Source organism: Lates calcarifer, linkage group LG10 (assembly GCF_001640805.2).
Source record: "Lates calcarifer isolate ASB-BC8 linkage group LG10, TLL_Latcal_v3, whole genome shotgun sequence".
Classification (NCBI taxonomy): Eukaryota; Metazoa; Chordata; class Actinopteri; family Centropomidae; genus Lates; species Lates calcarifer.
This window is the reverse complement of record NC_066842.1, coordinates 25,295,104-25,357,367: the sequence shown is the minus strand read 5'-3', so window position 1 is coordinate 25,357,367 and position 62,264 is coordinate 25,295,104. Positions and strand designations below refer to the sequence as shown.

The following is a 62,264-nucleotide window of genomic DNA, read 5'->3' as shown; positions in this document are numbered from 1 at the left end:
TGATGGACCAGTTTGGGTCAGTCCAGACTTTAATATTTCAACAAGTATTTGGACAGATTGTATGTGATTAAGATGATCATGAAACTTTCTATAGACATTCATGGTTCCCAGGTCAGTTTTCACTTACCTCAACATCATTCACGACTGTGAGAGAACGAAGCCTAATAACTTTTGGGATTCTGTCAAGGTTAGCATTTGGGTCGGAGTGGATGAATAGAGACCAGTGTTTGTTTCCTGTTTCAGACCAACAGTCAACACTGTGTCTTTTACTCCCACTGCTCTGTGACCTCGGGCATGTGTTTATTGTTGTAACCATGGTTACAAACATCCTGTAACCTTAACAAAGTAATTATTTTGACCCAAACCATGATCTCCCTCTAAACCTGATCAAGTTATTGTGCTGAAACCTAGCCTGACTTACTTACCACAACACTGTTATATCAGACAAGGTTGAGTTATTTGGTTTCTGCTGATTCAGGAAAAAATCTTTTTGGTTCAAACGTCTGAAGGATAGAGGAGGACTTTTGGTTTTGTAGTTGAGCACACAGGGTGTGACTCTGACTTAAACTGGCAGACTGAGTGGCTTAAATGAGCTAATACAGTGGTACTGGTCCAGAGGCCCCCCACCCTGAACACGCACATACACACACACACCAAACCAATAGTGAACATGCTCACAGGCTAACAAACATCTCCTGCGACAGTGAGTTCAGGGAAGACTGAAAATGAAAACCATGACTTGCACTGCAGATTATCCTCCCTCAGAGTACAGCAGGATTTCCTCAGTCAGCATGAAGTGAAAACAAAGATTATAGAAGATGTATGTGTATGTATGTGTGTGTATGTGTGTGTGTGTGTGTGTGTGTGTGTGTGTGTGTGTGTGTGTGTGTTTGCGTGCATGCATGTGTGTGTGTGTACACTATGTATCAGTGAAGCACAGAAACAGCTGCCTTGTGTCTCAGTCAAAGTCAAAGTCAGTTTCTGTGGTCAGGTGCATTTTGCTGAAAGTGCCTGAGGTGTAGTCACATATTAACAAGGTGTAAGGATTAAGAGAGGACTGAGAACAGAGCCACTTTGTCTCTGGAAGAGCTTAAAAAATCTACAGAAAATGAAGAACTCTAAGGCTTCAGGACTGGATGACATTCAGTAAGAAGTGTATTTAAATTACTGGATATTTCAGGACTTACACTTCTTGATATGTTTAAAGCAGCAGTTTAAAAAAAGATGGGAGGGATGTAAACACAAAAATATTAAAGATATTTTTGTTATCCTTTATCATTGTTGAATGCTAATGCTGTTATTTTCAAAAACCTATTAAATTACCTGGAAAATTATGCAGACACATACTTTGAGGTATTTGGTGTAAGACTTAAACTGACAAATATGTAACTTTTGGATGGATGGATGAACATAAAAAATAATATCAACTATTGTGGAAAGTGTTTTCCTGTGGCTTTTTATTTTGCCTTCCCTTCCAGCCATGCAGTTCTGTAACTAATTTTCTTAAAATAATAATAATAATAATAATAAAATAAAATAAAAAAAAATACAGTCACATTAGCTGTCAATGATAAATATATTTTCTTATAACTGTGTCTTTTAAAAACCATTTTAACCGTTTTTTGGTCCTGTTTTACTGTTTTACCTTGTGCTTTAATAAACAGATACAGATCCCAACCATTTTCTGCACAGCACTTTTCTTATATACAGTGCTGTACAATTACATCTTTATTATTATTAATAATAAATATTACATTATTCATATTAATACTTATGATCATCCTTATGTGAGACTCCATTTCCTGTTTATTTTGAAATTACCCTCCTTGCATGTCTCTTGTGGTTTTGTTTCCTTTATCCCATGTGTTTTCTGTGTCACCCATGTGTCATTAGTTAATTACTCGTTTTGTAGGGTATATAGTCTGAGTGTTATTATTAATAATTATTATTATAATAATAATGACAAAAAATTAATCTAGGAGGGAGATTTTGGCAGTCATTGGCTGAAGATTAAACACATTAAACACAAATCAGTTCTTACATCATTCATTCATTAAAATTACATTAATGAGCAGTGACACTTTCAGGATTTGTGATAATAAACTTTAATTAGTACATTTCATTATAACAAGAAAATCTATTTTTGATACCGTACAGTGGCATTTTTATTTTCACATTCACTTTGTACCTTCACAACACAATCAGTGGTTTATCATTATAAATTGCAACATTTTGTGGCATCATGACTTTTTTCAGTTTTGTTCATACTTCATGCAGCTGTGCAGGACTTTTATTACACTGGCCAGATGTTTTCTCACAAGAAAACAGAGGACTACAAATTAATGATAATTTTGTCTGTTTGATACAGAGCAATCATTCTGTATCTTAGGCTGTTTGTGGCTTATTTTCCTCTTTAGAACATTTAGATCATCATTTTGATTACTGTACTAAATCCATTACTCAAAGAAGAAATCTTAATTTAAACTCTAAAATGTGATCTAAATCTAAAACCTTAAATCTTACATTTAAGTTTTATTTTCTATCTACAACTATTTCTATGCTGTATTTAGTCCTTGATACTTTACCAAAGTAAGAAACTTTAAAATCCTACCAGCTATACTATATTAATAATTCATGTATATAATGTACCATGGAATATATGTAATGTACCTACTGAAATGTACCATAACAAAAAACAAAACAAACTCAGCAGCTATACAGAGCTGCAGTTAATAAGGATTTCCTGTGACATTGTTGCTATGAGCCTGGATCTTCTCCCTTTGGATCCACTGGTGTCTCCTTTTCATCTAATGGAGGAGAGCACATTTGTATTTAATATCATCTCAGTAGAGGTGGATCAACAAAGCAAGACATTTACACCAATTCTTCAAATGTAGAAAGTCTTTCTAATTGGAGATATACTTAGATTTATTTATTTATTTATTTATTTATTTGTCCTAATTGGCCACTGCTGCCAGTTTGTGTTCAGGCTATTAAAACCAGTTATTAGTCTCAAGTTCACTTAAATCTGAGATTCTAACTTTTTTTTTTAAACTATGCAACTGAGCCACTGTTTTTTTTTTTTTTTTTTTGTTACCAGCAGATAGGAAACATGTTGTCAAAACAGGAAAGGCATAAAGGCACAAAAAAGGTGTGAGCTGGCATTTTTCAGAAAGGGCAGCTGTCTGCTTTGAGAAAGAGAAAATACCAGGGACAGCTGTTGTACTCAAACACTGTCAGGTTGTTATACGTAATAATAATAATGATGCTGAAATCAGTCAATCAGTCATTTTGTTACTGTTTTATTTCTGCTTTTTTCTGTTGGTAACCATGAGAATAGTTTATATTGTTAACCTACCTTTAGTTGTTGTTCTTTGGGTCCCGGGTCTGGGTAACATTCAAGACAGAGACCTTTGACAAGATAATGAGGTTGGTGCGAGACGTGTCATGTTTGGTCTGAACGTCCCTGCTGCTGATGGTGATAGGGGGAGTGTTTCTCCTGTGAACCATCCCTGTAGAGGAGACAGTGGAACAAGAGAGACAAACAGTTTAATGTGCACTAACAGGCTCATTGTCTTCATTAAGAGACACATTTATGGTGCCCTCAAACTGAGGATTGATAATGAACTGAGGGTGGACACTCACCAGCCAGCATGACCAGGATTGTGAAAGTCACTTTATAGGCCCTCATCTTTCTGTGTTGATAAGACTTAGCTGAGGACGTGCAAATAGCTGTCCAGGGGCTGAAACTTCAGTACAATAGTGACAAACGGAACATCAGTTGTGGTGCTCACAGCAATTGAATTTTACATTATAAAACTCAACAGCAACATTTCTTTTTAGTTAGAGTGATCCCATCACTATCAATGATTATGTGAACTGTAGAAGTTAATGTTGCAGCCTTATGCTAAAATCAAAACAATCAATTTTTTCTCTCATAAATTCACACTCAATGCCACATACTGACAAAGCCAAAACTGCATTATAGAATATATATATATATACAGTGATATATATACAGTGATCCCCAATTGATCACACACACACACACACACACACATATATATATATATATATATATATATTATATATATATTTATATATATATATATATATATATATATGTGGTAAATTCAATTTATTGGACATGTTTTGGAAAGGCACACACCAGCGAAAACTAACCCATGAGGTCAAAGGAACTGTCTGCAGAGCTGAAAGAGACAGAACTGTGTCGAGGCACAGTCTTCAAAAAACATTTGCATTCATAAATCAATGCTATTTTATAAATACTTAATCTTTTTATTTTTATACATATTTAATCCAAAAGGCAGGTGTGACTGCTCACAGTTTAAGATTAAAGCTCAACAATATGGGGAGGAAAAGTCCCCATAACACATAAAATGGTGGATGACGCAACGAGCACATGGCAGCTTTCTAGTGCCACAGTCCAGCTTACTGGCTCTCTCACTGATTGTAGTGAAGGTTATCCCATGGAACTGAAGTGTTTTTACTTATGTATCTAAAAATTTGAATATTTCTCATTCAGAGAGTTTAAAAGTTATTTGAAGCGCTCGTCTCTCCCGCATATGGAACATAAGCTACAATCTCTCAACAAGAAATAATCCTTAATGCCCGTAATTAAACTAACCTACAGATGATAAATAGTTTTATATGAATTAAAACTTACTTACTCTTTCTCTTTGCTCTGTGCTGATCAAAGACTGAACTATGCTCATGAAGTAACGGAAGTAATGTCATTAAGAGATACGCAACTAATCAAAGACAAAATGTAAAACTGAAATTAATGAAAATAATTTAAATCTCACTATAAAGGTTAGGTAACAATAAAGGCAAGTTCAGCTTGTAAAAAATAAAATATATAGCAAATATAAATATCAATTTTGACTAACCTCTGTCAGATCAGGTTTCACCCTAGGACACGCCTGGCCTCTCCACTCCTTTAGGACAGTACAGCAGCTGTCACCTACCTGCAGCATGTCAGCCTGTCTGTCTTTAAAAAATAAATTCCATTTTAAGGCTCAAAATAATTACAAAAGAGACATGGATCAAATATTAATTTTGAAAGGTCAAAACCTTTTTGGGGGCAAAAGCAATTTGCCCTATTGAGTACAGTTTCCTTAAAGAGAATAAAAACAACAGTTACAAACTGATTTTACTTAACTAGCACATCTTAGTTCACTTACATGGGTCAGATATAAAGAGAATGTGAAATATTATAACAAACCTGGATTTTATGAAGACGGGTTGGATTTTCTGATTCTTCTACGAGGCCAAGAGGCAAACCTGTGGGATGTTTCCTCCATCCCCAAATGATATACTTAAACTCCTTAATGACTAAAACTCTGTGATGAGCCAACGGTTCATATCATACAGTGGTGTAACAGTAATTCTCTCCAGCTGAATGTTAGTAAGACAAAGAAGGAGGTTATTAGCACTCGAAAATCCACACACACTGACAGCAAAGACTCTCTGCTATTCACAAACAAACATGTCCCATATTACATACACTGCTTCAAAAATAAGCGGTCTCCCAAAACCTCTCAAATCTCAAAGAGCTAGTAGTTGTGTGGTACTCATCGTAGCATACGATCCTGAAAACCCATTCCATCCTTTTTTCACTCCGCGCCCATCAGGAAACAGGAATACAGGAAAGGCCTGAAATAATTTCTCACAGATCCTGTGGTTTGTACTTATGACGCTGTTCATGCTGTGTTTAAAAAGAGATAGTCCAGTTTTATTTTATGCTGTTTCGGTAACAGCAACATTATCGCCAATAACAGCTGAGTCATTTAAAACCAAATTTAATTTGAAAGTCAACATCTGTTTGGTGTTGTCAGTGATCTGTTACGATGATTTTCACTGACAATAAACAGGTACATAGATGATAGATGATAGGCAGCATGTGGTCCTGACAGCAGCAGCATTGCTAAACTTAAACTGGAAGACACTGACATTGACTTGTCTCCTGTTTCTGAGACCCATATTTCCATCTTTGCATTTTGCCTTATAAAGTTGTCACTGTTTACAGTAAGGTAAATTTGACACATCCGAGCAACAGAACAACCTCACTTCACCATATCTGTCACCCAATAAGGACTCCTGTACATTATAATAGGGAATATTATTATTATAATATTATTATTTCTACTTATTTTCTTCAAAACAGTTGTAGAAGTGATTTGTTGCTTTGTCTGCCTATGAGTTATACCCATTGTTTTGGGCAGTGTCCACATTCATGTTTATTTTATTATCATATACTATTGACTTCCACCTTAAACTATTCCACAGTAAAAGTCTATTTACATACTATACACTGACTTTACCATGGAAACCTAGAGGGAAACACACACTGTATCACTACAGATCTAGTATGGGCTGAAATATGTATCACTTGAAACATTTTGAATTTGAATTACATTATTTGAAACTGTATTTTTAATTTGAATAATTGCATTGAGAAAATGGAATTTGAATTTGAATAATTTGGCAGTTAATTCATTTCTCTACATATTTCTCTCTACACATATACATGCCAATATTCAGGCATAGTCATAGCGTCACCTACTGGCAACAGGAAATGTCATATTTAATACTTTGATGTATTCCTGGGTTGACCAGATCAACTTCAAATTTGGTCAGAAAATCCTTAAGAACTTGAAGATGCAGTATTATGAAAACTGTGACTTTTCGCTGAACAGCATGTACATGGCGGCATTGCGAATTTTGATGGTTCGCCATGGAGGAGAAATTGGCCCGTGTTTGATAATAACCCTGGCCTGAACACAGGGGTCTGACATATTGATGTTGCAAAATCACTCCATAGCGCCCCCTAAAAAATTCCAACAGGAAAATTGCTATAGCTCACACATACATTGTCCAATCTGCCTCAAATTTCTCATGAATGATAAGAGTCTTGGCCTGAAGACATCTACATGCCAATATTCAGGTATAGTGATAGCACCACCTACTGGCAACAGGAAATTACATGTTTTATACTTCAGTGTATTGTTACTACCAAGTTGACCCCATCTAGATCAAATTTGGTCAGAAAAGGCTTAACACCCTGATGATGCTACATTGTGAAAATGGTGAATTTCCATCAAATGACGTTAGCCTGGCGGCATGGCAAATTTCGATTCTTCACCATGAACCAGGAAGTTGATGTAACTCAAACATGCATTGTCCAGTCTACTCCAATCTTCATACGGCCTGAGGACATCTATATGCCAATATTCGGTCATACACTTAGTGCCCCCTAGTGGGAACAGGAAATTACGTGGTTTTATTTTGATTTACTTCTTGTCTATCACCTAAAGCTATGTACTGGTACTGTTAGGTAGGAAATTTTATTTCAATAAATCAAAAGCTGTCCAGCCTGCGTGGGCTTATAAGACCCTATAAACACAAAAAGCAGAAGCAAATAAAGATAAGATCATCGTAATATGATGAGATAGGAAGAACAAATATAACACACCTCCACACATCACTCAGTGTCAAACCAAATATGAATGCAATCCTTTGTTCATATCCTTTGGACATCACAAGTATAAAATGTAACTTATATCTTTACTTAAGTCAAAAGCAGGACATTCTACAGATATTTTATAAGAAAGCCTTTATCTTAAATTTTGATGTAATGTACCAAGTTAATATTACCTGTAATTAGATTTCAGCTTAATTAGCACAAAACTGTCATTAACACTGTGTAAAAGTTAAAAGGCTCTACATTTAGTTTTAAAGCTGCCATTAGTTCAGACATTTGATATCACAAACAGAAAAGACAAGTATTGACATGTAAGTAAAAACCTGATGAATATATTTCAGTACATTGAAAAATATATTCTCACAATACTTAAAACATTGTATATGTCTAAAATATGCGACAATATATATTCAAATAAAGTCACAATAAATGTAAAAACAGAGTATCAATGTGCCATCATGGAACCTGCATTAACCCCACTGTCACTGGCACCTGGTATTATGTCTGATAATCCTTCTTTAGTTTTACCACACGTTAATTCCTGTGTCAATACAAGTTGACTTTTTGTCAGATGTCGATGACTTGAGCTACAAGTAGTGAAAATTGCTACTTCGTATTGGGGCACAAGATTCTATTTAAAGAAAATACATAAACTAAATCAGTAGTCTCATGAACAGAAATAATGACTTCTTGATTAAATTGATCTCTGTTTCTATTTCAGTGGAGCAGATAAGTCAAGTAAGTAAGTGGTCTAAATAAAGATGTTTATTAAATATAATCTTCCAACACAGGATAAATGCAATGACTGACAATTACATAATGATCAGTCAAACTGGAGCAAGTGAACAGTTTGTATCTGTGGGATTAGAGCTAGTGTCTATAAACCTTTTGTGACACCCTTTTGATGCAAATTTAGAATATTGATTCATATTTTTACTTTGTATTGCTGCCGACATTTTTAAGTAATAACTGCTGAACTGACTAAATGATTTGATCTTTAATCATTATCAAACAAACTCTACTCAAAACACTACCCATTTGGTGTGTCAGTGTAATTAGTTATTAATCAATCAGTAAAAGATAACATAAATAAAGAATGTAATCAGAAGCAGATCTACAGTTAGCAGGTGAATAACATCTGCAGTCTAACTACTGAACTGTCAAATCATGTTTACTACTACTCAGCCACTCAGTCAGCTGATCAGCTTTAATGACTCTATAAGCGAACCTCTGCAGTATAAATGTGCTTCCTTACCTTCCCAGATATAAAAACAAATGTCCAGTCTAAATGACGTCACTGGCCTCAGACTGGCCTCTCCTCCTCTGTGGGAGCGTCATCACTGGTTCACACTCTCCTGTTGGGACAGATCAGGCCTTCAGGCCACACTGGCATGATGCCCAGCTGAAAACAATGTGGATTCAAATGGACTGAATTTACCTTAGTTCTCTGGTCCACACTGACTGCTGGCAGCAGGTCCACAAAATATCACAACTCTCCAAAAGACTTCACAGACTGACAACACAGCACTGCTGAACATGTTGTGACTGAATGTTTGCACTGAACCAGATTCACTTTGTGCAGGGAAGAGTGCATTCTGTGGCCAAAATGAGCTCACTAGTTACAAACTGTGAAGGTGGAAAGTTATTTATCAGTGCTGCTTTTTAAAAATAAAATCTCTTTGCGCCTGACCATGAATGTATCTGTTATCTGTCCCACTGAATTATTTGCATCTTTTTAAGTTTATTTAGGGGTTTGTATAATTTAAACAATGGTAACAACAGCACCATATATCTTGTATTGTGTTCCTTAAGTTGGATCAGGAACTATATAATATTGTGCACGTTGCTTGTAAAGTTAATGATGGTTAAGGCTGGCAGAGTGATATGATGCAGTAGTGAGGTGATGTTGAGTAGAATGTTCTGTTGTCCTACAGTTGAAGTGGTCATTAAAGTGGACTGAGTAATGAAGCAGTCCCTATGCTCTTTCCTTACCCACGACCAAGTCATTTAATTCTGTAAGAATCACGTTTATAGTTAATGCTAAGAGTGTTCAGCGTTACTAGCTAATATTAGCATTGTCTGCGGCCATGAGAAGATCAGTGGTGACTTTCAGTGCTATAATGTATTCTAATGTACTCTGTGTAATCTTCGAACGTACCAATCCTATGTAATCAATCACTTTATTGGTTTGCAATGGCTTTTCGAAGAATTTTAGAAATGAAGGGAATGTTAGATGAAGGTAGATAGTTGCTAAAAGATCTGGATGTTTTTCAGGCTTTTTAAGTAGTTTTTTAATTACTGCAGCTTTAAACACCTTCATTTGTCTTGATGAAGACAAATGAATCTGATCTAATGTGGAAGTGTTAGTTCAGGGTAAAACAAACAAACAACAGCTCAAAGTCATTATTACTGTAGGTTTAAGGAATACATGGCTCAGTAGAGCTGTGATTGTCATAAACTGGTGTAATTAGCAAAGAAATTCTCTCCTTAAATTTAGATTATTATTAGTCATTAACCATTACTGTAAACTCAAACTTTTTAAAGAAGTCAAATAAAAGTTTTCATCACTGCTGCACACTTGCTCCATGTATTTAGTTTTCTTGTTGATAAAATCACCACAGTGGCAACAAACTGACTTTAGCTGTGATGAGATGTAGCTCTGAGACGTCTATTCTACTCAGACATTGATGCTCTGACACACACACACACACACATAAAGACACACATTCTCCTCCAAAATACCAGAAACTCACAAGCTTGTCTGATTTCATAAACTCAGAAACAGCTTCTCAGAGTCTCAGTCAGACTCAGATCAAGTCAGGTTCTCTGATCGGGTGTATTCTGCTGAAGGTATATGGTATGAGGTTATTAACAAGAACAGTGAATGTACAAATGCACAGTGACTGTAAATTCAGTTAAAGATGCAAATAAATGAGAGCCTTGTGGTTAAAGGGGATACAAAATATTAAGATGTACAAATCGTTTATTAACAATCACCTACAGCTAGATGCAATACAAAAATAAGTGCGCACATAAACAAAGACAACTAATAAAAATATATACAAAACTATATATGTGTAATAAATTTCTATTGCCTAAAACAGCAGAAAAAGGAGAAATGCATTTTTCATGTTAAGAACCAGTGTAGCTCCAGTAGAGCAGGGCCAGCATAGAAACCTGTCCAAGAAGAAGTGAAAACATGAATGAATTTCAGCATGTTTGTTTAAAAATATATGCAAATTATTAAAGGAATAAAGCAAGTTCTTATTATTAAATCATGAGGAAATACCAAAAAGACAGATCTTTAAGTGCAAGTAACTACTAGGCTCTACATTTGGGCCCTACTTTGACCCTATATGTTCAAAGTGGTAGGTCTCCATGTAACAAAAAAAAAAAAAAAACAGCTATGCTTATCAGAGTGAGGCATGACAGCAGTTCAATAAACAGAAAGAGGCTTTTCCAGGAAATTACATTATCTGAACACACAGCACCTAAGCCAGAGGCAGATGGTGTGGTGGTGTCTTTTTTATCTTGTATAGTGGCAATAGACATAAATAATATCATATGACTGCATCAAACTGACACTGTTTCAGTTTTACTGTAATTTAAGGGGCGCCCATTACTCATCACTAATAGAAGATGATAAGAATGGGTTTCTTTTCAGCACTGTAGCCAGGCTGACAGAGAGTTACAGCTCTATAGATCCACACATCCATACAACCCTCAGCAGCAATGATATTATGAACTTCTTTAATGATAAAATTTCTATCATTAGAGATAAAATTAATCACATCTTGCCCTCAACCAGCACAAGTCAAAACACAGAATCCATAGACTCAGCTGCAAAACCTAACCTTGACTTTTTTGCTCCCATTGACCTCCCCCAGCTCTCATCAACTATTACAGCATCTAAATCTTCAACATGTCTCTTAGACCCCATCCCAACTACGCTGCTTAAGGAAGCTCTGCCCTTAATTTGCAGTTCTGTATTAGATATGTTCAGTCGGTCCTTGGAAACAGTAGCTGTTATCAAACCTCTTCTAAAAAAGCCCACTCTTGATCCAGACATATTAGCCAAGTACAGACCAATATCGAACAAAAGTTAGACATGGAGTTCCACAAGAGTCAGTACTTGGACCAATTCTCTTCACCTTGTATATGCTTCCCTTGGGCAACATTATCAGGAATCACCCCATAAATTTCCATTGTTATGGAGATGATACACAACTTTATCTGTCAATGAAGCCTAACGAAACCAATCAGCTAGCCAAACTCCAGGCTTGTCTTAGGGACATTAAAACTTGGATAACTCAGATAAAACTGAAGTTATTGCAATTGGTCCTGAACACATCAGAAATACATTTTCTAATGATGTAGTTAGTTTTGCCAATGTAAAGTAAACGTTTGGGGAGCGATTGGTTAAAATGGTTCATTTAGCTGAACCCTTGCTTCTTGTGGCAGCAGATTTAACTGAACCATGAACAGATGTGGTATCGAGCTGTTCACTTTGTGTATGCTACTGGTGAGTGTGTTACAGTATCAGTTAGAGAACAAGTGTTGGTGAGTCACTGGGAAAAGTGTGATATTGTCAGCCTGGTGGTTGTTGTTTACCTTAAGATCCAAGCACTTCCACTGAATCATGACTGGTGAGGTTTTCCTGCTGGTATAGGTACAGTGGTCAGAACCTGGTTCTGGAAAACAAATCTCTTGATACGTTCAAAGACCCAGAGGAAGATGAGGAGGATGCTGACGTACTGGATCCAGGCAAATTTGATGGTTTCCCAGAAGCCAGGACGATAGGTGGAGGAAACGGTTAAGGTAGAATTGATGTGGAAAACCTCATAGTACAGGTCAAACCTTTACTTTGTAGAACTGTGTCTGGATTTAGTTCAATGGGTTTTAATGAAAAACTAAGAGACATTGAGGATAATGAGGAACACGACAGATGTGGCTTAAAGTCAGTTTGGCAACACCATCTCTTAGACTCCTGATGGGAGGTTGAACAACATGAGATGAGCACTTCCCCCTGACCATACACAGCAGCTCTGTGCCAGCTGTAAAAACCCTCAGGTCTCAGGGATCCACGATCTCCCAGGACCTGCCTCAGGACCTGTAATCATTAACCCCGTTTACACAGCTGAAAATAAATCTGAGCATGCTGTATATATTGTGTATATACGTCTATACATGCATATACTGTAAATGACTATCTAATTCATGTATATAAAGTAACCTATAACCTAAATTCAGTATTTGATCTGTTTTCACTCTGCACCCTTGACTACATTTATATCAGAATCTATGTTAAATATTTCTGTTTCCTAACTTCTTTCAGCTCTGCTGTTCTTGTTTTTACCTGTATGTCTTTCTGTCTGAAAACTGTTCTTGGAACAACTGTATGTAAGTAAACTGACAGAACAAAGAAAACCAAACTCAAATATGTACACATACTTGGCCTTGTTATTCACCAAACTCTCCAAATATCCAGCCCATAGCCATGGAGGAATTCAATATTTGGAGCTAAAAGAATTGAACAATATTAAAGTCCTGGTTATGCTGGTTGATCCTCACAGAGAGCAGTTTTCATTGGGACTTTTGTCAACTAAAAGATATAAACAATACCTGGGGAAAAAAAATAATCTAAATGTTGAAAATGTTTGCATCTCATTAATAAAAAGAAACACCTTTTCTATAATCAACTGTGGTGTAAGTTTGAAGTTCATGTGCTGTTATTGATTTACAGTGTTGAGTTAGGTCAGCGTCTTTTCTGAATAACAAATATCCTGCAGTAAATGTCTTGTGAAGATGAAGCACTCTAAGCCGCAGCTCACAACTGCATGAGCACTTGCCCATGACTGCTGCTGACTTGTTTGTCTAGTATTGAGTAATTTACTTTTGTATTTGCTTGAATTAAGGATAATGTAGTGCATAAACAGATGTGATCAGCTCACACATTTCATTAAGCGAGGAGTCAACAGGCTTTTAGCGTTATTTTGTTCATGCTGACAGAGTGTACATACCTAATGACAGCGCTGCACACTTCAGATGCCAACAATTATCATTCTAAGATATCTGAATCTGTTTTTAGTGTAAGTGGGCACAGTTAAAGTTTCATATAATACAATGCTGAAAACCCACACGTGTTTCATAAGTGGAGATCATAAGAAAGGTAAAAAGAACATATTATATAGTCCCCTGGAAAATATCATCAGGTTAATCTAAATGACTTTATGTATGTAAATGAAAACATAATGGGAGGAGACTGGTATATAAACAGATAATGACATGACAATATAGTAAAGCACAGTTGGAGAAGAGTGGACAGTGATATAATTGTTGACACACACTTAAAATTTTCCATATATCTGCATACAGCTATGATATAGTGTGTTATAAAAACACACACACACACACACGCGTGCACGCGCACACACACACACACACACACACACACACACACACACACTTTCCTATATTTATTAAAGGATATCTAATGACCTCCACAGGGTAACGTATCTCAGCATTCAGCTCGAAGGGAGAACCAGCAGCTCGTCCCACGGTCCAGACTGGCATGGGACAGGACAGTACTGTGGTCACTGTGGTAGAAAAAACAAATAGGACAAACAGAAGGAGAAAAGTGAGATGTGAGGTGTCTCATTTTAAAATATACACATTTTACAAAATGCATGGATACTACAATGGGATAAGCTCAAATCTCCTTCAGTGGTGGAGATTCAGCTTGTGCTGATTCTGGTTTTAATCACAGTATTTTCAGCAGTAATAAAAGCAAACAAACAAAATGAGAGCCTTTGTCAACTTACAGTTTCTATCCTGGTATCTCTTAATTATGTTGTCAAGGTCATATGCACTCGCAAAAGGGCTGGAGCCATCAATCACTGACACCTTGGATTCAATAAAGAAAAAAGACAAACACAACAAAACTTTGCTTTAACAAACGGTGGTCTGTTGTTTGTGCCACACTCCTCACAGCACTACACGCTGAGACGTACATATGGTAGTATACTGTGATGAAATATGAAGATGTTAAAGTGTGAGTTACACCCAGGTGGTATTCACTTTAAGTACATGAAGCAGACCACAGGTTTTCAAGGCAGGTATGTGTATATGAGTGGATACAGGAGAGAATAGAGGAACCAATCTCATCCAATCTCATCCCTCCTATCACTGCCTGAGTTGCTGGCTCACTATCGCAGTTTCTCCCATTCATAAATTTTCAGTAATTTTCTGTTCCGCTTGCATCCACCTTCACCCCAGTTTCACCTTCCTGATGAGTGCTCTGTCATGTGACCTGTAGAATCTGAGTGTATGTCAGTAAAATACTTTTCCAGATCATTTGTCGGTGGTGAAGTTTGCTCTGGTTCAAACAGGAAAAGGAGAAAACAAGAGAGAGAGGACGGGTGGACAGAAAGATTATGAGTGTGTATCCTCTCACATTGTAAATGTTGTACAGTCCCCGGTGAGGCAGGGGCATCCTTTGCTGCAGCCTGAGGTCTCCGCTGATGAACAGCTTAGCTCCAGGGACAGGAGAGGAGTGCTGCACGTAGGCCAGGCTCTGCATCACCACTGTGGACATCCGCTGAGAAAACACAAAGACAGAATAAGATATTATTGCTATTACCTCCTAGCATCAGGTGGAAGGTGGTACAGACACATGATACATCTAAGTCTCATGTACATTGTATACTGTGAACAGATAGACAGACTAGGTACTGCAGTAGTATACATACAAACAGCTGGTAGCTGAAGGTGAGCAGCAGCTGGACACTGTACACCTGCTCCTCAGGTTTTAAAGGTAGTTGCAGCTGAAGAATCAGGAGGTCCAACTTGCCATCCTGGTTTTGGTCCTCTTCTCTCACCTGCAATATGAGTTCCCCCACACAGAAAAAAATATACTGAATTGTAGTTTGCTAGTCTGGTAGCTAGTTTCTCAGATCTGTTTTACAATTCACCAAAATGACAAGTCATCTCTACATCTGCCTCTGTGTTAACACAGCAATATCCTACGTGTTTATTGCCCTGAATATATACAGGGCACACTGCTGCACATTTGACTGAACTGCAGACTTACAGAGACAGCAGGGATCCGGAGGTTAGTCCCAAGCATGTTGTTCAGATTGGGGTAGGTGCTCCAAGCGACGTAGTCTCCCAGAGAACTGGTCGCTGCCACCAGCAGAGCCTGGTACTGGAACCTCACCACCGGCTGTTCCTCATAGGTGCTTCTTTTTATCCAGAAACCTAAAGTAACACGGCATTAAACAGCAAGCAAGCGTATATACACCTAACCGGATATCGTTCAACAACAGTAACAGAAGCAGCGGTTATGGTTCAGTGCTGTACCTTGGCTCCTGTAGGCAACCAGCAGAGGTGCGATGTAGGTGAGGCACAAAACCACGATAAGAAAGAGAGTGGCTTTCGTGCAAACACTCGTCTTGTACCGAATCAAAGCCGGGTGAGAATACGCTTCATAGAAAGCCATGGTTAATGATATAAGCAGCGCTCGCTCAGTTGGAACTGTGTATCAAGTCAACCGGCTAGCTATGTTCAAGCTAGCATATATGCTAATTGAGGAACTGCACCCGGAGGACTAACCTGAGTAAACGCTCACAGACAACAAAATGATAAGTGAACATAGATTATTCCTCGTTAAGTGATATCCATCTATCAGCTGAAATCACTGTGGACAGTGTGTTTTTCGATAAACGTCGCATACAAACATGCTATTTACGTTAGCTTCTTAGCTGAGTACCATGCATCGCGCCATCTTTAGCGTCTCGCTGTTACCATGGCAGCCGGTGGAGGCGGTCATGCTGCATTCATGCTTCGTCGGGTCAGGTGGAAGAACTCTCTCGTGGGACCTTTCAGGCACGGTCACCCCCCTGCTGTTCTTTTAGTCACACATTTTGGATTTGTTATCAGTTTAAACCAACTACAACCTGTGTATTAGCTGAATCCATTGTATTATGTCGATTTTTTATTTTAATGTAACTGACAACCACGATGGTTTTGCAGCCATTTTGTCCTCAGTTTGTTGACACTTCAGTCGTTCATTTGACCAAGTGTGAGCATTGGCATAGCACAAAAAATCTGGGCCCTCCACCTTACATTGGAGCAAGACCCCCAGACTGAAAGAAACACAAAACATTCTATGTGGTAGTTATTCTTTGTATCTGCCTTGCGTCTCTGGCTTCTCTTTGAGATGCAGCAAATCCATACTACATATATAATGCACCATGATTTGTGTATGGTAGACCCATGAACAGAGATGTTAACCAGCTCCTATGAGCCTTTAGTTGTTATTCTGCAGTTCAACTCAGTTCAAATATCAATATTGCCGAAATGTCATGGATGACAAATTCAAAAATGACTTTCAATATGTACAAAAACAATACAATGAAATGTGTCTTATTAGTTAAAATAGATTACAAATACATTATGTTTGTTCATAACTGTAACTAAGATCTGACCATAGTTTAAGACAAATATGCAGGTTTTCCACAGGGTTCACTTTTTCTTGCCACTGTTAATGTTTATCTTTTGTTTCAGTCAGTACAGATTAATTGCCCTCATTATCACATCACCTTGGAAGTGGTTTTAATACTATAACACAAGAACAGGATCCAGGATCCAGGACTTCCCAGATTGGGACTGGTACCTATCTGAATATATCCACCCTTTAAGAAGACAAGGTGTGTAACCATGACACTCTTAGGGATTTGTGGCGTATGAGTGCTGGCCTATTTGATTTATTTTAGTTGCACCTGGCCAGCTAACCACACCTCAGCTCTTATAAACAACCAAAAGAAATGGGTTGTAGGTGAGGCACAAAACAACAACCAGAAACTGAGTGGCTTTCATGTAAACACTCTGGTTTTGCTTAGGCAAAGCCAGATAAGAATTAGCCCAAGTTTGTTCCCCTCAAGTATTACCAGAATGTAATGGTAATTCAGGACAGACACAAACAGGGGCATGGTGGGAATGGGCTTCATAGGAAGTTGTAGGTAACACCAACAGACCAGCATGAATGCCAACTAAGTAGAAGTTTGTGTAGGAGTGATATAGGTGCACATTCACTGATGAAAAGTACCATGAAGCAGCACAGCTGAGTTTCAGTTCATTTTAGTGACTCATGTTTACATGACTGACAGGGGCAAAGATAGCATACCCAATGAGTCTGACTATATCTCACTGTACTACTATTACTGCTACTACTACTACTACCACCACTGCTACTAATCATAATACTAACTTTATTTGTCCAGGTGTTTCCCAAGAGTTACAAAGTGCTTCATATAAAAACATACAGTTCCAATTTTAGTTATATACACATATAAAGAAAAATGGTCAAATAAATTACTACACAAACAAAAAGAAAAAAATAAATACTGTATAAAATCAGTGGAAAAGATGCAGTTAGTGGCTAATGGCAGGCTGGAAACTGTAAGCATGAAATGTCTGTCAGAGGAAATATGCTTTAAGAAGGGATTTGAATGTTCACAGTGACAAAGTTGCTGTTAGGTTTTATGTCAACATACAACAGGGTGTCACCTGCATAAAAAAGACTTATGTTTGTAGTTTATATCCCCCAGGGGAACCATGTAAACATCGAAACAGTGGTGGACCTCTATCTAATCTGACACACCATCAGTGAGATGGCTGGGAGAGGATTATAGAATGGCAAAACAAAATGAGCAGAGTAAAGCAGTATCAGAGATGTCTTTCCTCATCTCGAGACAATTAAGCAAGATGCTCAGGTGATTTTTCCCTTGATGTTCAAGTTACTGTACCAAGCACTAATCGAGAGTGTGAGAAACAGATTGGATAAAAGATTTGTAGAACAAGAACAACAGTTTACTATCTACATTAAAAACACTTACCTTCCCCAGGAAGTACAAATTTTGCTGACCCTTCCTACAGTCCACTTCAGAATTAGCATCACACTTCATTTTGTGGTTAATGACCTTTCGAAGGTATTCATATTGTTCAACAAATTAAATGCCAGTTCTCTTGATGAGGGTCCGAGATGGTGGGTTGGATGACATCTTCGTAAAATCAATGATCATTTCCCTGTATATTTGCTTTTGGTTAGCTATATTAGATGAATATAAAATGTAATGAGATGAAATGACTTTTTACATCCATTACACGGTGTTATAATAACATAGTGAACATGAGGCGCCGGATTGTTGTGTTATTTTTTAAAGTGTTTCATTCTGCCTCCGAAACAAATTCCATTTCCTGGCAATACCCTGGACGTACAAGTCTCCAGTGACTATGAGGGCTCACATCAAGGATGGACAGATTATTTCCGGCAGCACTTGAAGGCAGCATCACCACCACCACACCTCTGTAATACAGTGACGTCACCTCCCAGCTAGACGGACAGTTGGAGGCTTCGGGCACAGAGATATTGTTGACGTTTTGTTTTGATCGCTTTTGTCTGGATTTTTGGACATTCTGCGACATTATCCTCAGATTCACATCCCACTTTTCGCCTCTACCATCACGCCTCAGTGCGGGGACCCAGCAAAGATGAAATGGATGTTTAAAGAGGACCATTCCCTCGGTAAAGGGGTTTGGATTGTTATGAAACATGGGATGTTCTTGTCATGTCATGCAGCCTCCTTTCCGCTCTGCTATCTCCGCGTCGATTCTGCCATGTCATTCCACATAGGTGCAGAAATGCATGCTGTCCCAGCAGATGACTGGTAAATGCATCATGGCTAACGTTGCATGACTAGCAACAAATGCTAACGGGGTCTTCCTGCCAGTAAAATGACCTCTGTCAAAGCGGGGTTCACCTTTAACATCGCTGAGACACGACAGACAGTCAGCTGACTCCGCTCTGAAACATGTCCATCTTCTGCATGGAGGCGTTTCATCGTTAAAATCCATTAAAGAATCGGACAGTGTAATGTTGCCTTGCAGAGGCCCTTATTAAATCCCTGGATGGAAACTACTTTAGATCATTGAGATAAAATAGTAAACCAAGATTTACCTGTATTCAGCAGTACATCAGCTTTTTTGAGTTTCATGTCACACATAAAGAGAGCAGGACGTGGTTGCAACAGCAGTGAGTGGGTACAGAACTGAAAAATGTTTCCATAGTGTTTGTTTCAGATTTTGTAACACACTCCACTAAAATGAACATCTTCAGGCTATGAAAGGGAAGATTAATTCTGCTGAATTTTGAATTGAGTTTGGTGTAATGTTCTCTTCCGGCTCAGATAACTGGGACAGGTTGTTTAAGAACCCTTTTGCTCAGCTCTTCATTTTCTGCTTAGATAACCTCACTTTTAAAAACCGCTGCTGTAGAGATGTCGCTAAAAGTAGGCCTCTTATCTGGGCTAATGAAAGAGTGTGATGTGTTGAACCTAAATGGATCCACACATCTAAGCACCCATCACCCCCCCCCCCCCGGCCTCTGTTCAGTGTCAGCCTGCTGCATCTGGTCCTGCCCTCAATAGACACACCATCACTTCCTCTTTGATAGTAAATAACTAAAATATTTAGTATCACTTAGTAAAGACTGTTTGTGTGATTCATTATTTAAACTGAACAGTAATTACTACTCTACAATGACTGTATACTAAAGTTAATGAAGATAATCACACTCTGACTCAGTCTGAAGTTACATCCACTCCTCTGTGTGTCCAGACTTTCTGCTGATCCTTGTCTTATATGTAAAGCTCTGTATTGGACTGGGCTTGTCTGTATTTGGCAGTAAGGTACAAGAGGAGGCTCCCAAGAGGCCTCACTCATCCCTTTAATCCCTGACTTCCTGTTTGTTTTCTGTCTCTCCCTCAGAGCACCGATGTGTGGAGTCAGCCAAAATACGCAACAAATACCCTGACAGAGTACCGGTAAGTGAGGGTGGCGTGGGGGTGGGTGCATTTCTGTCAGGGGGGTGGGGGTTAAGGATGCAGATAGAGTAAGAGCCTGGAGATAAGGAGAGAATGGCAGGGAGACTGAATGGCAGTTATGGAAAGGGAAGAAGGGGATGAGTGAGTGGTAATGACAGATCAGGATTTAGATACAGCTGAAAGTCAAAGTTCCCTATCTGTTTTGTCACCTGAAAATCATCTGTGGAAGTTTGAAGATGTCTTACGTGACATATCAAGAAATTCCCATGGTGTTATATGAGTTATATTGCCTGACTTTTCTTATTTGGAATTTAACTGTTATCACCTCTCTCTAGTCTTTTACACCCTGCATGTTAGTAAAGCTATAGCACCTTAAGTGCTACAGTTACTGCTGTGGTGTAGGTTACTTAGGTTTGTCTCACTTTAGCTTTGCTCCCCCTGATTTGTTGTATGATCATATGGATATATCAGGTCAGGTGTAAACTTATAACTCTTAATTAACATAGTAACCTACATATTTCCAATATTCTTCTTGAAATTTCCCATCAGGTAGCTTCAGGTGAGGTAAAACATTTTTTTCCCACTTTGTGATGATGCATTTAACCATAAGTTCGAACAAGGAATCACAAGTTTGTATATAAGATGAGGTGAGATCAGGAAACTTTGCTGATCCCACACAGGGAAACTGATGTGTTACAGAAGTACAGTTACAGAAAAGCAAATCCAAAAAGCAGCTAAAAGCTATATTCATCAATATAAACAGTAACTGTAAACAATAATGAAACAAAAATAGTTTGAGATAAAGCGAGGAGACAAATAATATAACAGGAAAAAATAAAGATTGAATTGGCAGCATGAAATACAGTTACAAATATGAATACAGAATTTATGGACCCAAAATCTTCATGGGACTTTCCTCTCCACATTTTACCTGAAGGTATTCTCCATAATTTGACCGTTTATCATCCATATTTGTGTATAATACATCTACATATTTATCACTAAATAATGGATTTCTGTACTCTCTGTTCAAGATTGAGTTACAGCACAGTACACCTCAACCAAAACAATAAAAGCTTATAATCTAGCATTAGCTTGTAAGCTAGCACTAATGCACTGTTTGTTCCATCAGAAACCACAGTTGGCATCTGGTAAGGAAAATGTTCAATCCAAATGGAAGCCTCTATCTGCTCATTTCATGTACATAATAAAATAGAAATGGACCTATTTTATTTTATTTTTTATATCAAAAATGTTTCCTAAGTGATGGGTCTGAACCTGGTCCATATGATATCATTGAGGTTTAAAGGAAAGACTGTAGAGAGGAACAGGATGCAAACTCTATACAATAACAATATAAATCATTATGTAGGTTCACTGCATTGTTAGAAAATAAGGCGGTGAGTTCAGTGGCGGAGGAGGGGATCGTAAACAAGAACGAGGCAGAGCTACAAAAACATTTAGAATTATTTTAATCATGGAGCTCTGTGTATTGTATTATATGAATGATCTCCTTGGTCCCTGGCTGAATGAAGGATTTTTGTATCTTTGAGCTCATTGTTTTGGTTTTACAGCCTGCAGCTTTGATCCAGTCCTGATGCTCACATTAAAATGCAAAACTGAAACTGCTTATTTGAGTGTACTGAAATCTGTGACCCACTATCTCCATACAGTGTTAAAGGCCTGTTTGTCTGTTGCTGTGTGTGCTTCAGGTGATAGTGGAGAAAGTCTCCGGCTCTCAGATAGTGGACATTGATAAGAGGAAGTACCTGGTTCCCTCTGACATCACAGTGGCCCAGTTCATGTGGATCATCAGGAAACGCATCCAGCTGCCTTCAGAGAAAGCCATCTTCCTCTTTGTTGACAAAACTGTCCCCCAGTCCAGGTGAGAGTAACACTACGCTCTGCACTTGTTGGTGCAGAGGTGAGCTGCAGTAAGACAGAGGAACTGTGAAGGAAAAATTGCTTCCTGCCTTGTGTCATCAGTCTGTTTTATTTGAGCACTAAAGCGAATTCTCCCCCAAAGTGCCTGAATGGTTCACAAGATAAAATGTAGTGTAGAGCCCATTAGAGTCTGTGCAGCTTTTTGCTGATGGTCTTATTTGTTCACAGTGATTATGGCACTACTCGGGATCCCTGTAGTAATGATTTACTGACAATAAACTGCTTTTTGTCGCAGATTCAAAACAGGACAGAAAAGGTTTGAATGAAAATTTACTCATAAGATTTCAGTGCATTTGGTTTCATAACATTACGTGTTTCTGAACTATTTCTTTTGGATTGGAATAAACTTGTGCAGAAGTTAGAGCTTTGAAGGGATCAAACTGCATAAATTGAGTGGGCCTCTGTAAAAGCATGTTAAAACTGAGCTGAAATTAAAACAATTTTTAGCCAAGAAATCAATATTTCTATAATTAGTGTTTTTAGCAAGTGTTATTTGTTTTTTCAGCTGTGATCGCGCCCCCTATTTGATTGCAGCTGTAAATTCTGACAGGTTGTGTTTTTGACATCACTACAAAGGCAACATGCGTTTCTGCCTCAGCCTCACAGCAAGGTAGAGCTGTGCATTTCCTGACTGCTGTGGGCCTGTCAGGTAGCAGCAGTGGCCTGAGGGTTGTTTTGACCCGCTGTGAATAGTCAGCTCCACCAGTGATGATACAGCAAGCAGGAATGAGTCGACTGACTTCTCAGAATCCACGCATCAGGTGTGACTTTCACACAAAAATTACATCATCACGTCTGTTTGCGACATTCTGCTTCTCCACTGATGATGGTGGTGGTAACAATGGTCAAAGGAAAAGGAAAGGTGGAGCAGAGAATCAAAAAAATAGAAAGGCTCTTGCCACAGATACAACTAAATACTGCAAAGTAAGCAAACTGTTTTTCAGTAAGTAAAAAACACCAGCTAAAACACACACAGATAATCATTTGAACATTTGGACTAACTCTGTATCTCAGTCTCTTTTTAAAAAGTGTAGACTAATTATTTTGTGAGTTTAGCTCAGTGTATATAAAGATGGGCATGTCTCCACTCCCCCCAGGATGCAGCAGCTGCCATCTTTGTGCTGGTGATGCCATAAGGAGTCAATCATAGTTGTGATGCGAAAATTCCTTCACTGATCTTATAAATCATGTCCTGTGAAGCTCAGGCCAACTGAAAGCAGGCGGTGAAAGTCTGACTTTCCCATTCATGTGTGTTGTATGTGCAGTTTATCAGTTTATCTGTAGAGATCAGGAACATGACTTTTTGTTTTGTAATCGATCTCCCTGTGAAAGAGGATGAAGCCACACCTGCACTCTCAATTTACACAAGTCAGAAAACAGTTTCTCTGTTTCTGCTCTTATCTATTGAAATGCTGATGTGACACATGGTCACATCTGGTCACATGGCATGTCTGAGGAGGTCAGATTCCTCAGATATACTATCTGAGGATATCTGGGGATACTATCTGAGGAATCTGATCTGCCTCCCAGAGCTTTGTATTATATTTATAATGCTTCACAGGTGGAAACTAGTTTACAGCAGGTCTTAGTTCAGTTCACCTGCAGCTCTTAAAGAGTATCCAGTTTAATAACGTGGCTCATCCAGGCGGCTAGTGGTGACAACACATTCTTTCTTATGTGTATTTAAACACTTTATTACCATATAACATTACAGCTGGGTGTGGGCACGGGCAGAACAGACTAAACCTGACCACACCCAGCTGTTTTTCCTTTTTTTTCCAAAATCTAGTGTAAAGACCTTAAACTTTAGGAATGCCTTTGAGTTATAATTATCAGGATTTTTGATTATTCATGATCACCATTTTTGCTGCAACAGCCATTCATTAATAACCTCTTTAAACAGCAGTTTGGTGGTGGCAGAATTCGTGTCCTGCACTGCATTCAGACTGCATACCTAAGCAATATTTACTGTCTTCCATTCACCCTCTTTACACAATATCATCATCTCTATGAAAGCATCATTACATTCAAATGTTATACAAATAGCAACGAGAGGAAAATGATCTACAATATGCATGTCAGTTTGTGAAATGATGTTGAGAAAGAATGACTTCTGAATATGTTGTTTTAATTCAGTTCAGTTTTATTTGTAAGTGCCGAATCACAACATACATCATCTCATGGCACTTTACAGAGTGATGTCAAGACCTCACAGTATGACACAGAGAAACCCAACAGTTCACACAGTGAGCGGCACCTGGTGACAGTGGAGGTGAAGAAACCTCTGACAGAACTGGACTCGGGGTGGGCAGCCATCTGCCTCAACTGGCTGTTCCCCCAGCAGTCAGGGCCCAGGGATGGTTCAGGACTCACCTGAGCCAGCTCTAACTATAAGCTTTATCAAAGGAAAATTTGAAGCCTACTTTTAATTGTAGAGGGGTTGTCTGCCTCTGCCTGAGAGCTGAGGGCTCTGATTCTAAGAACCACCAGTAAATTTGTATTTTGACAACTAAGTGATCTGTTGGGATAATAACAGTATGTTGCAAATGGAAGAAGGCTGTCCTAGAGACTTGTCTTATATGTGAGGTAAAAGACATGTCCTGCTCTAAAATGACCCCAAGCTTACTTACAGTAGAACTGGAACCAAGGTAATGATATTAACTATATGATCAGATAATGAGGCGTTTAGGGCTAAGTACAGTAACTTCAAATTAGTGGTAATTTAGATGTAAAAAAGATTACAGGTCATCCAGGCTTTAAGGTATGCCTTTAAATTTGACTAGCTGATTAGTTTCATCTGTCTTCATAGATACATATAACAGGGTGTCATCTGCATAGCAGTGGAAAATTATGTGGTGTTTCTTGATAATACTGCCTGAGGGAAGTAGATGTAGGTAGATAAGCACAAAAATCCACTCCTCGCAAATCTATATTGGAGATGTAAATATGATCAATCCTACCTGACTGTGTGTGTGATCTAATAAGAGTCTGGTTTGTGCTGTGTGTTGCAGTCTGACTATGGGCCAGCTCTACGACAAGGAGAAGGACGAGGACGGCTTTCTGTACGTGGCCTACAGCGGAGAAAACACCTTTGGTTACACTGCATTTTATACAACACGTGGTTAATGCTTAACTGAATGCCAGTCCCTCTTTCTCTCCCACACACACACACACACACACACACACACACACACACACACACACACACACACACACAGACACACACAGTAGGGCCTGACATATGCTGGTGCACAATGTTTCAAACATTGGCCTTTATGTGTGTTACACAAGTAATGCACCTACACACTTGGCACAGTCATTTGTGGATAATTTTTGATACTAAACATACACATTTATGATGAAAATGATCTACACTGAAATGCTACGATAAACAAACTGGTTCTAATCTTTTTGACGGGCTCAGATGATCATTAGTGTCAGGAATTTAATGGTTGGTCAGTTGTGGAGAGAAATATCTTTAACACTGCCATAAAATAAGAATTATTACCACACATTATAGGCATGGTATCATTAATTTAGTATCAACATCAGTATTAGACTGAAAAAAAAAAACTGATGTTAGGATCTCTTGCTCTCTCTCTCACACACACACACACACACACACACAGATGCCAATCATCACACATTAATCATGCTTTAGTTTCTTTCAATCCAGTTCTGTTGTCACTGATATCTGTGTTCAGCTGCATTTGGAGAGAAACCCTATAATCATGTGAATCAGAATCATTAATCACGTTATGGATGCATCTGTATGACTCTTCATATCATGTGTAAAAACGTCAGTGTGTAGTTTAATTCCACAGGTACACTCAGCACCACAGCAGGTTATGAGAATGAGTCGAAGCATGTGAAAGAGGGCAGCTCAAGCTTTGGGGAAGGTGACTGAGGGTGGGTGAGTGTGAGCTGGTGAGGAGACAGCCGGTGTAGAGTGTGTCCCGCTCAGGGCCGGGGACCAGCACCAGTCCCTGGGATGTTACTGAGTGCTTCTCTGCCTGCCTGTTATGTATTTGCACATTATGTTGGCTCAATAGACGTCGGCACCACCCAGGATTCAGACTCATGATGCCAACAGCAAGTCATGAACTTCAGTGAACTGCTAAAGAACCCGAAACACTTTCCTTGAAGTTTAATGTGTTGAATAGTGATATTTGTGCGTTGTCTTCACTGGTCGACGATCTGAAAATTACAGCCACTTAAAAGGAAAGGTCCCTGTCAGTTCCTCTTGTTACATGATTGTGATTAAGTGTGGCACTTTCGCCCTCGACCTGCATCATCCACCTCCACGTCAGTCACTGGTTTCCTATGTTCCTCAGAATGCCTCAGAAACCTTCATCAACATGTCTGTTTGGACTTGTCAGTCACAGGTGTAACTAATTATATTAATAATGGTGGTGATTCAGACACACTTAAATGGAACAGAGTCACTGTTCATATTACTAACTATACGTGTGCTCTCCCTGCTATCACAAGTCAAAATGTCTGCTGTGAAAAAAAAAGGTTTGTTGTAGCTTCTGACCTGATGTTTTAGTTTGCTCTGCTGTGATATTCTTATTACGGAAATAAGGAAATATTGCAGTGCATGTTATAATGTCAAGATGCCATGCAACCATGTTCTACTGCTAAGTTTCTCAACAGGAGCGAGCCCTGAGGTTAGTGGGTGATTAAAGGTGAAAAAAAAAATCCTGCTTAGCTCTGTGGAGCTTTTAAGCCTGTTGTGGTTGGCTGCTCCAGCTCTTTTTAACATTGTTCCTAGACATGGCAGACCAGTCAAAAAAGCTGCAATAAACCAACTGTACATCACCCGCCCTGCACCAAACAGCAGACAGACAAAGTGAATGAGCATTTAGCAGCTTAAGATTCTGATATTTTTCTCAGTAGTAGGTGACAAAAACAGAGCTATCAGCAGAGAGAATATTGGACTTCATCAAATAACTTCTAATGTCACTTCATGTCTGCTGGATGTGTAAACAGGTAGCTGTTAGCTAATATGTTAGCCAACAACAGCTTAATAATGTGTTGTAAAATATGTCAATGTTCTGTTTTCAGGCCTACACAGTCAATAAATGCAGCTTTAAACACTAAAACAACATTTTTTTTACAACTCCTCTCAACTTTGAACTTATTCTGTTGTCTTGAGTAGTTTTCTGTTTCCCATTAATGAGACAAATGACCTGTCACAGCAAGCACTGATATTGGCTTTAGACGACAGTGTGATCAGGTTGTAAGTTATACTGTGTTTTGTGTAAAGCTGCGGGCCACTGAAATGATCAGGAACCACAAGTTTTCTTGAGGTTTTTAAAGGCATTGTGGAAAATGTAAGAAATCACATCCTGCAGCAGAAGTAGAGAAAGCAGGTCACAGAGTAACTCAATATGTAGCACTGGAAGAGAATCTAAGCTGAGATTTTTTCTTTTAAAACTCACCACTGACCAAAACCAGTGTTTACACCCCACTGAGAATACAAACACGGGGGCAGCTGCGTTGCCTCCCCTCTCGTTCCACATTTGTGTGTAGAACTGATCCAAGTTCATGTTCGGTTTGTCCTCAGGACGACTGCTAAAACACTGTGAGCTATCAGCACATCACAAACAGGTACATGATAATAACAGCAGAAGCATTATTATCATGGATTATTTCTCCTCATGTTCCTGGAATGTGTGTGTTACTAGAGATAGTAGAGATACACAATATTAGATCGTGTCCCTGCCCACTGCACCTTGCTAACATTTTAATGATTAAAATAGGCAAGGCTCTGAGCAGAAATGTTAGTTAATAAAATCATTGAGAGTGTATTTATCCTGTGCAGAGTGCTTTCAGACTTGTTAATGATTAAATGATTTCCATGTACCAACGAACTCTGTGTGTATAAGGACCACAGTAAAAATATATAACACTGTAATTCACATCTCCAGTATTTCAAGTAAAGTGTTGCTCAGGTCTTTGGCTGCACAGGTTTCAGAATCACTGTTATATTTCTTCTCTTCATTCAGATGACTCTGATGCTGACATTTTGGCTGCAGCTGTAGTTTTTGGTGCTGAATCAGAGCGAGACGTCTGGTGTTGCCACACCTTAAAGTAGTTCATATTTGTCCACCACGAAGCTAATTAAAACATGGGCTTTTAAACATGGTATGTAGATGTGTAACATATTAATGGAATGCTATGATATTGAGGATTGTTTTATTTCATTAGTGCTGTATGATCATTAAATATATCCTGAAGATATAATGGAATTTTAGATATTTGAAAAAGGTAAGGTAGCTGGAAGACCTGACCAATAAAAGTGAATGTAAAAATGAACTGAAGGTGTCTCTGTCTCATTAGGAAGGAAAATATTATAATAATTAATACCAGTACATTTAAACTCAGATTTGTGTAAAATTGAAGGCACCCTGAGCAGTTTTTTGACCACTAATTGTGCTATTGAGCAGTTTTGTGGGTTCAGCCACACATGTGAACACACACTGCGATCTACACTTCAGCCAATTATTTCACACTATTCTGCTGATCAAATTGGTGGCTGTGATGCACCTGTGAAACAACATGCCCACAGTGGAAGAAAACATGCATGCAAACAATGGAACATGTTAAAAAATTCTGTTTTATGAGGACGGAAATAAATTAAATACCTGCATGTGTTTTGATAAGAAATGCTATATGCTAACACCCAATCTGAGTACTATTGTCCTGATATGTCAGACTCAGATTGCCGAATGTCTAAACTGTGTTAGCTCTATGTGAGCCTAATGTTGTGTAGGTTCATCTCGCACTGCCAAAACAGCTCTGACCTGTCTGAGCGTGGACACAGGTCCTTTGCGGGTCCATGGACCTTGCTGGTTCCCACAGGTCAGCAGCAGTTCCTGTAAATGGGATTATATCTTCTAAGGACATGGGACTAGGCAGGGTCATCCCCAATGCTCTCTACCCTGTTTGTGGGATGAGCTGAGGCTACAAAATCAACTGACACAAATCTGAGGTAATGCCAGTCTCCATGGGATGCTCCCCGGTGACACTGGAATATTTACATTAAGTGCCTCCCATCAGGGATGAAATATTTGGGTATAAGATTGACCACAGGCTTTCAGGAAATTGGTCAAATTGATATCAAGCTCTCTGAAAGACTTGCTTTGCTGAGTGGAAAATTTATCTCTGTGAGATAAAAGAAGTTAAAATGGTGTCTTCAAAGATTAACTGTATATTTATACATTATACATTCTAAAAAGGTAGTGAGAGATTACCTGGGAACAAACCCTGAATCAGTCTGATTAAACTGACAACAGAGGGAGCACATCAATGTGGTGAAAACTAAGGAGCTGATTGTAGATTTCTCAAAGACTCCTGCACCCATCTCCCCTGTAGTCAGTGATGATCAGGTTGTTGAAGTAGTTAAACAATCTAAATATCTTGGCACTTTAATTGATGACAAGCTTACGTTTGAGCCCCAAGTTGACGCTGTTTGTAAAAGAGCACATCAGCAATTGTATTTCTACCGTAAGCTCCGGAATTCCAATGTTGATAACACTTTTATGAAAATGTTTTATTCCTGTTTTATCTAATCTGTCCTCACCCTCTCTTTTATCAGCTGGTACGGGTCCATTAGCCAAAGAAACAGAAATCGACTCCAGGGGGTTGTAAGTGTGTAACAACGTCGCAGGCACGACCCTGAACAACCTCTCAGACTTATACGAGGTCAGAACACTGAGGAAAGCCTGTTCTGTCCTGGCTGACCCAAGCCATTCTCTTTTTGAGCTTTTTAAGTTGCTCCCTTCTGACCGCAGATTTGTGGTGCAGGACTAATAAAGTTTAAAAAGTCTTTTATTCCTGCTGCTATTGTCATTTTAAATAGCTCTATGTAAGTCCTTGTTCATTTATTATGGTGTACTGTTCCTTGTATGTGGTATATATATGTTTGTTTCTTTTGTAAAACTGCTGGCTTTGAAACAAATTGCCCCCTGGGGATAATAAACATTTCCTTGATCCTTGAGAGGGGGACGAGCATATGCACATTTACAACTATACAACATTTGAAATGATTAAACTATGCAAACATTGGTTGAGGAGTAGTCCATATCTGGGCTGAATGGAGATAGAAAGGTCACGCACTTCCAATTTAAATTAAAAAAAAAACATCAGTCACATATTAATCTGGTGATTCAGCAGTCACAGGAAGTCTGGAACAAAGTCTGTTTGAAGAAGGTGTTTTCTACTCCTGTCAAGGCTTAAGAGATCAATTTATAACAAAGGGGAAACAACTCCAAGGGATTTATTTATTATTTTTTTTAATTCTCTGTATGTGTATGTGACTACCACATAAAAAAACTGTTGCAGAGTGTTTGGGAAAAAGCAGCACAGCTTCAATTCAGGGTTTCTGCCATAAATATAAATGCTACATTATTTAGTTCCTTATGTGGGTGGCTCTCCACAAACATGCTCACCACTGTGGTCCAGACTGCACCATCTTTACCAACTTGACGGGTTGCCATAAGATTTGTGTGACTTTTCCTCTAGCACCATCATCAGGTCAAAATTATAATTTGTCCAGTAGGTCAGTTTACTCAATGACCAGAGACCTGTAAAACTAATGACAGCTGCACTGTGTATTTAGTGCCAATTAGCAAATGTTAGCATGCTAACATTCATAGCTAAGGTGGCTACAACGTGAAGGTTATACCTAAAAAATGAGACTGTGAGGAATGACAATAGCATTAAATGCACAATGTAAAGCATCCTGATGATAACTGACAGCATGCTGTTGAGTATTAGCCAAACTGAACTGGATGGAGAGGAATCTGCTGAGTTAAAACAATGACACAACTGATCCTCAGTGCCTATATTAATCTGCTGTCTGGTCTTCAGTGAAGGACCTGACTGTTGGGTAGAAATATGCACGTCCGCAACACATCACCTGATTAAGTTCACAGGTCATCACAGGCTAAACAGACACATGTACGATCATGTGTGACCTGAGCAGAATGCTGGGACTGTCACAGGAAACCTCTCTCCCACATGCAGACATTGATCCTGCTGTGTTTTCAGAGCATGAACACCAGGCAGCTGCAGTCACAACATGTTACACACACTGTGAAAATAAAACCTTCATCTGAGGACACTGAACGGTCGTCAACCTCCTCGAACGGCAGGACAGCACAGGGCGTCCTGCGGCTGCGAGCAGTGATATCCTGGGCTGTGAAGAGTCAAACAACAGTTATCCAGGCCTCAGACATCACTCACCAGCTGAACCAACAGGTGTTAAGAAATGGAGACTTTGGAAATTAGAACAGTCGTTTTATTAAAAATAGTGCATGATGAAGATGATTGAGTGATTCAGACTGTTTGAAATGTGAGTTTCACACGTAGAACAGTATTTACTTTGACCTGTGACATCCCAGTTCCAGCTACAAAGCTAGATTTCCATGGATACTGATGGAACAGTTGAGCTGCAGAGGTTTCAGGGGATTTCAGTGGAAGAGCAGGAGATTTCTGTCACTGCGTGGCCACAGAGGGAAGGCCTGGCTGTGGAGCTGCTGCCAGGCCTGCTGGTACGACTGGGCCGCATGTTTATAGTCCCAGTACGTCTGCAGCTCTGTTCTCCTGCACAGACAGACACCAGAACCCAATTATTACTCTCACTCTGGTTCTTGGTGTTTATGTGATCAGTTAAATAATTTTCCCTGCTGCTATACTGAACTTTCTCTGGGCCGCAGAAGGTCAAGAATAAAAGGCAGGTTCTCTTTTTTTTCCCCACATGTATTTGTTCTTGAATATCCTTCCACTCTAGATCAGATTCCTTCAGTGCTCTCTGAATGGATACAGATGGTCATTATTCTAGACAACTGAGTGCTGGTACAACAATAGCAGTCAGTGCTATCATGGTGTAACCTGATCACAGACAGTATCTCTTTCCCTGCTCAGACTTTAATAATACTAACATCTTAAATTTTGTATAACTTTAAATTGAAAATACAACCTTTTGTTTTGTTGTGGCTTTAGTTAATTAATTTTATTTTATTTTTATTATTGTTAGTATCTTGTAACACCTGGGTACATGTATTTTTTATTAAAGAATGTGTCTGGTGATTTTCTGTATTTTTCTCATTGTCAAACAAAACCCATAAAAAGTTCAAAATCAACAATGATCTGATCCTATTAGCAAGAACAGTGTGTTTATCCAAAGCCGGATATTATTATTCCTCTGTGCCAAACAGCTCCACTGTTGTCCAAAAACTATTCAACACACCAGTGAGCTGTTTTACCTGATTACAGAGCCTTTTGAAAAAAATCAGGACTATATTCCTGAGCTGTTCAAAGAGCTCTCAAAGATTTAGGTCTTCGGTAGGAAGGAGTGGAAATCCCATGAACAATGTAGAGAAGTCAGAGAGTATGGAGAGACAGGCTGATAATTAGTTGGTGTTTAATGGGATTACCTGAAACATAAAATAATGCCAGCCTTATCCTTCAAATAGCACACACCACATATTTATTATTATTGTTCAGGATTGTGTACACCAATGTTTATTTTGTTAGAGTTTTGTTTCCTGAGTTTATTTTTGTTTCTTAACTGTCAGTTTAACCTGGAAAGAAAAATCTGTCATAATCATCAATAAAAACAAAAGCCTCAGTCATCTGCGTCAGAACATAGTCTGTTAAACTAACCGGTCACAGAATCAGCAGTTTCTTTTAAAGAGACTTCTTTTTGTCTCAGTAGTAAAAACACATGCGTAAATAAAAAAAATCAATGATGGCTGAATTCCACTATAAGAGCATGAGCCAACCCACTGCCGGGTTATATGACACAGATGACTGAGGGTTGTGTTTTTATTGATGATTATGGCAGTTTTTCCTTTTCAGGTTAAAATGACAAACATAAAGCACTGTACATACACCTATCAGCCATAACATAAAAACCACTGAAAGCTGAAGTGAATAGCATTTATCATCTTGTTACAATACAATGTTCTGGTGAGGAATCATGGGTCCTTCATTCATCTGGATGTTACTTTGACACATACCACCCACCTAAACATTGTTTTAGACCAAGCACACACCCCCAATAGCAACAACACTCCCCAATGTCAGGGGCCTCCCCCAGCAGGATAATGCTCCCACCACACCACAAAAACTGCTCAGAAATGTCTCCAGGAACACGACAAAGAGCCCAAGGTGTTGACCTGGCCTCCAGACTCCCCAGATCCCTATATGACCCAGAATCTGTGGGATGATCCAGAACAAGTCAGATCCATGGAGGCCCCATCCCGCAACCCACAGGACCCAAAGGATCTGATGCCAATGTCCCAGTGCCAGACACTACAGGAGATCTTCAGAGATCCCATGTCCAAGCTTCAACAGGTCAGAGCTGTTTTAAATAGGTCCCCCAGTATGAGGGGAACCCATGCAATGTTAGGCAGGTCCCACAGGTACTGAATCAGCCTGGGATCTGGGGAGTTTGGACTCCAGGTCAACAGCTTTGGGTCTTTGTCGTGTTCCTCAAGACATTTCTGAGCAGTTTCTGTGGTGTGGTGGGAACATTATCCTGCTGAGGGAGGCCCCTGACACTGGGGAGTGTTGTTGCCATTGGAGGGGTGTATGCTTGGTTTGTGACAATATTTAGGTGGGTGGTACGTGACAAAGTAACATCCAAATGAATGTCAGGACCAAAGGTTCCTCAGTGTTATAACGAGATGATCGATGTTACTCAGTTCATCCACCAGTGGTCATAAAGTTATGGCTGATCGGTGTATATGTGGCATGAGCTATTTGAAAGGAAGGCTAGCATTATTTTATTTTATGTTTTAATGTCAGATAATCCCATGAAAATAATCAGAGTCTGTCTCTCTATACTCTGACTTCCCTACATTGTTCATGAACAGCTCAGAAATATACTGACTGATCCTTGGACAGTTTTTCTCCACACCTGTGCAATAATCTCAGATCATATTTATACTGTAAATAATTCAATCTGCACAAGGGTATATTTGTTATATTTTGAAGATATATTACTATTTTTATTTTATCATTATGTTACTTTATTTTACTTCATTTTATTTGTACATGTGAAATGGAACGCTGCATAAAGTGGAGTTTGTATGTCCAGACTGCTTTATGTAATATTTTATGTCCCATCAGACATAGAACTGGACACTCCCTGATAACTCAGCTGTCTGTCTTCATACTTTCTGCTGTCGTCGTAGAAAATTTTGTAATCGTATGCTGGAGCAGAGTTTATCAGTGTGTGTGTGTGTGTGTGTTGTTTCATGTGACAGACTGGGCTGGGATCAGGTTATCTGCTGAAATGCTGACGAACAGAGGGACCACTGTTCTCCCTCTGGAGAGGATTCTCAGCCATCAGTACCAAACACACACACATGCACACACAAACACGAAGCATGTGAACAGGGGGAGACACAGGTAGAGACTCATGGATGAAATATGAGCGCTGAATGTCACATACAAAACCACTGCACACATTTATATACGCACACATAGAGACAAGAGTTTTACTCATGAGAGAAGCCTCAGAGTCATTCATTACAATCACAGCTCAGACCATGAGCTCTGATTCAGGGGAAGTGTCAGTGTGACTGTGATTCATAAAACATTTACTTATAGCCGTTGGTAATTTTCCTCATTGTCGATTCGACATGCTTCAGCAGCAGATGGGATGAGAGGAACTAAAAAGGACGAACTGATGAAAGCCAGATCATCATTTGGAGACCTTCATTAGTTTTTTTGGGTTGCACAGATTTAGTTTGAGGCCGTTTCAGACCACAGTCAGATTATGAAAGAGCCTATTGTTTGTTACCTGAGAGAGTTGGGAAGTGCTGAAGGCTCAGTGGCTGATACCAGAGACAAGAAGGAGTGGAAAAGTTCCAGTTTACACAGAAGAGACCTGGAGACACACAAACAGAAACATCACTGAACAACTGCTCTAAATGAACAGTTTATAGTGGTAAACTTCTCATGTATGTCACAACAATGTATGACGAGAGTGTGTTGTCTCCACCTGGCTTTAGCTGTGCCGAGGGCCTTCTTTGTGACTCCATGTTTGTAGCCGTTGGCGGTGACATCTAATGGCTGCTCGGTCACATTACACCAACTAATGGCTGAACCACAAAACACAAACATGTTCATTCAAGTTTTTATTATTTTCTCTAAGTCTTCATTGCTGTGAAGCTGTGATGAAGAAGTGAGCCATCATTGATGTTGGTAGTAACACCTGTGCTTGTGTCAAAATGCCTGCTGTGAATATGTTTTAGGGAGAGATTTCCACAGACTAATACAGGTTGAAAGCTCCTGCCACATTCACTTCATGTTCTCTCTTTTCTGCCTTTGCTTTATCTAACCCAGGAAAAATGTCACAGAGATCAAAATATCATTTCTGAAGAATTAATATCTAGTTAACAGTTTCAGAACCTCATGATAAAAACAATAAACAAGGGTTCAACATTTCACAGAATAGGTCTCCTAGTCTGTTAGAAGAGTGATGTTTAGTCACTGTGTTGAGACACAAGAATCTCTGCTCTCAATGTAGCCATAAAGCCGAATGTTTTCCAGAGATCTACTGCTGGTTTGTCTGGTACAGCTTGTATAAGCACTTTCTCGCCTCATATACACTCAGCCACCCGGCAAAATCTTTGTTAAGTAACCAGTTCTTGTTTAATCTGCGCTTCTCCACGTTGTTGAGGACTCACAGCCCAGTTAGTTTGTAGACATGGGACCTGCTCTGTGCATCCCACCAGAAACAAAACATGTGTGTGCCTTCTTCTTTTGTTGTGGCAGACTACAGACATCTCTGGCATATTGCTGCCCCCTTCATTGAGGGTACTTCATCACTGATCTGCATGAGACGAGGCACTCGGTAAGCTGTTTTTATTTATTTATTTTAATATGTTACATATCATTTTGAGATTTATAAATAAATAATTAAATAAAATCCTACCACCCATTAATTTTTAAGACTTTTGTAAGACTGATTTGACTTTTTAAGGATTCATGGAAACCCTGCCATACTGGTATTGATCATTCCTACCAGCTACATGTGATCAGTGGGAAAGAGTCACATGTTCAAGGCTCAGATAAGACAGCTGGATGATTTCAGCACTGATGTTCTGAGGATTAAAAACACTTTGCATTAACGATGTAACACCACATCCATTCAATGTATATCTAATTACCTTGAACCAAGGACTCTGGCTGATGTGAGGAATCCATGTAACACCTTTATGTGTTAAGCTGCAGGATAAACTGCAGCTTTCAACAAAATCAAGGCTTCCCTGTCTTCATTACGACTTGGATCGATACAACATGAAGCATTAGTGTTCCTTTGTGGAAACTCAGACCAGTGTGTGTGTGTGTGTGTGAGAGAGAGAGAGAGAGAGAGAGAGAGAGAGAAACAGCCTTACCTGCCCCACAGGGAGAGATGCGTCCCTGACCAGCCTGGTGTCTGAGCTCGGTCTGGGCCTGGCTGAAGGGGAACTCCAGGCTGGACTGGAGCAGCGCTGGTGGACTCACAGAGAAACCAGCAGGGAGGTCTGACACATGGGAACACCTGGGCAGCACAAGAGGACCACGATCAAGAAAGTCTGCTTTGATTCAGTTAATATGAGGTTTTGTTTACAATCATTAATAAGGTCAAATATTCTATTTTTTCTTTTCCATTATATTTACTTCACCTAAGATACAAAGAACAGTATCTTTTGTGAGAATTTGTTATTCTCATGTATAAAACCCCATGATTAACATGTGCTGCTCTGTCACTCTCACTACTTGATCACCTGAAGTGGCTTTCACACATGATGTAATGAATCCATACATCTCCAGCACAACCATAAAACACATTGTTCCCCTGAAGGCCCAAACAAACCTCTGATAGCTCTATTTAACAAGCTCTACCAGTGAGTCAGCATGTACTTTATTAGTTCCACCTAATTTTTTTTCCATGAAAAATATCAATAGAGTCCCTGAATAACCCCTACTGAGAAGCATGTCGAGTGTTTCTGAGTTACAAACTTTGCAAGAAGCTCTGGCCTCACTGAGGTGAACAGCAGTTTTCTGGACAACATACTACCCTGTCATCAACCTCGCTTCCAGCTGCAGTGGGAAAAAACAGCACTGCTCAGCACCGAGCAGCAATGTGATGATGAAGGATATTAAACATTTAGCAGCTTAAGATTTTTCTCAGGAGTTGGTGGAGACCAAAACAGAAGAAAAGTTGAGAGAATGTTTGATTTGCAACCATCAGGTCGCCAGCAACACAGCTTCAAAATGAAAACAAGAGTTACACTGTAACAGCAAACAACTGTTTGGCTGTGGCAGAAAATAAAGGAGCAGATCAGTGATTAAAGAACAGACACAGCAATTTCCCAAAGCTCAAAGTGGGATCTTTAAAAACTGTTTATAATAATATTTAGCAATAGGCTAATTGTTTCACCATTATTTCCTCACCTTGTGACCAAAGCTCTCTCCATGACCTCTTTGCTGTACGGGCACTTCCCCACCACCATGATGCTGAAGTAGAGCGCCTCCTGTAAGTAATGGGACAGCAGTGCACCCTGGAAGCCCAGCACCACCCACTGGGCCAGCTTGTCACTGCAGGAGAGGGACAGAGTCCGTTCTCCCCGCCCAGGCTTCACCCGAAGCACCCCTGTGCTGTGGTACCCCGTCCCAGGATGTAGAGGGTCGGCTGGGCCACCCGGGACACACTTGGCCCCCGTCCTGTGAATATCTGGGACCTGTGGATTCAATCCAGCATCGTCCGAGGGGCCTCTGGTTTTTATCTCCAGGTGTGCTGAAGCCTGTGAGACACTTTCCAAAGGTGTTTCTGTAGACTGACTCTGTGATGAATCGTCACTTTTAGAGGAGTCTGAAGGGACACGTGTTTTAGTGTCTCCTCTGTCCTGCAGCCTCCTCTCTGCTGTCTCCTGGTCTTCCAGGCGGGGCAGTTTCGTGTTCTGGCCCTCACTTGGTTCCTCAGCTTTCCTCTTCAGGTCTCCTCCTACATCAGTTCCTTCACGACTCTTTTCAGATGTGACAGGGGGGCACGGCTGAGACTGGCCGCTAATCATGGGGATGATGGAGGCGTCACCACCTGGTAACACACAAGTTTCAAACTGATTTTATCTTCCTGGACAAACCACTGGAATGAGGACAGAGTTCAGCTTTAGCTTTGTGAAGGCTGACGTCGTTGTAAGTGGTTCATTTAGGGCTGCGTGATGGATAAAATGTCTACTTTGAAACAGACAACCAGTTAGGTTGCTACACCGGGAGCATACTGGACTCACAGGGAGTGTGACTGGTAAAGAAGAGGAAGGAAACTCCCGGCTGAAGCCTCCACTTCCCCGGCTGATCTGCCCGACAAAACACAGAGCTATCGCCACCACTCACAGCCCTGCGCAGCTCCTGGATCAGGTACCTAGAGATGGACACACACAAAATGCAAACAGCCCGTACTTAGTTTCAGCTCAGAAGGCTACGATGGACACACACAAAACTGAATATAGATACAGACCTGATACATCCCCTTCTGGCTATAACTTCTGCATGGCTGTCATTGAGTACATCACCTAAATGGATGACAAAAAACTCATGGATCCACAGGTTGTTTTTAAGGACAATAAAGACAAACATGATTCCAACATAAACTCAATGTATGAGTTTTCAGCACATAAAGAAACCAAAAACACCAATTATATTAATGAGGTAAATAACACACACCACTGGGACTCATGTGTGTCTGTCCAATACATTTGGTCCCAGTTCCCAGGGAGACAACCTCCTTTCTCACTGTTAAAGAAAAATAAAATCATTAAAATGTCATTTATCAGATATTTCACCTTTACACTTCAATATTTGTCCTTTTCTACAGTGTCTCTGTTCTAACTCATCTGTTACGTTGTGTATAGCTGCTACAAGTAGTAGCAGCTATACACAACGTAACTTTTTATTCTTAGAACCCAAAGTTTGTCTTGTGCAGATATTTCAGTGTCTAAAGGTTTGAGAGAAACTAGTCCCGTCCAGTTCCGGACATAAGGAGAATATAAAATATGTTGTAATTCACTCCACCGTCCAACCTGTGTCAGAGTCAGCACACCGGGTGATTTGGACCACAGCGGCCAGCAGGGTCCACTCTCTGCCCGGCTCAGGCTTCCCTCTCCGGGGCAGCTGGCTGAAACAGTCGTAGCACAACTTGGCGATTTCATCCGCGTTCACCATGTTAAACCGGCCAGGCTCGTTTAACTGGGGACTCACGGGCATCGCAGGTGTGAGTAAAGTGACGGTAAACGTATTTTAAATAGCCACAGTATTACATGAACACTTAAACAGCAGTATTATGACTGGTTCGATGAACTAGCTGCACGGAGAAGCGCGAGAGAACGAAGAGGTTACTTCCGGGCCGAGCCAAGGATGACTTTACTTTCACAATAAAAGTCTTCATAATATAATATTCTTGTAGCACATAAAGCAAACACAGTTTAGCAGGTATTAGGTAGCCAGGTAGCCCCTAAAAGTGACATTACTGTTATATTATGAATTTGTATTACTGATATATCGTACTTTAATTATTTTATTAATGAAATTAAGTATTCTGTTTAGCTATGTAGATTTAATTTTAACGAGGCTAATGTATATGTATAATTATACTATAAAACTATGAAAGTGACAGTACAGTTACAGCCACTGCTGTAATAGTAGTAAACAGTAATGTAAACAGTTACAAAGCATTGCATTGATTAATAACATAATAACAAATAATTGTTCTATAAATAAATAGATTGAATTACATAGTAATTAATTGTTATTTGATATTTTAATGGGCAATAAAAAGAGGAAATATAAAAAAACAGTTGATGAGCATGTTATTAAAAAAAACCAAAAAAAACACTAATGAATTCATAAATAAATAATGAAATTTATAAATCTACATGAAAATGCAGCTTAAAGAGAGAAATAAATAACTGGTTTCACAAACTGAATTAAGAACACAGATTTTAAATTGAATTTCCATTTCATCTTCCTATCAGCTGTACGAGTCATTTAGCTTTTCTGACTCTTTGTGCTGGTAAAACAAGGTAAAACAATCATTATCGCTTTTATTTTTTATACAAAATACAATATTTAATATTTAATTTAAATAGCATTGCATATTGAAGAAGATGGTATGACTCGTAACTTTAATGGACAGTCTCACAAATAGATGTTCTTCTTTTTCAGCATTAATTCTCAGAATTACCCTGTTTTCAGGACACACAGTTGGCAGTTTGCTACATCTGTTTCCACTGCTGATATTTCAGTAACTGCTCAGAGTCTCTGAAGCTCCCAGCTGCAGTTGTGTGTCTGTGTACTGTGACACCACTGCTGTGACTGAATCTGCACACTTCATAGCCAATGGGAGACAGTGGAGATAGATGAAACGCGTGTTTGTATGGTTAGATTCAAATCTGCTTTTTCAATTTCAATTATTGTGATCGTGTGAGCCAAACCACAAAATGTGCCCTGGTGTGTGGAAAATACTGCTGGTTCTGGAGCAGCTCTATCCACATTTACAATCACCCCCCTTTCATCATTTCCTACTAGTGTGACTGAGTAGATTATGGAGTAAAACCAGTTTTGGTTTGAAGGTCTCATAACCACAGATTAACATATTTCACCATTCCTCAAGTCTCCATCCCTCAATCCTTTAAGATAAAAGCCTTTATTTGATGGTGAACAGTGTCAAGATGGACAGAAAATACAGGAAGAAAGAGGAGGGTGTGACAAACGTAACTATTTATACCAAGAATAAATCAGAAATTACACCAAGGATGCAGTTCTGTGGGCAATTGAATTTATTGAATATACATATATATATATATATATACACCCCCTAAAAATCTTGCTGAACAGGGCACTCCTCTGACCAACCACACCTATCAATAATGGCTGCTGGGGTCAGAGGTGAAACACACTTGAAACATTCAACAAGAACAAGCAGAAAACTGCTGCTGTTCAGCCTGCTGTTTTCCACATGTGGAAGGAATGAATCACAGAGAATGAATACAGTGATTCAGCCAGCATCCATCAGGATCTTCCACTTGTAGCAGGTGAGTGCTGCACAGTACTTAGTCCTCTGCCTGGTCTGTCATTGTAGACTGTGTGTGATTTGGATTGTGTTGCTGTATAGAGAACAAATATTGTACACACACCATTAACTGAGGAGAGATTTGTGCATCAGTCCACTTCTTTCTCTGTGCACAGAATAAACAATTCAGACTGTGAGTGTTTGGACATTTTTGTTCAGAACATTAAGTTAGAAATAAAATAATGAATACTAAACTTAAGTCTCAGCTTTATTTGAGCAGGTTTATATCAACCCTGAAAGAACTGGAGATACATCAGATACACATGAGGGACAGCCCTGAAAAAATGTATTCTGATGTTTTTTCTATTTCTTAAAATTCCACATTGCATCAAACTAAAGAGTAATTCACAAATCCACTCAGTCAGATGAACTGGTTGATGTTTTACTTGTCTCTGAGCAGATGTGACTAATCCTCCCTTTATATAGCAGAAGTCCTTTTGTAACAATAGTAACAATCCAAAGAAGTACCCAAACAAATATATTCCAAACAGCTGTATTGAGCCAAACTAACAGCAAGACAACCTCCCTCCTTGGTACGGAGTTGAAATATGAATATCCTGGTAAATGTTGATGTGCAGAGATGATGCTCTCACCAATCACTGCAACACACACCCACACAGGATTCTGCCTCCTGATGAATTTCTTCTTACACTGTCAGAGATGACTCTCTCCATCAACGTATTATATGTATTCCAGTGATTTCCAATCAGCTACAGACAGTGCTTTTACTCCATCCTCTGCTTGTCTTGTTCTAGGTCTGTGGGAAAGAAATTCATTTGTTACTTCAACATGTGTCCAAGACAAAGTCTTCTAAAAGATGCACAGATGACATTGTGGTCATTCAGGTGACAGAGGAAAACTGTCCGACTTTCTGTAACAGCATGCATGTTCATACAGCAGACTGCAGTATGAACATTGTGCTATTGCCCCACATTATAGACAGGCGAACAGCTCACTAAACCTCTGGCGAACAGAAAAATCTTGACCTGTTTTAGAGGTGGAGACATCACCTCACTGCTCTGTACAGAGACACATTCACACTCTGAACACACCGGAGCCCCTTGGTGTAAATGCAATACTTCATTTGTCAGGTTTCCTCTAAGTTGTCACACTCAACAGATGTTTGTACTATTTATCTTTGTAACTTTAAGTGAGGTCTGCGTTCCCTTTAAAGCACAATTAAAGGCTGTGAACTGATCAGTGTCTTTTGTCCTCTGGAAGTTTGATGTTCTTGAGCTGAGAAGCATCTGATTCACCTGATTCAGCTGCGTTTTACTGTAGACTGTACAGAGAATATCTGCTCTTTACTTGGGTCAGAGTAGGAGTTAACTCTGACCTCTGACCCATGGTGTTGTCTGTGATGAGGCCCAAGAAGATTTCAGAATCAGCACAACCTGACACCCACTACAGGGCGTCACTTAACATGAATGCTGAGCTGAACGTTCACATTTAACTGTGGATTGAAAACTCTACGTTTCTGTCAACCTCACGTAAACACATGCGCCAGGAACAGCAGCAGCATCTTCTTCCTGGCATGGCTAAGTACGTCCATCCACCACTATAACTCTCATGACTACTGGTTCAAACATTCAACATTCAAACATTCCTCGGGATGGATTGAAACTAATTGCATAACCCTCTGACTCTGTCCTGCTGAGCATGGCAGCATGACGCTAGCATTTAGCGCCAACAGCTTCAAAGCTGCTAGCATGGCTGTAGACTCTGGGCCTTGTTCAAATAAAGGTGCTGTGATTACTGCTCACAGCACTCACACCAGCTATCTGCTGACCCACAGTAATATGACTTTAATTGTTAAGCATCATTTCAATCAACATGTTACAGAGTTGTTGATTTTCTCTTTCTTATGGTGCTGACTGTGTGTGTGTGTGTGTGGGTGTGAGTTTCTTATGTGTGATATAGTGTTGTTTGTGACTTATCGACTTGTTTGGTTGTTTGCTGAATGTTAATGTTGTTTGTTGGATGTTTACTTGTGACCTGCCAGGGGATTGCCTGAGGCTACAATGCACCAAATGGCAACATTTATGTTTAAAATTGTACATGGTCCCTAACAAATAAATAAACAAACAAAAAAAGCCCAGGAGGGGACATGGAGGAAAGAAAGAATCTGAAGGAGAAAAAACTCCTTCTTTTGCAAGATCTCGAGGAAATTTCTCCAAAACTCACAAAAGTAATTTTCAGTTTTCTTTCCTCCATGTCCTGTGGCCTTGTACTTTGTCATTTGCTGTTTTGGTGGATGAACAAAACATCTTAGTTTAAATGAAATAAATGTTCAAACTGCATGACTACATATAAATCTCATATATGTCACATCAAGCTGATTCTTCCAAAAAAAAAAAAAAAAAAAGCAGGAGCACAGCTTAAGATTGAAATCTCATTTATTTTAGTTATGTACAGGAGAAAATGCAGAATTTCACAATTAACAGGAAAATAAAAAATAAAATTGCGTCTCGTGTCTCTAGCCTTGTAACAGAGGTGTCCTATTTCATGATAACAACCTCTGTCCCTCACATACAGGCACACACATGCACTCAGATCCTCTCATACACTTCCTCTCTCTCTCGTCACTTTAAAATGTTAAAAATGTACTTCTCTCTGGTAGATATGTTATACTGCATTTGCAGGGAGGCTGTGCTGCTGCTGTGAGTCGCTGCTGACATTAAAACTATCCTGTTGTCTGGTTTTGGTGCATTTCTAAGCAGTGAGGAGAGATGTATGTGTGAGACTCTAGTCAAATATAATTCTCTGTATGTGCCTTCCTGACAAACCCCCGGACATATACACACCATTTATATGCATATACACAACAGCATTAAGGTGAGCAACACACACACACACACACACACACACACACACACACACACACACACACACTCTTCCTCTGTGTTCTTGCGTCTCCATCTCTGCTCCAACTTTATCCAATGATTCTGTTCACAAACATGATCCTCCCCCTGGGGAGGGGCGATAGATGACAGGTGATTCCTCAGTCCTGTGATTAACAAATGCAAAATAACAATAATAAAAAAAAAAAAAACTATCCCACTGAATTAACTCCTTTAGACATCTTGTTTCAGTTTCCTCCGTCACTCCTGTCCAAATCCCTCCGTCTCCTCGATGGCGAACAGGAGTTTCTCTCGGAGCTGCTCCAGGCTTCTGTAGGGCGGCAGATCCAGACGATTGAAGCTGTGAGGAGGAGACAGACAGGTCACTTTCAGCCATTCATCTTAATTAATTCACAGTGGAGTAACAGCCAGTTCATCTAAAATCTGCAGCTGCTGACGGTGTAGTGGAGGTGAAATCCTGAGGCTACTGGCACCAGTGTTGGCCGAGCCAGAGAACAGTGGTGATGGGAGAGTGTATGGTTACAGTTTATTGGTTTGACATTAGTAAATGACCGACCTACACACGAGGGACTCACAATAGACAATGAAGCCTATAATCAGTGTTACTGGTAGATGTATTAGCAGTGTCAGACTTTGTGATTTTTGTCAGTCAAATCAGTCAAACATTAGTGTGATGAGGAACTAACAGACCTGCATTCACATGAAATGATTTGTTCATGCACCATCTGAACTTGACCTTTAGGAACAGTATGTGTAACAAAATCTAAGCTTCAAGGTGCAGCTGCTACCTCTATGTCCCATCTTGTGGTCTCCCTCCTGACTGTTCAGAATAGTTAAGAATAGCTCAGAATACTTTGTGACACAGATGAGGCAGCAGCTTACCATGTGTGGCTTCTTGGAAGCCAAGTCTCCTTCCCCACCTTGTCTATGCAGAACTTCTGGGGACCGTTACTTCCTGCAGGAGTTAAAAAAGTTATATCATCAAACATTAGGTAGAAGTTTGAATTAAAAAAAATATATAAAATATAAGTGTTGAATTTCATTCATGATAGTTTAACATTGCTCAGAGAGAAATAACAGAGAGGTGAAGCACTTTATCTAGCCACAATGGTGTCTTTATGAGCAGCAGACTGGGGAAGTATGACACGACTATGCTGTTGTACTTGTGTCAAATATCCTTATTTCACAAATGTGGAGTTGTGTGTCAGTGTTGTGTACCTATGAGCTCAGCGAAGCCTCCGACAGGGCAGCCGGCAGGTTCCTGTTACAAACTGAAGCAGACGGATTCTCTTCTCATTGTCCATCTCTTTCACCACCTGCAGGAACAGAAGCTCATTACTCTATGGACACACTCATATCAGCATGGAGCACACACACACACACACACTTCATCGTTTAGATCAAGGGTTCTGTGACATTGTGCCGTGTGTGTCTGTACCTGCCAGAACCAGTGGATCTGCTTGCTGTTCTTGGTGTAATGTCTGTAGATGGTGTTCTTTTGCCAGTCGGTCAAATCTATCTCCTGCATCCCACACAGCATCAGCTGCAACGAACAGAACAGAGAGATGTTTAAAGTCCTGACAGGAAGCAGGCGAACATGAACAGACAACACTGTCACTGCATGTCTCAGTGTCCCGGACATTACCGAGCTATTTCTGTAAAGTTCAGAAATGTAAAGAAAACTTTCTCACCTCCAGCTCCTTCTCGTCAAAGTAGCGAAGCCACTCCAGGGGAACCACTTCGTTGAAGCCGTCCAGGAAGGCTTTGGTCTGCTCCTCCACCCCGCGGGTGAACCTCCAGTCTGTCAGCAGGCTGAGGGAGGGAGAGTGGTTAGATTTTATGGTTTGGTCTCTGTCTTTATTTTCATTAGATGTATTGATGGAGTTCACTCTGCTGCTGTTACCGTACCTGATGTACTCCTCCTTGTTCTCCTCTGTGACCAGCTCGTTCTCTCCGTCATCCTTCAGCTGGTGAGTAGAAACTTTCCCAAGGATCTCCATGTCCTGTGCAAAATACAGCTCCACGCCACACTCTTCCAGGTTGTTCTCTCTGGAAAAACACACACAAGAACACACACATTATAGCACAAACATGAAAACGTAAGCTCAGTCTCACACACTGACTGAGCTCTTTCTTTGAGGTAAACACCTGGACAAAGGCCTCACTGATTATTTTTCCTCCACGTTCAGAGACTTGTTAAGTTTTACTTACTTGACCCACATGATGGAGTTATAAAACTCAGGGTCTATGGACTCCAGGTCTTTGAGTGTTGGTTTCTTGTCCAGCATTCGCTTGTAGAACGGCAGTGTGAAGCCGGTGTCGATGAACTTTCCGTGGTACAAAGCCTGCAGGTGGGGGGTGACATGTTAAAATGTGGTTCATACACAGACAGCGTCGGTTCACTGAATTATGGCAGGTTTGACTCCCAGGAAAGTAGAGAAGTGAAGAGAGTATTCGTCACAACTCACAGCTTCAAAGGGCTGTTTAAGACTTGGTTTGTGTTGAGGTTAGAGTCAGGTTTAGGTTACGGTTAGACATTCAGTTGTAATGCTTAAGGTTAAAACCAGGGGCTCAGGAATGCGTTGTGTCAGTGAGTGTCCTCACAACTATAGTAAAACTATAAACGTCTGAAACAGCCAGACGGAGCTGTTTAATGTTAAAAAACCACAGAGGGCTCAGAGCTGAGATTAGCCAAGAGCAACAGAGACGCCCACTGACTGATTCAGTCACAGTCTGTTCTGTCCTCCTGTATCCTGACTGACCATGTGTCTGTCTCACAGCCAGAGACACACACACAGACAGAGAGGGCGATTTATACAGAGCAGGAGGTGTCAGTGGAAAATGAGGTGTAAAGATGGAAAGTAAAAAAAAAAACAGGTAAAGAGAAGAGAGAAAGAGAGTGAGCGAGAGGGTGTTGAAAGCTGTGAGTTGGTAGAGACGAGCATCTTTATAAGGTAAGTAAGCAAAACACATTTTTGGACTAAATATAGGCGGCTGCCGGTGGGTGTGGGCTGGGTGCGGCACTGAGGTCATGGTGTGAGTGAGGGGTGGGGTGGCAGTCGGAGGGACGGGTGGAGGGTGACAGCTTTAGGACACACAGTTTTCTGAATCTGATCCTAGAGAGAAGACACAGCACACACTGACCCTGCTGAACATCATGGCTGTTCTGTAGCAAACAGTGACACAACAGAAAAGGCCTGGTGGCAACACATAACACTGCTGCAGGTCATACTGTCGGTACAAATAGAAACCACACCAATGGAGGAAGTGAGTAAGTTAAAAAAAAAAAAAAGCAACTTATGAATATGTCAACACAATGTTTCTGTCTGTGCTGATGATTAAAAGAAAACAATCTCTGGATCCAGTCATCACACAACAACCTTGTTTACATGTACAGTTCATGATGAAGTGGTTCTTCATATTTCTGTTTCCATCTACAATCGCCCAACACTGTCACTATGGGCAGTTTAAAATAAAAAGGATAAGAACTGATGCAGCAGGACCAGAGATCGCTGAAGATTCAGGTGTGTTCTGTTAGAAGCGGTTCACGGTCTGACAAACTCACTCTTCTAACTTCACCCTCCCAGATTTTTTCCACTTTTAAACCTGCAGTCCTCAGACTGAACTTATCAGACACAGCTCACTCTGGATCAGCAACAGCTTTTATACAGTGTTTGTCACAGCGATACTCCTAAACACCTGCAAACAGACGTGATGTGTCAATCTGGTGGAATTCTCCTTTAACAGTTTATTTCCAGAAACAAACACACTGCTCTGTAGAGATGAAAGGATAAGCTGATCAATCAATTGACTGAAAATTAATCATAACTGAATGGTTTGTTGGGTTTTTTTGTTGGTCTGACATAAAAAAAAAAAACATCTTAATTTGTGGTAGGATTTTTTTCTGTATTTTCTGGAAACAACTTGAAGACAAACTATGAATGGAAATAACGGTCAGTGTTACAATTGCTGATACAGTCACTGTTAGTTTACAAAGACAGAAAAATCTAAGCAGGCTAAAATGGGAGTACAGTATTCACCAGTGTGTTAATATTGAGGCTGACTGTGTCCAGTTTAATATAGCCAGAATATGCTGTTTAAACAGGCTCAACATGACTATAATTTAAATCATATCATGATCTAAATATTGCTGTATGTGTACATGTAGCCAAAAAGAAAGGTTAGAGTGTACTGACTGTCAGTATCACTGTAGTAAACAGTGTCTATGTCTATAATAAAATAACTAGTGTTAGTTTTCTGCCAGTCAAATGAAAAATGCAGTGAATGAACATTCAGAGCTAAATGACTGGAAAAGATCATAACGCTGTCTTTTAACAGAGGCCTGTGAAAACCACACAGCAGCTCTGTGAGCAGCTCTGTCAAATGTTCACATCATCACACTGGAATGACTGGTTTTATTGTGTTCAAGCTATTTAAACTGCTGTCGACTTTTGAACACAGATGGTAGAGGAGAGAGGCTGAAGGCAAAAGCTTTTTACTAACTGCTGAAATAAAGACATGGAGTTTAGAGTTTAGAGATTTTACAGTAACTACCAGAGTCATACCTGTTAGTGTTGCTGATAGTAAGTTTTAGTTTTAAAGACTCTGAACATCCCTGATGGTAAAACAAGTGTGATTTTTATAGAACTATTTCAAGGTGCAGCTCACCATGGCAATGAAGCGTCCGATGAAGCGGAAGTATGTGAGGTGGTCGGGGTTGATGGAGGAGGCCGGGTTGATCTGCAGACAGTAGTTGTTCTTGCCAGCGTATTCAAACAGACAGTACATGGGGTTCAGGACCTCGTGGGACAGCAGGAAGAACCACTCCCTACAGAGCAAGAGCACACAAAAGGTTTATGCAGGAGAAGAAGATATGATACTTTCTGAGAGACGACAGCAGGGACGTGTGCGTTGTCATGTCAGGAATCAACACATACACATACTTTTTTAACAGTAATCTTTATCAAAGACTGGTTCAGTGGAGGAGTTTGTGAGCAGTGACAAAGTGGTTAAGCAAGACATTTGACAACAAATACTAACAAAGCAATCATCACAGTACATTTAATCCAAGGTCAGAAAATATCATTGAGCACAGTTTATAAAAAAGAATAAAAAAAAAATAAACAACAAAAATGATTCAGTGTATGTCTGAGCACTGTAGTAAATTAAATACAACAGCTGAGCTCTAAAACTGACACAGTTCAGACCAGATCAGTCCTGGATATTTCCAGCTGTTGACTCATCCCTGGAGGAGCTGAAGATTTATCCAGTTATCCTTTAATTAACCCCAGGCTGGTTTGACAGAGGACATTAGAGTGAGTGGAATGAGTAGAGAGTGAATAGAAGATTTTGGGTGCCACTCATTTAGTGTCACAGCTCTACAGTAACGTAGTGAGTCTGTCATTTTCAGGCAAACATCATTCAAAGTAACACTGAGTTTGGAGCCTGTCCTGATCCACTGTAGCTATTCAAAGCAATTCAATTCTGTTTTATTTATATAGCGCTGAATCACAATGGAAGTTATCTCAAGGCACTTTTCATATAGAGCAGACTGTACTCTATAGATTATTAAATATATTATTAAGCTATCACTTTATAATACATGTATATTTTTTATTAAATTTAATACTATAATACAATAATATGTTTATTTAAATATTTTGACAGAAACAAATATGATGAAGTGGTTTAAGAAGAAGGTTTAACTTTGATTACTTCTGATTTAATAAAACCAGTCTGCATCAAATACACTTTTACAAATATTTCCACACCCTGAGTAAAAAATTCTAAAGTGACTAATTCTGAAATACACTGTGGCAAACAGAGTGAGTCACTTATTGACTTATTGAATCTCTTGCTGAGAGTTAAATGAGACCAGTGACTTCCTGGAGTCTCAGCTTGTTGCCACAGTGACGATAAGACATGAGGAAGTCATCGTGTCCCGCCAAGAAATAGCTCCAGGTTAGAACTCCATGTAAAACCATAAACTGACATTTTTACACTTTGGTTTTGTGTTGAATGAGGAAATTTTAGTTTTTTTTTTCAAGGTATTTTTTTTTAACCCTTTGAATTCATCAAGGCTAGCTGTTCCCCCTGCTTCCAGTCTTTATGCTAAGCTAATTATCTGATGACTGAAGCTGCACATTTGTGCCGATCAGTCTCAGAAAGGAAGCAAATCTGGAACTATTCCTTTAATGAGAATAAGACTCATCTCTTAATTTATGTTTTTTTTTTGTTAAACAGCAGTCTTGTGAAGAGCAGCTTTAAAAAAATGAGAATGTTTATTAAGCTACTGATATACAGCACATTAACATCCTACAACCTGAACTACATGAAGACAAAATACATGACACTGAGGATAAATACAACAGGGCAGAATAAAAAAAAAGACAAACACACTGTGAAGAGATGCATGTTAGACAGAATGAGGGCCCACCAGCAGAACCACCACCAACTGCAGCACCAGAACCAAGCACTCTCAAGGACCCTGCCCTCCCCCCTGGGGGTATATGGGAGGGGGGGGGGGTATGGACGGACGGACGGACGCAGACACCTCGCAACATCCCGTCCGTGGTTCTACCCTGTGGTAGAACAGCATGATGTCACCTACCATAGGGTAAAACCACTGACGTGACACCGGAGACAGAGACACAATGCAAAACCAAACAGAAAAATGAAAACACCGCCAACAGAAAAATAACAACATATATACAGAGAGAGGAGACCTGGAAGACAGCAGACGCAGAGGCAGGATGGATACATGTGATGGACGGATGGAGGGATGGGGAGGGAGGACAGAAACACTGCAGAAGGGTAGGAGGTGTTGTATGGTCTCAAGAAACAACATTTAAAGGGGCATTACGTCATTTACAGTACGACCTCCAACCAGAGAGAATATCATCTTCACACACACACAGAACTCAACACCTGGAGGTAAGAACACTGTCATCCTCACTGCCCAGTGTCTCTTTCTGATCTTTATAATTGTTTCAATCCACCGCCAACTTAAAAGCCTGTTCCAGAGGAGAGAGGAGGAGGAGGAGGAGGAGGATGGTGCAGAGGTTGAGATGTGGTAGAAGAGGAAAAACACACCAACACCGTCACCTCGTCAACATTAAAAACAAATCAGTGGGTTAAAGAACCATCCCCAACAAAACCTACAGAAGCACGCAAACTGACAGAATGTGAGGAGAGGAGAAGGGTGCGTTTGACTCGCTGCTGCTCTCACCTGGCGATGCCGCCGTAGTCCAGCCCCTCCTCTCCTCTCATAATGATGTAGAGTCGACGGCGAAGGTCGTACGGCTTCACATTCATGATCTGATGAGAAAATGTCAGATTACCTTTATTTTTATCAACTACTTTTTAAATTCCTGATCTATGTGTGGACAGAGGGTTCTTGCTCAAAACTGAGAACACATAATAATACAATGTGGAAATAATGCAAATGATTAAAATGTGTAAAATGACTGTTGATGTTTTGGTGAAGATTCATCTTTCCGCCTCATGAAGGTAACGTCTTTATATTTATTCACTTCTAACTGTAGAACAGAGGTGTGTGTTTGTTCATCTCTGACCTGCTGAAATGAGTCCTCAAACAGTGTCTGTCTGGACACAGAGATCTTCACATGGCTGGGCAACGCATTGGACTGGACAGAGAAACACAAACAAACAAAAAAATCAAGAAGTTAGAGGTCAGTTTTAAACAGAGCTGCATGTGTGCATTAAACAGGTCTGAGTCAGTGAGATGTTCCCCTAATCCTTGCAGGACCAATAAAAACTACAGCTACATATATGTCCGGAGCCTCTTTTCTTAACCCAACTCAGCTTTGAACCTCAGTCTTTGCCAAACATGCCCTTTATAAGTTGAACATGGGTCAGTACTTGTGTTATTCAGGACAGATACGGACCTTTACTCAGCAACATCTAAATGAATAACATCTGTCAGTCTGGTCTGCTACTGTGCAGTTTAGCCTTATTATAAAAATATATAAACCGCTTTAAACCAAAGAATTCTGGTCTTAAAAACCTAAACTGGTTTGATGGTTTGACATAGACCCATTACCCATAAGTGAGGAGGTTCAGTTCACCCAAATTACAAATTAAAAAAAAATCAAACAGTTTTTGTTTCGTTTTATTTGCTATACTTGCCATGTCTGCCTCTGCATTTAGAATTACATTTAAAAAAAAATTCAACAGTGATGCGTCTTTTCAAACAGTATCTCTGTTACTGTGGATAATCCACAGCGCTCACTGCCAACAGTTTCATTTTAACTACTTCCTCTTAAAGAAACAGATCAGTTCTGTGCAGAGCATCCAGGGAAGAGACACTGCTGTAATTTTTTTTTTTTATTGTAGTGTGAGCACAACAGGTCAAAGTTCATTTACCTCCACTACACTGGGGTGAAGGGCAAATAACTCAAAACCTTAACAAACACTGACAAAACCATCTGCATGGCTAGAAAAAGACTACAAGTGTAAAAACATGATTTTTCATAACTTGGATGAACAGACCCAAACTCCTGTAACACACAGCAACACAAAGATGAAGGGGTGGTGTGTGTGTGTGTGTGTGTGTGTGTGTGTGTGTGTGTGGATGAACAGGCAGACATTTGTTGTGTCTGAAGACTCCACTTTACACTTACATGGCACAGGAAACGGAACTGGTGGTATTTCCACCTGAAGCTGCGGTCGTAGGCACCGGGTGAACCGCCCTGCCGGGATCTGCACACACACGCACAGAGGGAGGGAGAGGAGAGGAGTCAGACTCAGTCCGTTTTACACTTTAAGCAAAATCCATGGGGGACCCTGGTTTAATAATTCCACAGTTCATAATCTAAAACAAGCAAACTGACAGCCTTGGTGTCTTGCGTTTTCAGCTCGTGACAGATCAGCTGATAAACAGAAACACGAAGTGCTCCTTCGAGAAGCCGTGATGTTCCCTGCAGCCCAGTTTGGGCCAGAGACTCAGAGTAAATATTCAATTCACAGCAGCAATCCTGCTCTAAGTAATGAATCTGTGTATCTGGGTCTCAAAGCCAGAGGTGAGCGCGGGCCTGCAGCTGTGTTAGTATAAGCCCCGCCAACCCACTGCACACACACACTGGATATGTGCCTTGTCAGCAGTGGAGAGGCTGAGACACAGAGAGAAAGAAAGAGAGAATTAGGGCAGATAATGGGAGGAAGCGAGGAGAGAGTAAAACAGGGGGAGAGAAGAAGAAGAAGAAGAAGAAGAAGAAGAAGAAGAAGAAGAAGGCCTCTAATGCGTCGGGCTTGTGCTCGCTGCGCTGCCAGGCACATCTCGGTCTGGGCTAGGAAATGGAGACCGCAGCGGCAGAGCGCCGGCTGCGCACACACACTCCTGCAGGATCCAGTGTAAAAACAGTGAAGACTCTTTCAGAAGCCCTCCATGACCACCGGCCTAAAAATACACTCAAGTATCAGCATGAAAAGCAGCTTGCAGATGCACTTGCGCACACACACACACACACACACACACACACACACACACACACACACACACACACACACACACACACACACACACACACCGCATCTACAGCAGTGACCACACAAGCAAATACACACTTGCATGCTGGACATAAACAAAGAGAGGCACAAACACCAGTGCACACGTACACATGCACGCGCGTGCACACACACACACACACACACACACACACACACACACACACACACACACACACGCCAATGCAGTCTGCAGTGGATCTGTTGTGGCACATCTGCACATTCTCCTGACTTTGTGGTGAGATTTGAGACTGCCTCAAGGCGAGGCAGATGTCCACAGGCTGAGGGGGAAGAGGTGTGTGTGTGTGTGTGTGTGTGTGTGTGTGTGTGTGTGTGTGTGTGAGTGTGAGAGTGTGTGCTGGTATGAACATGTGGTGTGATAAAATATGTATTATTTTTTATTGTTCTGTGACGCTCAAGTTAAATGTTTGAAAAACTTAAAACAGAGACATGAGAGGCGATGGATATTATATGGTCTCAATAAGATACTGATAAAAAATAAAACAGATGGTGTGGTTTGAATGAAGATACAGTTTTGACATTTTTCATTTTCTTTTAAAGGTTTTCACAAAATGAGGGGATTATAAAAATAAATATTTCCAGTACAGTTCTATCAGATTGTGGGAAAATCATTGTGGAATAGTTAGAGAGTGTTTTTAAACTTGAGATCATTTTCTGAGAATGTCCTCTCTGTGATATACCTGAATGTTTTTTCTAAAAAGCAAGGCGAAGGGCTGAGAGAATATTTACCCTGACTCAAACCCGGGTCGGGGATCTTTAAAGGTGGTGGTGCGCGAGTTGTGGTCCACAAAATATCGGACTCCCTCGGCGGTGTACTTCATCTCCCAGCCCGGGGGCAGGGGGTGCTCCTTGATCATCCTGCAACAGGGAGAGGGGCAGTGAGCACGATCCCGGCTGGAGGGGCCCCGTCCTGGGGATGAAACTAACACACCTCCCCGCTAAACCTGTGGCTCTAAATAAAGCCCTGCACGCCAAAACAAAACCTGTGCTGGCCGTGCCACAGTGGAGTTCAGCTCCTCTGAGGATTCTACAGGCATGTTTGACTTATTCTTCAAACCAGAGTTAAGTCTAGAGGGCCTTCACTGGTGGGGCCCGCAGCAGGAGAAGCCCATATAAAATTTTATTTTATTATAAAGAGTAGTGACTCACAGCAATATTGTCAATGAGGCCAAGATTTCCTCGTCTCACCCCAGCCGCAATTTGTGCCTCTTGTATTAGAGTTACAATTGAATCACAGAGTTAAGTAATAGTGTTTCTAAAAAATAAAACTTTGAAAAATCCAGGAGTTCATTTAACGACACTTACTGCAGTTCTGAGGTTATTTCCTGAATCCTCTCTGACACGTGTCTGACCATTTGGACAAAAATACAATTAGCCTGCTGCGCACTAAAGAAGATTCTAAACCCTTTTTCCAGGTTGTTACTCTTGTTTTTTTTAATCAGTTTGTTTATCTTTGCATGAAAATATAATAGAAATGATCTCAATAGATGCAGTGGTTAGCACTGTCGCCTCATAGCAACAAGGTTCTGGGTTTGAACCCTCTGTGTGCATGTTCTCCCTGCTCCTGTCAGTGCCCCGCTTTCCTCTGAGCTGGGGAAATCTAAATTGTGAATCTGGGTGTGAATGGTCCCTGTCCAGTGTGTACCCCACCTCTCACCCAGAATCAGCTGGATCTATTAGCATATAGCTAATCATCAACATAGAGTATAAACTGATTTAAAAAAAAGCTACAATCTTTTCTCATTTTTTAGAATAGAAAAGGAGGCACAACTTGGGAACTTGGGTTTTTTTTCTTTACCTATAATATTTTTTCATCCAGAAGAGTCTTTGAGAATTCTGGGAACACCCTCAGAGTAGCAGTGTGTTGAACAGCCACCATCTAGGTTTGTCAAAGGTCGCTATACTTCGCTCTGTGACTTGAATGTGATGTTAACAGATGAGAGCGGTACACTGCGGCTAGTAACCACCTCGCTCTCATGATGTCATATAGAGATGAAGCTGCCCTGATAGGATTCAAATCTGAAATGTGTGGAATTTACTTTATACCAACCAAGTGTCTGACAGAGAGTTGGAGGTTTAACTGAATAAGCGAGGTGAGAAGAAAATAAATTGAAGAGCTCAGGAGGTGTTTATTAAATGTAAAAGAAATAGAGGGAAATGCCAGAGGAATGATCGAATGAGCATCAGATAAATCACAGAATATCTGATTAGAGACCGAAAAGTTTCAGATTCATCTCTGATTATGTTTTGGGTGGAGTGAGATGAACTACAGTATGACTAGTGTTTGCAAACATGTAGAAGCTGAGGCTGATTTGTTAGTTTTTTCAACTCAGGACACTTAATTTGTAAAATAAAGTTTTCTGTGTTCCTGTAAACTCACAAATTTTTCAATTTCCCTGGACTGCTCAGAATTGTCAAATTTTCCTCCTTTGGGAAAACAACTCTTCCAATTCCACGATATTCCAGGACATTCCTGATTCATATCTGATTATATCTTTATGTAGGACCCACAGTAAACTGTGTATGATTGTTATATATATGATATTATATCTTCTTCTGCACGAGCAAACACCCAAAGCAACATACCATTTAACAAGCAGGCTCATGCACACACACACCCACACACACACACACACACACACACACACACACACACACACACACACATACACACACACACATATTAGTGGTTTAGTTTGCTCATAGTCTCACCCTTGGGTCCGCGGATCGTCCCACTGTGTCGTTCGTGTGTTGTGGTTGACGAAGTACACTCTGCCATTGTCCTGACGCTTCTCTGTGGACACAAACACAACACAACGGCATGTTCAAAAGAAAGCTTTATGGCATTTGTTACATTCAGAGAGGGAGGATTTTTAAGAACTAGAGCGGGATCAAAGGGATCACCTGAGTGTGTCCGACAGTTACGACTCGACTCGCTCTCTTTCTTTTGGGATGCAGAGAGAAAAAAAAAAAAAAATCACACCACCATGAGAGAAAACCAGCAAGTCTGTGTGGTATTTCACTGTGGCTTGATCCAAATACCTCACCAGGGTAAACGTAAGTGTGTGTGGATTTAAGGTTGCGGTGGGGGCGTCTGAAAGTGACCACATTGTTGGGAGCAAATATGAAACAGGGGGCCAAGATTTCATTTCAAAAAGGGTCACAAATAGTTGAACTACTACACTGGAAGCACCTTAAACACAGAATGAAACTGTATGAAAGTGTGTAAAAGGCTGTATATACGTGTGTGTGTGTGCGCATGGTAGGCCACTGGTCTCAGGAGAGAGGAGCTGGTGCCCCATCCTCCTCCCTCCGTTGCTCTGACATCTTTTTCTCATTAACAAGAGTGTGTGGAGGGCCCAGAAACAGTAGTGCTCACATTGCAACTCTTACTAGCTTTCTCCTTGACTCACTCCACCCCCACTTTACTATCCAGTTTAACCCCCCCAGTTTCTTTCATTCGCCACTGTCTCTTTTCCTTCCCCTCCATCTTTCCCTCTTTTCTCCCATCTTTCTCTTTTTGAATCTGAGCCTGACAAAAAAAAAAAAAAAAAAAAAAAAAAAGAAAAGCGAGGGAAGTAACCGCAGATGAAAAAATGAAACTGAGTGCGCCAGAGACGCAAATCTGAGCCAGTGATATAATTGAGGTTTTCGTCTTGAGGTACCGCAACATGTTGAAAAGGCATCATGGGCAGGGAGTGAAGGTTTTTGGGGAGAACATGGCTGTGTGATGAAGTCTGTGAAAATGTTGGTGGGACGGGAGCTGCCAGCAGCGTTCGTTTATGAATGAATGTGTGTGACATGATTCTGCGTGGATCTGATTACATTACTCATTTGGGAAAATGCTGGATGATGAAAAGTCCCATCAATAATGCGGCCTCTGTAATTTGTGGACTTTAGAGTAAAGGGAGTGCATACAGTGATGAATTGGTATAACATGAGCAGAGTACTGAAAAAGACCTAAAGACGTTTTATCCAGATTTTCTACAACAGAAGGATAATAATCAAGATCTGGGGTGAGGACATAAATCAATCAATTAACAACTGATGTGCTCAGTGGGGAGCAGCCTCAAGCAAATAACAAAAGTCACACAACCAGCATTGTTTCTAATCTAAGGTTTAGTTTTGTCCAAAATGCCCACAGTGTTCTGTTAGCAGAAACAACATTTTGTAACACTTCACCCAAACCTGACTCCCTCACAGCTGCCTGCAGAAATGAAAAACACATTTTGAATGACTTAAACTGACTAAATCAAGAACCCAGTGTTTATATCCTGACAAATTGCAGTGATTTACTGCTGACTACTGGCAAGAGTCGTCGAAAATACCTTCGCAGGGACTGGTGAGGGCCGCAGGTTTAGACTGAAAAAAAGCTCAGACTCAAGAATCCAGTGCTGACCAACTAGATTTATTTCAACAACGGACACCTCCAACAGGTACGGAGGACTTTCTGTCTGAACAAAATCCAGTCCACTAACAGAGAACAAACACCTCACTGAGGCAATCTTTGCCTGGAGGATATGTGCATGCAGTGTGTTAGGCAAACTTACCCCATCCAGGAGGCAGTGGGCCCAGAGGGTCATTTTCCACCGGAGCACCAGACGGCTGAGGGAGAAACAGAGAGAGACAAAACAAATCCGGTTAGGACACCTTTCTCTCTCTCTCTCTCTCTTCTCTGTCCTTCCACTTCTCTGCTCAGCTTTCCCTCAGCTCAGCGTTTGTCGTCGTCGTACAGCGTCTGTCACTCACTTTTTTCGCCACCGCGTGAGGATGAGGAAAGGAAGGAAAAGTTTTTTGGGGAAAAAACAACCCCAAAAAATGTCGAAAAGAGGGAAAACCGCTGAGGTTTCAGATGAGTAAGAAAAAAAAAAAAAAGGCAGTAAAACTCACTCACTGAAGGTGTCCCAGAGTCTGGTAATCAAGACCGAGCATCAGACGTGTAAGGTAACATCTTTCGCTAGACCTCACGAACTAACGACATCAGGACGATACCTGTGGGTAAGTCAGTCTGGTTGAAGTGTGTGTTCGTGTGTTTGTGTGTGTGTGTGTGTGTGTGTGTGTGTGTGTGTGTGTGTGTGAGTGTGTGTGTGAGTGTGTGTGAGTGTGAAGGGCAGAAAGGGGCGGGGGTAGCTCCTCTCTGCTGCAGCAGTAAGGGGCGACTGAGGGAGCTGGCTGCCCGGCAGCTCGTATGCCTTCCAAAAACTACACGCTCGGTAGGAGGATAAAACAACAACGCTGTTCCAATGAGCTAACTGGCTGGATGCAAGCCCCACCCCCCAGCTTCCCGCTCACCTCCTCAAATACACCCCACCTCCCACTCCTCCACCTCCTCCTCCTCCTCCTCCACCCTGGCACCCCTCCCTACCCCACCCTGAGGTCCTCCTCCTCTTTTCTCTTGCTCTCTTCTAGAGCTGCTGTGAAAGTAGGCAGGGAAGTGTGATGTCTGAGGGAACTGAGGGAACATTCATGCTTGTTCCAGACTGGACACCCCCCACCCCACCCACCCCGCCTCCTCATCCGCCGCCCCAACCCACCCTAGGCCTGACAAAAGGCACCTTTATTCACCCTGGGCCTGGAAACCACTGTGGGGTTTACTTAGCCTGCACTCATATACACACACAGACACACACACACCAAGGAAAAAAAAAAAGACAGCATATGTGTGTGTGTGTGTGTATGTGCCACGGTGTGGAAAGTTTGTCTGTGGCAAATACTCAGTCAATGTGTACGTTCTTATGCTGGAATACACACACACAAACACACATGAATGTATTAACTTGAGTGGAAAAGTAGCTGAAAAGACGCTTGTTAGGAATTAGCGGCTGCTGATGGTTTTTCATGCTAAAAGATGTTTATCTAACAGTCCGGTTTAGGTGTGTCGCAAACAACCTCAGCATTATTAACTGTACCACCACGCACAGGACTGGCAACTCTGATGACAACATGTTCCCCTGGTTACAGGTAGTGTTGTAGTGGTGCTGTAAATAAAAAGGTGCGTACAATATTTGATAACCGTAAAATGCCAAACAAATCGCAATATGGATGAAAAAATAAATAATGCATTCAGAAAATCAGCTCAGATTTGTCAGATAGACAGGTGAAAAGAACCACTGTTTTCCAAACGAACGCTGGTGGACCTTCAAAGGGTTTTTTCACCGTTGCACCAATAAAGTGATGATTATTTCCTGAGAAGCCGCAGAGTATTATCTACTGAATGTCAACGTCACTTTATACTGCATTTCCCAAATGTGACTGTGCCCATATAAAGTGGCTCTGTCATGGAAACTGTGAGGGAGTCGGGATGGAAAGGACTGGGTCTGCTGGAGGAGTGAGAGCGGGCACATAACAGGGTTAAAGGGTGTGTGTGTGTGTGTGTGTGTGTGTGTGTGTGTGTGTGTGTGTGTGTCGCTCCCATCAACAGCCAATCTATGCCCCTGCACCCCACCCTTTTGGGTTTTCTGTGACTAAAAAAGGTAAAAGGAGAATATAATGATATAAAGACATGATGACTTCATCCTGGCTCTGACCATTCAGCTCCTCAGCAGCTTCCAGACAGAGCGAGGCTGGAGGGAGGAAAAGAAAGAGAGACTGAGAAAACAAGGGAGGGAGAGAAAGAGAGGGAAAAGAAGCATGTTGGCAGAAACGTGTGAAATAAAGGTTGGGTGTTATGGATCTGGAAGGAATATGCCATAAAGACCTGTTTCAAGGCCAGGCACCACAGGTGAAAATGGCGATTTCAGCTGGTGACTTTTAACATGTTACAACGCTTTTAGCACCACTGTGGGCCCACAACTCAGTTGTTAGAGTTGAATATGAACTATTCATTTCTGTCGATAAGACGACTCGCCGCTGCTGCAGAGAGCAGACAGGTAAATCTGTGAATACCAGGAGAGAAAATGAAAACCAGGAGTCCAGTAAACTTGAGGTCAGTGAGTTCATCAGTCATTCAAACACTGTGAAAATGTGTGTTTCAGACTGATCTCACAAAACAGTTTTTCATCGTCATAATATCTTTATGCACTTTAATAGTTAATAGTTTATATATATATATATGTATATATATATATATATATATATGTATTTTGTTTTTTACCAATACTAAAATCAACTTCTATCTGTTTATGTGTGAAATGTGTGTATGAGTGATGAAAGCAACTCTAGGAGGGATGTTTTATATTTCATTGTATTGTTTTCAATGCAATAACAATAAAGAATAAAGACATTCTATTCTATTCTATTCATATTATGAATTTCTCTGTAAATAACCATTTATCTTATATTAGAGAAAGTCTGTCCACTGCTTATAAACAAAGCACCAGGTGATACAAACATGTTAATTACAAAACAAGTCCACATTACACCATAAATGAGAGGTTTATAAACTATCATGGCTGAAGGTGAGACAGATATAAGGCAAAGACACTGCAGGAGGTGACAGGGACAGGTTCATGTCAGTGATGTGAAGTCAGCTGAGCAGTTGCAGCAGCAGTGAATGTGACACTTTAAAGTCATTAGTTCCAGATTGCCATAATTTGTGAACTCAGTCATATCTGAACACATCTACATGATGCATATATTTTTATATTTAGTGTGACCACACAGGCTAAAAAAAAAGGGCACAGTTGTCTCAATTTTGTCTGAGGTGGGGCCCAAAATGTTGGTCCCCTAATGACCGCAACAGCAACAAGAAAACAAATTATCTCTCGTTGGTCTATCGGCATCGTTTGGAAAATGCCAGAATGCAACTTATGAATACAGCTGTACATATTGCAAATGTAAGACTGATGTGCAGAGGAAAACAATCTGCTCAGATAGATATAATATATTTTACTGTGGAGATAAATCAGTTCTAGCTTGAAAACTAACATACATTAAACTTACTAAAGAACTTTTTATTTCTTTACCTCAGAACATAATGTTAACAGCACATCAGTTCAGTGGATATAAATTATGTTGAGTTCATTGTCCATTCATGAACAAACCACTTACAGGGGTGCTTTATGGAAATATGAGCAGTGACGGGTTGTGTGTAAACATGAGTGAATGTGACGTGCAGCTGTGTGAGTTTTCTGTTCAGGGCTGCAAGTGATAAAACACAGGGCTGATTCAGGTGCTGCTGTTAAGGATCCTTGTTCCAGCAAGAATGGACAGAAAGTCAGAGCGGGAGAGGGGAGGGAGGGAGAGGGAGGAGGCAACTGAGGGAAGGTAAGGGGAGGGGGCTAAAGACTGATTTGAGGGTGGGGGATGAAGAGTGGTGAAAACAGAAAAAAGAAAAAGAGGCACAAGCTATCAGAGAGCTATCAAGATGAAAACAACGACATTTTAGTGTGTTGCACAAAAGAAGGGTTTTGGAGAGGCGACAGATCGGTGTATAAGGTAAAGGAAAATATGGA

At 40.3% G+C, this 62,264-nt stretch overlaps 4 protein-coding genes and 1 long non-coding RNA gene across 7 annotated transcripts in view; 1 reads left to right on the top strand and 4 right to left on the bottom strand.

The window, feature by feature from the left end:
- Nucleotides 1-2,088: 2,088 nt before the first annotated feature.
- On the bottom strand, nucleotides 2,089-5,884 carry LOC108901945 (uncharacterized). Of its 2 annotated transcripts, XR_001963978.2 has the most exons (6): nucleotides 5,528-5,884; nucleotides 5,246-5,418; nucleotides 4,911-5,011; nucleotides 3,646-3,749; nucleotides 3,359-3,512; nucleotides 2,089-2,807 (listed from the first exon to the last, which is right to left on the bottom strand). It is a non-coding gene; the product is annotated as an uncharacterized LOC108901945 (long non-coding RNA). The 2 variants fall into 2 exon arrangements; XR_001963977.2 differs by having other exon boundaries at nucleotides 5,246-5,877.
- Nucleotides 5,885-10,469: 4,585 nt separating this feature from the next.
- On the bottom strand, nucleotides 10,470-16,327 carry tmem231 (transmembrane protein 231). The gene is made up of 8 exons (XM_018703629.2): nucleotides 15,863-16,327; nucleotides 15,594-15,760; nucleotides 15,253-15,381; nucleotides 14,958-15,101; nucleotides 14,326-14,407; nucleotides 13,995-14,100; nucleotides 12,116-12,304; nucleotides 10,470-10,681 (listed from the first exon to the last, which is right to left on the bottom strand). The coding sequence occupies exons 1-7, from the start codon at nucleotides 15,999-16,001 to the stop codon at nucleotides 12,142-12,144; spliced, it is 930 nt and encodes a 309-aa protein (XP_018559145.1). The 5' UTR covers nucleotides 16,002-16,327; the 3' UTR covers nucleotides 10,470-10,681; nucleotides 12,116-12,141.
- Nucleotides 16,328-18,857: 2,530 nt separating this feature from the next.
- On the top strand, nucleotides 18,858-28,650 carry gabarapl2 (GABA(A) receptor-associated protein like 2). Of its 2 annotated transcripts, none has more exons than XM_018703630.2 (4): nucleotides 18,858-19,088; nucleotides 20,330-20,385; nucleotides 22,098-22,270; nucleotides 25,341-28,650. In XM_018703630.2, the coding sequence occupies exons 1-4, from the start codon at nucleotides 19,055-19,057 to the stop codon at nucleotides 25,453-25,455; spliced, it is 378 nt and encodes a 125-aa protein (XP_018559146.1). In that variant the 5' UTR covers nucleotides 18,858-19,054; the 3' UTR covers nucleotides 25,456-28,650. The 2 variants fall into 2 exon arrangements, with proteins under 2 accessions (XP_018559146.1, XP_018559147.1); XM_018703631.2 differs by lacking the exon at nucleotides 18,858-19,088 and adding an exon at nucleotides 19,114-19,230.
- Nucleotides 28,651-30,649: 1,999 nt separating this feature from the next.
- adat1 (adenosine deaminase tRNA specific 1) lies at nucleotides 30,650-39,743 on the bottom strand. The gene is made up of 9 exons (XM_018703626.2): nucleotides 39,417-39,743; nucleotides 39,061-39,129; nucleotides 38,855-38,909; nucleotides 38,628-38,758; nucleotides 37,792-38,434; nucleotides 36,750-36,895; nucleotides 35,351-35,450; nucleotides 35,150-35,236; nucleotides 30,650-31,941 (listed from the first exon to the last, which is right to left on the bottom strand). Exons 1-9 carry the CDS (start codon nucleotides 39,598-39,600, stop codon nucleotides 31,809-31,811), a joined length of 1,548 nt encoding a protein of 515 aa, XP_018559142.1. The 5' UTR covers nucleotides 39,601-39,743; the 3' UTR covers nucleotides 30,650-31,808.
- A 4,099-nt stretch (nucleotides 39,744-43,842) lies between these two features.
- Nucleotides 43,843-62,264, bottom strand: part of wwp2 (WW domain containing E3 ubiquitin protein ligase 2) — a 51,523-nt gene continuing 33,101 nt past the window's right edge. The window contains 15 exon segments of the mRNA XM_018703625.1: nucleotides 43,843-44,665; nucleotides 45,208-45,280; nucleotides 45,544-45,571; nucleotides 45,573-45,641; nucleotides 45,764-45,868; nucleotides 46,017-46,137; nucleotides 46,234-46,374; nucleotides 46,537-46,670; nucleotides 48,994-49,153; nucleotides 51,554-51,642; nucleotides 51,900-51,971; nucleotides 52,968-53,046; nucleotides 54,601-54,729; nucleotides 56,584-56,665; nucleotides 58,422-58,476. Of these exon segments, the coding sequence (XP_018559141.1) occupies nucleotides 44,566-44,665; nucleotides 45,208-45,280; nucleotides 45,544-45,571; nucleotides 45,573-45,641; nucleotides 45,764-45,868; nucleotides 46,017-46,137; nucleotides 46,234-46,374; nucleotides 46,537-46,670; nucleotides 48,994-49,153; nucleotides 51,554-51,642; nucleotides 51,900-51,971; nucleotides 52,968-53,046; nucleotides 54,601-54,729; nucleotides 56,584-56,665; nucleotides 58,422-58,476 (1,437 nt within the window). The 3' untranslated portion in view covers nucleotides 43,843-44,565.

Excerpts from the sequence above, each read along its gene's own strand:
- adat1 (XM_018703626.2), bottom strand. The coding sequence starts at position 39,600 with ATGCCCGTGAGTCCCCAGTTAAACGAGCCTGGCCGGTTTAACATGGTG. Across the intron at positions 39,130-39,416 it reads GTGTGCTGACTCTGACACAG|TGAGAAAGGAGGTTGTCTCC; the intron begins GTTGGACGGTGG and ends TTTCTTTAACAG. Across the intron at positions 38,435-38,627 it reads CTTTACCAGTCACACTCCCT|GTGGTGACGCCTCCATCATC; the intron begins GTGAGTCCAGTA and ends GTGTGTTACCAG.
- tmem231 (XM_018703629.2), bottom strand. The coding sequence starts at position 16,001 with ATGGCTTTCTATGAAGCGTATTCTCACCCGGCTTTGATTCGGTACAAG. Across the intron at positions 14,408-14,957 it reads GACTGTACAACATTTACAAT|GTGTCAGTGATTGATGGCTC; the intron begins GTGAGAGGATAC and ends ATTGAATCCAAG. Across the intron at positions 12,305-13,994 it reads TACCCTGTGGAGGTCATTAG|CTATCGTCCTGGCTTCTGGG; the intron begins ATATCCTTTAAT and ends CGTTTCCTCCAC.
- gabarapl2 (XM_018703630.2), top strand. The coding sequence starts at position 19,055 with ATGAAATGGATGTTTAAAGAGGACCATTCCCTCG. Across the intron at positions 20,386-22,097 it reads AATACCCTGACAGAGTACCG|GTGATAGTGGAGAAAGTCTC; the intron begins GTAAGTGAGGGT and ends TGTGTGCTTCAG. Across the intron at positions 22,271-25,340 it reads AAAACTGTCCCCCAGTCCAG|TCTGACTATGGGCCAGCTCT; the intron begins GTGAGAGTAACA and ends TGTGTGTTGCAG.